Genomic DNA, 72,089 nt, shown 5'->3' with positions numbered 1-72,089 from the left:
TTCAGTCATACATGAACATATACATATTTATTTTTATATTCTTTTTCACCATAAGTTTCTACAAGATATTGAATACAGTTCCCTGTGCTATACAGTATGAACTTGTTATTTATTTTATGTATAGTAGTTAGTATCCGCAAATCTCGAACTCCCAATTTATCCCTTCTCACCCTCTTCCCCACCCTGGTAACCATGTTTGTTTTCTATGTCTGTGAGGAGTGTTTTGTTTTATAAATAAGTTTGTTTGTCTTTTTTTTTTTAATTCAACATATAAGTGATATCATGTGGTGTTTTTCTTTCTCTTTCTGGCTTATGTCACTTAGAATGACAATCTCCAGGTCCATCTATGTTGCTACAAATGGCATTATTTTATTTTTTATGGCTGAATAGTAGTCCATTGTATAAGTACACCACAACTTAATTTATCCAGTCATCTGTCGTTGGACATTTAGGTTGTTTCCATGTCTTGGCTATTGTAAATAGTGCTGCTATGAACACTGGGGTGCATGTATTTTTTTGAATTAAGATTCCAAAAATGCTTTGTTAACCATTCATTGCCCTCCTGATTGCAGAATGGCTCCTAAGTTAGCTAAATGGATAAGAGGATAAATTGGTCAGAAATCTCCTATAATTCACCCATATAGTTGGATTCAGTTGAAACCTCTTTATGAACTGTAAAAAGGAAATAGACCTATTTATTGTGTATTCTTAACAAGAAGGGAAGTGGCTTCAACTCCAGTGCAGTCCTTTCTTTCACTCCTATGTCTAGGGCAGGTTACTTTTTCTCCCGTGAAAAAAGAATTCCCTTTCTAGGGATGCAGTTATAACTCTTTTTGACATGTTGGGTGGAGTTTTTAGGATCAAGGGTAGACTCTTAAGGTGTCATTTAACCTGTTGATTTAGAATGCCCCATCTGGAAGCTAAGCTTAAATCTTTCATAGTTAGTGGTTCACATCTCCCCACTTCTGTTTATTTTATCAGAGCAAGGTTCCCACTTTTCTTCTTATTTGCTAATCTGCTTTAAATATTTACTCAGGTAAAGTTAAATAGTCTGGATAGATAGTGCTGAGCAGTGCTAAATCATTTTATATTTTATCATTATATATTTATATTTTCAATATAACTCTTGTAAATTGAGACCCTTCTGAAAATAGTATTCTGGTCCCTACTTTCTGTACTTTCCAAGATGAGATGATCATAAGCAGAATTTTAAAAAAAATATTTTCTATTATATATAAGGCCTTGTTATGAATACACCATGGTATATTCTATGCTAAAGGATTAGTAATTCACAACAGGGTTAATATTGCCATCTAGGGGCATTTTTGGAAACTTGTGAGGAATTTTTTGTTTAGCATGAAGATGAAAGAGTGTAATCCTAAACTGCAGTGGTATGAAAGGCAAAATCCAGGGCTGCTACACATCCTGCTGCTGCTATACGTGGCTGGTCCTACACAACAAAGACTTACCCTGCAACCGAATGACTCAGATCTCCCAGTGGGTATTCATACAGCAGTAAAATCAGTTTATGATTATCTAAGCCTAGAAACTCTGATTTACCTATAAACACAAACTGTCTGTGCTTAGTTCTAGCATACATTGATTCCAGGAATGCAGCTACCATGTAAGTAAAGGGAAGATTGTACTTTGTGTTGTTCAGAATTTTACTGAGAGTTGTTCATCATTGTGAAAACTCATGTCAGCAACTCTGTGTGTGGAATTTAGCCACTTATATCATTTGTAACTATTGAATTCATGATGATTGTGCATATATATAATATACAAATATATTTATTAAGCCCTTTTTTCAGAATGTCACAACTGATTCATTGTAAGTAGAAGCAAGCATCTGACTATTATGTCTATGGTGTGATCATGCCTCACCAATTTACTAGTTAAAATATATATTTTATTATAAATTCCTTTATTTTCTCTTTGTATATCACAGAAATGGCATTACATTGATTTTTTTTTTAATTAGTGAAGAGGTCATAGACTTTGAATTCTGTTTCTAGTTAGTAAAGGAAGCATGGTAACATTTATTATATATAGAAGACTTGAACCTGCGAGGGTTGAAAATCACTGCTAGATCATTCTGGAACTTTACTAGGCAATCAAATTCTGAGACTGTTATTTTCTGGAATTTACCTTTTCTCTCTGTTGTGAAAGTCAAGATACATGGCCATCTCAATGTTCTGAAGTTTCTCTTGTTGTTTGTGTTTGCTTTAATTGTACCGTAACTTTTCCTTTCAAATGGACTGAGTATAAGAGACAGTGAACTTGGAAAGCACAACTACATGCTCTCTACTTTTTACCTTATCTCTTTCTTTACACCTCAAGGAAAGATCTCTTTGTTCTTGCTCTGAATGTAGCTTTAAACATCTCTTTGGGTGTCTTTGATACTTTTTTGTAAGCCTTCCTTTGCTTTTGAAAGCTTCTTCATTTATCCTAACTAATGCTATTCTTAAAGATTTACTCTATTCTTTACTTGATTTTATGACCTTCCAACTTTGTATTTGTACTTTTATTTAGTACTATTTAAGTCTTTATTACACAAATAATGCGTGTTTAATATAAAAAAGTTGGAAAATATAGAGAAGCAAAAAGTTTTTTAAACAATCACTGTTACATCACCCCATTTAATATTTTGGTGTCTATACTATATGATTTTTTGCTTAGCAAAACTGCATCTGTAAATATATTTTTTTGCTTGTTAAATTCTTTTTTGTATATATATATTTACTGAAGTATAGTCAATATATGTGTCAATTTCTATATATTTTAATTAATTTAAATGCTTTATTTAATATATTGTAACATAGCCTTTTAAAGATATTATCTATAGTCTCATTTTTAAGAGCCTACCAGAACTCATTTCTCTTAGGTATTCCTGGCCATGAATTCATCAGCTGTCTTTAATCTGAACTTTTCCAAACGTAATTTTCTGGAGGCTAAAGTAGTGAGGTTTTTACATCTTGAAGATGATGTTTTGGGATATGGAAAGAAAATATTAGGTATACACTTTATCTAAATAAAATGGCAAAATAAACTTTACTGATATTTGGTAAATGAATTGGCGCTGGCACCTATGGTTGGGCCAAATGTCAGTTACATATCATAGGACATTAAGGCATCCTGGAAAAAGAGTAGGAGTTACACAGGGTAGAGGGGATGACAGGTACCCTAAGTTGTTGTACAATAGACATATTGTAGTTTATGTTTGCTCAATTAAATAGATTTATAGAGACTATTTGAATATTTGAAACTGTCAAGAAAACTATTGAAATATAAATTCACATATACTGTTTTTAAGAATGACTTCGCCTGGTTGCCTTGAGATAATAGCAAATGGTAGTATGAAAACGTTGTGATTAGCAAGATATCTGAAAAATACTGATTTTTAACTAGTAACACAAATGCCCAGTTGTGCCCTAATATCTAGAAGTTTTCTCTGACCACCCTATCTAAATAGCCCTTCCTCTTTCTCCATCTTCATATATACTGTTTTTGTTCTTCTGACCACTTGATATATTTTTATAGTTATTATGGGCACCTGATGTATTTATTTGTTCAGTTTCTGTCTTCTCAAAATGTAAGCTCCATAAAACTAAGAGCTTTGTTCCTAGTGCTATCCTCAGCAGGTCCACTGTCCACTTGGTATGAATAAAAGGTTTTGAAATAAAGAATCTTTATCTCGTTATTTAATTTCTCTTTTGGATGTTTTACAGATATACATAGCAGTGCAGTATAGTAGCAAAGATATATAATTTCCTTTTTAAAATATGTACATATTTGAGAGTCATAATTACATTTTCTTTTCCTGATAGGCCTACTGTCAAAACATGTTTGCGCTTGCTAGTCTAGAATACGCAGTTGATCCTTGAACATCATGGGTTTGAACTGTGTGGGTCCACTTATACACGAATTTTTTTTCAGTAGTAAATACTATAGTACTACATGGTCCCTGGTTTGTTGAATCTGTGGTTATAGAACCAGGGATATGGAGGAACCAGATATAGGAGAGCTGACTGCAAGTTATACTTGGATTTTTGATTGCACGGAGAATTAGCGCCTCTAACCCTTACATTGTTCAAGGGTCAACTGTATTCCCAGACATGCCTTGGCATTTCCATTCTTGGCTGGTAAGTTGACCAGCAAATGGCCCAGTAACTTTTTCCCATCAGTTCTATATTAATTCTTAATTATTTTCTCAGAATAAAGTTCAGAGTAGGTTTTTTTCTCCTGTAAATTTAGAAGATATTATTTCTATTTAGTTATTAAGTCAGAAAGCTAAATGTTCTGCTATTAGCAGAGAAATGTATTGCAATACTGTTTTTCACTATCAATTTTGTGATTATATGTTAGGAAACTGCTCTTTTATTCTGTGTGACTAGAGAATCAAATACTCCTACATTTGCATCACTCTTGCTTTTCGTTTGTTTTATTCTGACCAAATAGTACTACTATTTTTATCCAAAACTGATTTTTACATAGAGGCAATAGAGATTTAATAGCTCTAGGTTTGGAGTCAGATAATATCTAGAAAGATCTGGAATCAAATCCAAACCTTTCCCTTACCTTGTAACCTTGAACAGTTTTTATTTAACCTCTCTCAATCTCTATTTCCTCAGCTGTATCCATGGTATATTATTACCCACTTCATATGGTAGTAGTTGTGATGGTTAAACAATACAAAGTCTGTAAAATACTCAACCATGTGTCTGTTGCATAGTTAATGCTCACTAAATTTCAACTCTGTAATCATTTTGAATACATTCATACATTTATAAAATCTGTTCCTCATATTCATTTGTAAATGAATGTATTCGGGATAAATTTGCATTACACATAGAGTAGATTCTTGTAATCTATCTAAAGAATCTGCATAGTACATAATGTACTTAAAGTGTAGTTGAATAAAACCCTGAAATCTGGCCCCAACAAAAAATATTTCTATGGAAAATGCATTCCTGTTTGCACTCTTAGCAAGGACATTGGTGCTCCTAAAAGCATGGTACAGCAGTGAGATGCAAAGAAGGAAATAAGAATGAGTTTTTAAAGTGTGATCTGTGGAAAAAGAGGCTGAAACGAGTTTTTAGCCTGGTAGCTGTAGCTTCAGGGAGTCCATGAATTCTGTGAAATGTATGCAAAAGTATTTTATGTGTGTTAGATTGTATTTTTTCAGATATAACTCATCAAGAGCTGCCAGTTTTCCAGTTATACTTCCAAAGATTTATTTGTTTCTAGATTTTCATTGAGACATTGACAGTGTTTTGATGAATCCTTTAGGTTTTTTCATGCAAATACAATTTTGCTAAAAGGAATACATTATTCTGTCAAGGCTAGAAAACCTCTTTAGGCATAAATCTGGCACTCTTTCATGGTCTCATGTTAATATGCAGATGTCTTTGTCATCAGAATCTTCCATTTATATTCAGTACATTAGCCAAAAATACAAACGTTCATCCTACTCTTATATATGACACTCTTTTGTGAAATAAATATTAATTCAGTACTGCAATCATAATGATAGAATTATAACTAATAACTTATAATCTGATACCCATAATATCTGGGGTTTTTTGGGGGGGGTGCAATGAAACCCATAGTACCTGAATACCATCTAGCCGAATCAGCCATTTCCAAAATGACTATTAATATGAGTCATGTATAAAATGGAAATTCTAATGTATTTTGATACATGACACTTTTTCTTTTCATTTATTAGTGTTTTTTTTTAAACAAATGATGATTTCATCTTAAATCTCACTTGATCAGACTGGCAATTCTCCAGCCAATATGTTCTTCTTTATCCTTTTAAGATTGACTTTATCCTCTGCCAGTAATCTGTTTTTGTATTACTATAAAGTATGGTGTAGAAAACCAGATCTTATTCTTCATTATCATTTACACCATCATATGTTACACTCTGTTTCTCTTCCACAGATCTGACCTCAGAAAATACAGTTGCTTAATTATATTTTTAAATGTTTTTATTTACTATGAAGAACTTAAAAATCACTAAAAATATCTCCAAAAATTAGATTCACCAACTCCCTCAGTAATTCAGTGTGGCCGTAACTAGCAAGAAATATTCTATTATAATTTCCTTACATTTCTTATGTTTTAAGATTTTTATTTTTCTTCCATTAAAGAAAAATTATTGACTTTTCTTAGTACAGAAAATATTCTCATGTTTAAAGTATTTATGGAAAACTACTGCAATTAAGAGACAAAATTATTGAGCCAGATTGCTTGAGTTTGAATTCAAGGTCTACAGTTTTCTAACTGGGCAAGTTACTTAGCTAACTTCTCTCTACCTTAGAAGTTGTTTTAAAATCATTTCATCATATTTAAAATGGGGATATTAGTAATTCCTACCTCATGAGTGATTATGAGGATGAAATGAATAAAAAGCAATTCCTTGAAATTAGTTTTATTGTTTTTGTTAATATAGCCTCAACAATTTTACAGTAATCATTTTCCTTTAAAAAAAAAATAGAGAACTTTATTTACCATACTGCTCTTAAGATTTGTTTCTCTAGAAACCCAAACCTGGAGAAGAGCTTTGGGGACACATGACTTGATTCTAAATCCTGGTTATAGTTTTTAAACTTACAAAAGTTTCAGTTTGTGCATGTATAAAATGAGTACTATAGGAGAACCTGTATCATAAGCATAGGATAATCGAATGAAATTTACATATAAAGCTTTTGCCAGTGCTGGCACATACTAAATGCTAGAAGTTGTAGCTATTACCATTATGTGTTAAATGCCCTAGTGATTATGCCTAGAAACTGAATCAACTTCTAGGATTCTAGATTATTTCTTGACTTCTAGATTATTTCTTGGCTATTAAAAATACTTCTTAATTGTCTTTGTGAAACTGCTTTATATTCAGCTTGAGATTCACGAAGATTCACTGTTTTTTCCCACAGGGTGTACTTACTTATTTAACAAATATGTATCTTTCCCTCTGTGTATTTACCTCATCTAACTTTCAGTTTCTGAGTGCCGGGCCCAGTCAACTGAGATTATTTTCATTTGAATTTTTATTTTTAGAAGACTAGTTCTGAATATTCTGTTCTCCAAACTGGGACTAGAGGTATCCTATTAAGAGTTGCAAAGTAAAGCTATAACAATAACCAGGGGTACTGAAGAGCTAGCCTGTTGTATTCTAGGGCAGCTATGGATTATAAAGGCAGCTCTGAGTTATAAAGGTAACACAATTACTGAATTATAAAGTTTAGTCAATCTATGGAAATTTGAAGTGGGAAGATCTTGAAAGTTTCCTCTAATCTTTCAGGCCTCTGAAAACTGCCTTGAATTGAAAATTGATTCCTTTTTTGGCTAGGTTTCAGAACATAAAGATAAGAGTTATCCCTCATTCTCAGGAGTATGTATACAAAACAATTTTGTTCCAACAGCCTAGTTACCGTAGGAATTGTATTTTCTGATTTGGAAATGAGGCTAAGGGTTACTAGCTTCTCTGACAAATACTAGTAAGCTCTATTTTTCTACTAGTAAAGAGCCTTATATTCAGCTGATAATGCTTTCCATAGGTTTTCAGGTATTCAGGGCTTCTTATTGGAAATTAACAAAACTGGAATGGGGTACATGGAGTTAACTTTCTTTTTTCTTCAGTTGGAGACACATGTAAACTTTCTTTTTTTCTCATAAGAAAAGGTGTAAGTTTTAGATAGTTCAACCAGCCAAGTTTGTTAAAACTATGGCAATTATTTACTAATAATACAATATAAGTTTATATTTAGTATGTTTTCTTCTCTAGGTTTCCTCAGTTATTGGCGTGGCAACTTGGCAAATGTCATCCGGTATTTTCCAACACAAGCTCTAAACTTTGCTTTTAAAGACAAATACAAACAACTTTTCATGTCTGGAGTTAATAAAGAAAAACAGGTAATTTTTTAATTTTATTTTTTATTGGATGAAAGATTTTTTTTAAGTCCATAGTGATTTACAATTTTCACAAGTTTCACACATGTGATTTCATGTAATGAATGCATGGTACCCCTTTTTTTCCCCCTTTGTTGCCCTTTCCCCTCTTCTCTCCCCACTGGTAACCACTAGTTTGTTCTCTATATCTATGAGTCCACTGCTTTTTTGTATTATTCACTAGTTGTAGTTTTTCAGATTCTACATATAAGTGATATCATACAGTATTTGTCTTTATCTGTCTGATTTATTTCACTTAGCATAATGCCCTCCATGTACATCTATGTTGCTGCAAATGGCAAAATTTTCATTCTTTTTTATGGCTGAGTAGTCTTCCAGTGTGTGTGTGTGTGTGTGTGTGTGTGTCTCACATCTTCTTTATCCATTCATCTGCTGATGAACACTTAGGTGGCTTCCCTACCTTGGCAATTGTAAATAATGCTGCTGTGAATACTGTGGTGCATATATCTTTTCGAATTGGTATTTTGGGGTTTTTTTCTGGATATACACCTGAGAGTAGAATTGCTGGGTCATATGGTAGTTCTATTTTTAGGAAAAACCACTAATTATATTTTAATATCTCTAAAATTTTCTAAGGAATAGTTGGATTTCTTACCTGTGGAGTTCTGTTGGGGAAAGAGGTGCTCAAGTGGTGGAAAAAAATAGTAGTTAAAACATTCTATTAGCCTATTATAATATGCATTAAGTTATAGAAGTTACATATGAAAAACATAGAATTATATAAACTTGTACAAATTTCTCTAAACCTCTTAACAGTTTAATAACTACGGGGTCTTTTATCTCAAGGCAATATTTCTCTGATTTAAGTGTTAATTTTTAATATGATTTACATATAATTGTCACTATTCTGCACTAAAAAATTTCAGCATTTAATCTGGTTTTGGTAAGCAAAAAAAAAAAAACAACAAACCAGTCAGCAGCTGTGTATTTCCTACCACTGAAGTAATTTATTTCCTAAAGAAGTAAATTGTTTCTTCTTTATGACTAAGGATCTGTTTAGCTGTGACTAAAATGTGTAGGAAGATCAAATCAAACAAACAGGAAAATGATAAATTTAAGTTAGAGAATTCTCTCTTTTTGTTACAAAAGTGCTTTTCCTTTTCACGATAATCATTCTCTTGGTTACAGAAATCTCACTTTCAAAATTTCCTGCTCATATAAACTGTATACCATTTGTCATGATCTCCATTTCTTTTGTTACCTCGATATACACTAGACCACCTACATTACTCTCAAGGCCTTCCCCTCATCCACCCTCTCTACCCAATCATTCTTTCTTTTTTTCTCTTTCTCTCAACCAACCAACCAACCAAGCTGTCTTAGCAGGTCTTTAAAAGCAACTATTTGTGGACCATTTCTTTGTTGCTACTTCCTTTCATTTCTTTTTAGACCCTTAATTCCCTTTTTTCCACAATTTATATATCATTAGCAAATATATATTTAATATTTTGAACTGTCTATTATGTAGTGCGAGGTATAAAGGTAACAAAGAAAGTTCTTTAGACTTACAGTTGATTTAGCTGTAAGAGTTTTTGAAAATCACCTTTCTGATCCTTAGTTTCCTCATGTGAAAATTGGATATAGTAATACCTACCTCATGAGGTTTAGATGAGTAAGGTTTGGATGAGACTAAACATGTAAAGACACATAAAGTGCTTACAGTTGTGTTGTGCTTTTGTAGTAGGCACTCAGAAAAACGGTTGTCGTCTTTAGCTAGCAGCTCTAATAGTTGGAACTTTTCTTGACTGAGAACCTGTGTCAAAGGTCCCCAAGACCACCTTCATGTTCAGTGGTTCACTAGGACTCAAATAACTCAGAAAAACTATTATACTCATGGTTTATTATTACAAAATGATATAAAGTCAACAAAGGGAAAAAGTGCACAAGACAAGATCCAGAAGAAACTGGGTGCAGGCTTCCAGTTTTCCTCTCTTAGCAGAGCCACCTGGACAGCACTTAATTCTCCCAGCAATAATGTGTGACAACACAATGATGTGTTGCCAAGTAGGGTTGCTCACTTTAGCCATGGTTCCAAGGTTATTTTGGGATTCAGTTGCATAGGCACGTGCAACATGACTGACCTTAGCTGCTCAGTCTCTAGCCACTGCCCCACCCCGCAAGAGGTCAAACTGATACAGTTTAGCCCAAGGTCCCAAGTATACAAAGGGGTGTTCACCATAAATCAGTGTCAGTGTAAACTATCTGGTGTTGCCCAAAGGCTCAGGCATACAAAGATACTCTTATTAGGTAGGATATTCCAAGGGCTCAGAAGGTTATCTCAAAGGAACTGGTCAAGGGTAGTCTCTTTTACCTGGGGGGAAAAAAAAGGTTAGATAGAATTTAAGATACACTTTATAAATCTTTATGCTACATATCATATATGGTTTGGCTTATTTGCTTGTAAGAAGCAAAAACTTACTTCAAGAAAAAGAGGTATTCATTGCAATGATACACTGGCCCTGGAATTTGAACCAAAAGCAGCTCTAGGGATCAAACTATACTGTTTTATCTTTGTCTCCCAGGTCACTTAGTCTATCTCTGTCTCTAAGCTCTGTGTTTACTCATTATTTCCCACTTTTTTTACTTACCTATATATTTTTTTAATGTCTTTTAAGTTCGCCGTTAATATCGTAGTGGTCCCTTCTGACCTTTCAGAAGGTTAGAGGTTCTTTACCTGGGATCCATGTGCTCTAGAGGAATAACTTAAACAGCTCATACAACTTAATAACAAAAACAAACACCCCAAACCAAAAATGAGCAGAAAACCTAAACAAGCAGTTCTCCAGTGAAGACATACAAATGGCCAATAGGCACATGAAAAAATACTCAGTGTCACTAATTATCAGAGAAATGCAAATCAAAACTACAATGAGCTATCACACCAATTAGAATGGCCATCATTCAAAAGTCCACGAACAATAAATGCTGGAGAGAGTGTGGAGAAAAGGGAACCCTCCTACACTGTTGGTGGGAATGTAGTTTGGTGCAGCCATTATGGAAAACACTATGGACATTCCTCAAAAAATTAAAAAAAGGCTTACCATATGATCCAGCAGTCCTACTCCTGGGCATATATCTGCAATAAACTGTAATTCAGGAGATACATGCACCCCAGTGTTCACAGCAGCACTACTTACAATAGCCAAGACATGGAAACAACCTAAATGTCCATTAACAGATGACTGGATAAGAAGTTGCAGTGAGTATATATGATATATGTGTGTGTGTGTGTGTGTGTGTGTGTGTATAAAATGTACGTGTGTGTGTATGTTACAACAGAATACTACTCAGCCATAAAAAAGAATAAAATGCCATTTGCAGCAACATGGATGGACCTAGAGATCATCATTCTAAGTGAAGCCAGAAAGACAAATACCATATGATATCACTCATATGTGGACTCTTAAAAAAAAAAAAAAGAAAAAAAGAGGACACTAATGAACTCATCTACAAAACAGAAACAGACTCTCAGACATAGTAAACAATCTTATGGTTCTCAGGCTAAAGGGGATGGGAGGGGATAAATTTGGGAGTTTGAGATTTGTAAATGATAACCACTATATATAAAAATAGATAAACAAATTTCTTCTGTATAGCAGAGGGAACTATATTCAGTATCTTATAATAACCTTTAATGAAAAAGAATATGAAAATGAATATATATATATATATGCATGACTGGAGCATTATGCTATACATCAGAAATTGACACATTATAATTAACTATACTTAATAAAAAATAAATAAAAAACAAAAGTATATGTTTATATATGTGTGATTTGTACTGGAAGAGTATCTATAGCTTTCAACAGTCTCAGAGCCGACTAAAACCTAAAAAAAGCTATTTAATATTTCCATTTCTTCCTTACTGCTAACTGGCATAGACTTTCAAGACATAAACTCTGACCCAGCTCCTCTTTTTCTACCAGATTATGTATTGTCTATTAGACTGTGGATTAGCTACTCTGGGGTCAGAATCAACCTTTTGGTCTAATTATCTCTTTGTGATTATGACACATGACTACCTTTACAGTAGAACTTATTTGTTTCACTTAAAAGAAGCCATAGGAGTCTGAGTACCCTTCATTTAACAAATATTTATTGAAAGCATTACTATTACTCTGGGCAAGGCCCTGTGACTTGCTTTGTAAAATAAAAAAAAAGAATCCTAGCCTCAAAAAAAGGTATTTAACCCAAATGTCCATGAACTGAAGAATGGATAAATAAAATGTGGTAAATCCATGTAATGAAATATTTGTCAATAAAAAGTAATGAAGTGCTAACACATGCTGCAATGTGGATGAACCTTGGAAACAAGTTATATGACAGAAGCCAATCACAAAAGATTGTATTCTGTGTTTTTCCATGTATAGGAAATATCCTATAGAAATGTTCTAAAATAGGCAAATCTATAGAGACAGAAAGTAGCTTAATGGTTATCTAGGGGGATGGGGAGGACGTGGAGTGAGTGCTGATGGGTACAAGGTTTCTTTTTGGGGTGATGAAAATGTTCTGAAACTGATAATGGTTGCACAACTCCATGAATATGCTAACAATCCATTGAATTGAATACTTTGCATGAGTGAACTGTTTGGTGTATAAAAAATATGTCAATAAGTAAAAATTAATAATTTTGGCCTGAAGACATTTATTGTCTGTAGAAGGTAAGAGGTTAAGACAAGACAGGTACACAAATAACTATAAATGAAGAGTAGAAAGTAATTGTAAATACTGTTAAAAAAAAATGAGAATCTGAAACATGATGACACATTTTACATATTGGTCACATGATTCATCTTTAATTCTCTGAGAGATGAAGTGGGAAGAGAATATGATTACATACAGTTTTGAGTGGATTGGAGATAAGAGATTTCATGGAAGAAATAGAATTTGAATTAGAGCATAAATCAATAACTTTTTACTTTTAAAAGACAGGAAGAAAATTAAAAGATAAGAAGGGCATCCAAGCTAAGAGAAAATTGACAGTTCAAAAGCATCTGAGACTTAAAACTGTTGTTAGAAATAAGAGACAGGCAAGCAAGAAACTCAGCTTGATTAGATTCTTACTCACTTTAATATATTTAATGGTTACAGTAGCCTTGTACCCTAGATTTTCTATAACAGTGCCAATTCATATATTCCTTATTTCTCCAGTAAGCTCTAGATGTTGAAAAGCAGTTTACTGGACCTAAGCAGGGCATATTTCAAATGTTCATCAAAAAGAACCTCAACAGCCCATGTGAACTAGTAGATCAGAAAGGCCTAACTTATTTGTCACTAAACCACAATAAAATGATTTCTGCCAATTTTCATTTTGGCATTGGAACTTAATATATATATTTGAGCTGATTAAATGTATTTCTACTTAAATTACAAAGTGAAATTGTGGCATTACGATGTATCACTGTCCACCTCCCCTGCCACCAATCAAGGGAACAACTAAAGCCTCCACAGATGCCTAACATTTTAGTCATAACTAACATATTGTTAACAAAAAAGTTTATACAGTCTGAGCAGCTGATTATCTTTTGTGGCCTCTTTTGCTAATTTGGGCCACTTTTGCTGGAGGACATTAAAATATCTTAGAATTTCAGTATGCCAGCATCTAAGCTGTATTTCCCAGACCACCTGGAAAGAAACAAAGGCTACATGGACATGAGCAGTATTTTGGATATTATATGTGTTGTTATAGCTGTTTACTTATAAGAGCAGTTGGTAAAGCTGGCTCTTTAACCTCTATAAAGATAAGAATTTAAAAATCAGATTCTGTAGTTTAATAACCACTTTTTAAATAATATGTTTCAGTTCTGGAGGTGGTTTTTGGCAAACCTGGCTTCTGGTGGAGCTGCTGGGGCAACATCCTTATGTGTGGTATATCCGCTAGATTTTGCCCGAACCCGATTAGGTGTTGATATTGGAAAAGGTATGGGAGTTTTAGAAATACTAACTTTTCCTTCTTTGTGTTTTGAACACTGTATTATTTGCTGTAGAGTTATACTATAACAGCAATGTTGGATACAGTCTAAAAATTTTATTTTCAACCAAATGGTAAAGTTACAGACCCTAAAGATTACTACTTTTTTCTTTCCCCTTAAAAGAGGGAAGAGGAAGGTCAACACTGTAGTAACAAAAGAGCAAGGACAAAATCTGCTTATAAATTACTTCTAGGTGGTTTTTGTTTTGTTTTGTTTTGTTTTGTTTGAAAGCCGCCTGCTAGATCCCTTACATTTATTGCTGCCTTGACTGTGGCTCCTGTCTGGATTACCTGTGTAACTCCCATCCTAGAGATTCCCTTTCCCTCTGCCCTTCTTATTTTATTTATCACATCTTACTGTGTTTTTGTTTTGGTAGATTATGTTCTTTGGTAGCTTTCTAAAAGCTTTCTGAGAAGGGTGGATAGGAGATAAATTGAGATCTTGCATATCTAAAGATGTCTGTGTTTCACTCTCAATGTTTGGCTGTATATAAAATTCTGGTTTTAAAATTGTTTCTTTCACAATTTTGAAAGAATTTCTCTGGGTTCTTGTTTCTAATACTGCTCTTAAGAAATACTGCTGATCCTTTTGTATGTGGCTTGTTTTTCTTTTTAATTACCTTATATCCCTGATGATCTGACATTCACAATGATGTATCTTTGTGTGAGTCATTTTCAGTACTTGTGCGGGTAACTCAGTTGGCCCCTTTCAATCTGGAGCCTTATGTTCAGTTATGAGGTTGACAGAGCTTCCTACTCAGGGTGAGGTTGTAGATTTTGAGCATACAGGTGCTACTTTGCTCCCACCACAATAGTGCTTAATTCCTCTAATTTTATCTCTTTCTTTGGTTATTGGGGTCAAATGGCTCACTTCTCGAAGATGTCTCCCTCTGCAGGAAACTAGGTTTCAACTTTTCTCCATTTAGTGAGTTACTGCTCTACCTCCTTTCCATCTTGCTAAAATTTGTGGCTTTTAATCTCTTGTCATGTACTCTTCTTTGCTTATATGGCTTTGAAACTGTTTTATTCCTTTATTATAATTTTAATAGAATTTATTAAGGGGGCTGAGGTTCATTCAACATATTTATTGAGTGCTTGCTGGGAACTAGGCATTGCCTGAGATACAGGATATGTGTGTGTAACACACGCGCGTGGCGCACACACACCATATTAAACATGGAGCTCATGGTTCATGTACCTTACAGTCTAGTGGAAATCACAAGTAATAAAAAAAAGACTAAAGTTTACTGCCACTTAGCAATAAATGCCATGAAAAAAACTTAGGAGAAGAGAGTGACATCATTTTAAATGATGAGAGACAATGCCTCAGAAGGGGTGGCATTTGAACAAAGATGAAAATTTGAGTTTCATCTATCATGTTTAACTGGCAGTCCAAATTTTCTTAATATTATAAGAAAGTGAAAATAGCATATGTATCTTGTTTAATTTCAATTCGATAGCTTTGTTTTCTCAAAATTGGGAGATTGTATTCTGTATATAATATTCGTAAAATATTTTCAAGGAGTTCTAGATCAAGGGAAAATAAAGACAAAACTGGCAAACACTAGAAAAATATGACACCTTATCTAAAATGTTAATGATTCTCAAAGTTGCTAGTTTTTAGCTTTGTCTTTTTGCTTTATCTGTCTTTTCACTCTTCAACTGAAGGAAGTTGTAGTTTTTCATGCCTAAATATTTTTTGAATGACAACTAGTTACTTCTGGTAATTTTATTAAAATGTTTTAAGCCAGTCAGATTGCTTGAATTAGATTGCTTTCATAGGAAGTTAATATTTTCAGTTAAAATCTTTTAAGATCTACTTGAAATCTTATTTATCTTTAAATGAATGGGAAGGTTTTGATGTGTGCTTTTTTTTGTTAGAAGATTCCTAAATGTCAGTTCCAGATAATTTGAATCTGTAAAGTGTTTACATTAATTTACTCTGATTAATGTGTTTATCTGATACATAACTTTACTAATAAATTTTAAATGACTTTATTTTAGGTCCTGAAGAGCGACAATTCAAGGGTTTAGGTGACTGTATTATGAAAATAGCAAAATCAGATGGAATTGTTGGTCTATACCAAGGGTTTGGTGTTTCAGTTCAGGGCATCATTGTGTACCGAGCCTCTTATTTTGGAGCTTATGACACAGTTAAGGTAATTTGGTGCTTTCAGTAGTATATATTAAATAAATGGTTTGTTTCTTTTTATTGTTCTAATTAGTAATATGTTCAGCTTGTGTGTTTACTCTTAATTATAGAAATCAAAATAAATGATGATGTAAGAGACATTATAGCCTTCTGTTTAATCTCTATTTTGCCGTAACTTAATTAAATTATAACTGTATTATGGCTCTTAGTTTGGATGTAAAGCATACATACAAACATTGAGTTTTTGTACAGTTTGTACTGAAAGATTCAAATAGAACACATGCTAATTAGGCTTATATCATAATTAAATCTTTGGTATATAGGAAGGCATCTTCTAACAGTTTTTCTGATTTTACATTCACTTTATTATCACTTTTTACATGCATATTATCAGTTTTATATCATTGGAAAGTAGGCAAGGCATAATTAATTAGTTAAATACAGTAAATGCTACTGTAGCTCAGTTATCTATTGGGTACTATTAGATTCTATACTGTATTCTGTAGGTTGCTCTGCAATTTGCCTTTTCATTTCAGATTTTAATAGCACTTCAGTAAGGTAGGAAAGAGAAAGATGTAACAATGGCTACCATTTTTTTAGCTATTACTTAGTTTTGGAAACTTGTTAAGTATGCTGTGTCCTCGCAGTTATCTACGAGCTTTTAATATACCCCATTTTAAAGATAAATAACGTAGGAATGGCTAAGTAAGTGGCAAGCATAAATCCCATGCTCTTAATCACTATAGGGAAATGCTTCTGAAAGGAAACAATGAAATTAATGTCAGTATTATTTACTAAGTAAGATTAAAACTTGAGGGAAATTTTATAATAGTTTTATATTTTATCTCTGCTCTCCATCATTAGTGTAAATGCAGTTGAATGTAGTTTTTACTGTGGTCTGGACATACTACTTTTAGTTTGTAGTGTACTTTTTAGACAGATTAATAGATAAATGGAAATTAAAGGATCTTATGTATGTTTATTTAATCACAGAAAAATTTCTATTTACTCTCCCTCTGCTTTTCTGTTATCACCTGTGGTAGTTGTGAAATTTAGAATGTTTTTCACTAGCTTAGAGCTTTAAAGCTGCTTATCAAATATCATCTGTTAATGGTAACAGGCATTCTTTCATCTTTTCCAACTTTATGAGTAGGAACCATGGAATAATTTTTTTTGGTCACTGGCTGCTATCTGCCCTAGTTTTCAGTGCCATTAATAACAGATCTCCTTTAATAGCAAATATGCTATCCTTTTTCAAATATGCTTTAGCCATGTGTGAGACTCTCCTTTCTTGTTGATCTCCTGCTATTATTTTAATCTTTCCGCATTAAATCCAGCTGGTTTTTTTTATTGCATTTTAAATGTAATCCAGCCCTCTTTCATATATTTGTAGAATTATACTCTGACTGAAGATTTAAGATGTTTTGGAAATTTAGATAGTTACTTGATAATTTTTCTTTCTAGGGCTTATTACCAAAACCAAAGGAAACTCCATTTCTTGTCTCCTTTTTCATTGCTCAAGTTGTGACTACATGCTCCGGAATACTCTCTTATCCCTTTGATACAGTTAGAAGACGTATGATGATGCAGGTACTTCTATCTTATTTGTAAGCTTAATTGAATTTTTCAGTATCTCTGATATTCAGGTATAAATTATTAAAATTTTAGAGAAATTTTGGCTGAAAGCTATAGGCTGTTTGTTTTACTTATTAAAATAAATGCATGCATGACATACTCTGTCTTGCGTTCTTTCCTATCCCAAAACAGCCATCATGCAGCAAAGTTTCTTCCATGTCTATTATCAGAACTGAAATGCCTTTCACTCCTATAGAGTGTATTGTTTGGAGGGAAGAGGGGTATGGCAGAGAATGGATGAGCATGTGTCTATTTTAACTGAATATTAGATTAAGTAGAATAAACCCAATCACAGGCCACTGACATACATAATCATTTGTTGTAATATATTTTAATAAAAGTAAATGATTTTTAACTCCAAGGATGAAAACTTGTTTATAATGATGTATGTTCTAAATATAAATCCCCAAACCAAAATTTTGATGCAGTCTCCATTATTGTTATTTGCTACATTCATTCATTCAGCAAATAATAACCAAGCTATGGTGACACAAATAAAATAAGGCAGAACCTGCACCCAAATTCATAGCATGGTATTGAACGCATACTGTTAATGGTTTAAATAGAAATGTGCATAGGTTCCAGGAATGCAATAGAGGAGGGGTGCCCAAATGCTTAAAGTGATTGGATATGACCTCTTAGAGAGCTAAATCTCAGAAATAATTTTTCTCCAGACAGTGAGACAGCATTCTCAGCAGAGGGTAAAAAACATACCTAGAGGTATGGCTTGAGAAGTATTAAGTAGTTCAGTATACCCATATGATAAATTTCATGAAAATAATGAGGCCAGAAAGCTATGTTTATTATGTGCCAGAACTGTCCTAAGCATTTTACACTTTAACTCATTTAATTCTCAAAACAATGTTGTGAGGTGTAGTTACTATCATTATCCTTATTATCTTCTACAAAATGGTCCTGGAAGAACCCAATAAGCCATCTGAAAGAGTAAAACATATCTAACCTATTATGTCATTCATGGAATATTCTTAAAGCTGTTCCTTTTATATCTGTTTCTTCTTGATCTATGTCAAGCTGTAGGTTAATACATTGACAAACTTTTTAAAATGGAAAATTAATTTGCATATAGACTGTGGATTAGGTAAATGGTACTACATAAATTTTACATTTTCTGATTTCGATAACTGTACTTTGGGTATGAAGGAAAATATACTTATTCTTAGAAAGTGCACACTAAAGTGTTTAAACATAAGGGGCATGATATCTGTAACTTACTATCAAAATAATTCAGAAAAAAATTGTGTGGGTTTCTAAATATATGTGTGCATTGCTGTATGTATAAAACATAATACCACTGCTGGATGGCTTCAACAACATAAATTTATTTTCTAACAGTTCTGGAGGTTACAAGTCTGAATCAAGGTGTCCAGCAGGGTTGGTGTCTTCTCAAAGTCCTTTTTCTGTTTCTCTTCTTATAAGGATGGTCATGTTGGATTAGGGCCCACCCTAATAAGCTCATTTAACCTTTATTTTTATAAAGACTCTGTCTCTAAATATAGTTATATTCTGAGGTTCTGAGGTTAGGACTTCAATATATGAATTTTGTGGGGACACAATTCATAACAGTATTCTTTCAATTTTGTATTTTGATTTTATATCCCACAACTTGTTAAACTCGATAATACAAACCCTAATCTATCTGTACACCCTTTGAAGTCTGTTTTTATTTTAAATACCCACAGGTGTTAAATATAATCTGCTAATCATACTGGTTTTTTTCCCTTCCTTATCAATTATTATACCTTTTATTCCTTTTCTTGCCTTTCTGCACTGGTTGAGACCTCTGATTCAATGCTACATGAAAGAAGTAATAACTGGCAACCTGGTTTTGTTCCTAATCTTACTAGGAATGCCTTCAGTGTTACAAAGTTTAATGTTAGCTATGGATTCTTTGTAATTATGCCTTTATCATGTCATGGCTGTTCCTTTCTGTTTGGATTACAATAATTTTTAATCATAAATAGTGGTCATGTTCTACACCTAGATGATCATATCATTTCTCTCTTTTCATATGTTAATATATATTGTATTACATTAATTAGTTTTCCAGAGCTAAACCAACCTTATATGCCTGGGATAAATCCAGTTTAGTCGTGATACATTGTATTTTTTTCCCCTTCTGTATTTGATTTGCTAGTTTTTGTTCATTATCTTTGCATACATGGTTTCTGTGACATTGGAGTGTTGTTTTTCTTTCTTGCGTTATCCTAGTCTAATGTTAGTATCAGACCTATGCAAACCTCTAAAAATATGTTGGGGAGTCTCCTCACTTTTTCTCTTCTCTGGAGTAATTTCTGTAAAAGTAGAATTAAATGCTCATTGAATGTTTAGTAGAACTCACATATAAAGTCATCTGGACATGGGGTTTTCTAATTTATAGGAAGATTTTCAACAACTGATTGAATATCTTCAGCAAATTTAGTATTATTCCAGTGTTTTAAGGAACTTATCCATTTCTTCTGAGTTTTCAAAATAACTGTCATAAAGTCTTTCATATCATCATCTTGCTCTTTCTTAATCTCTGGGTCATCTGCAGTGATGTTCCCCTTGCCACTTATAACAATTTGGGGGCCTTTTCATGCTTTTCCTGAAATAATGTGTCCAGAAATTTGTCAAAGTATTTCAGATAACTAACTTTTGACTTTTTATGCTTTCTGTTGGATCTATTGGCTCTTTCATTTCTCACGGTTAAACTTACATTCAAGCTGCATCTCACAAATTTAGTTGAGGAGTGGTTATTATTGGGTTTCAAATTTTTTCTAAGATGTGTTTTTCTTAATATCCAAATGTATTTTTCTAGGTATCTTTTTTGCTATTGACTTCTCACTTAATTGCAGTGTGTTGAGAGGATAAATCATGGTATGTGATGTCATTTAAAAAATTTTTTTAAGCCTAACATATGGTTATTTTTCAAGTTGTGCCTGAAAAGTATGAGTATTCTTCAATCACTGGGTACAGTACTCAATATATGATCCATTAACTCAACATACTTACTCAACACAGTGTTAATTGTAATCTGTCCTTAGTGCTGAATAAAGTCTGTCTTAAGATAAAACACAATAAGATAATGGCAAACTATTTTTCTTTATATAGAGTGGTGAGGCTGAACGGCAATATAAAGGAACTTTAGACTGCTTTGTGAAGATATACCAACGTGAAGGAGTCAATGCATTTTTTCGTGGTGCCTTCTCCAATATCCTTCGTGGTACAGGGGGTGCTTTGGTGTTGGTATTATATGATAAAATTAAAGCATTCCTTAATATTGATATTAGAGGTAGTTCATCAGGAGATTAAATTGAGAAATGCATATAGTTAACTTATTAAACATACAAATAACATAGCTGCCATTTGTATATATTTTGATAGTGTGTTATATTACTGTCAGTATTTTCTTAAAGTACTAATTCTGCAATAAAGCATAGGCTTTTTTTTCAAGGATTTAAATACTAGAAATTAGAAAAATGTGGTTTACTTCCTACTTAGAGTCAAATTCACTTTAATGAGAAATCTTACTTATTATAAGTGGTATATGTTACTTATATTCATTTAAAATCTTTTCTTACTTTTGTGATAAAAACTAAAATGTATAATGCTAAAATCCAAGAAATGAAAGTATCTCCTTTTAAAATGATACTCTTTTAAATATAATCTCTCCCCATCTTTTAAAATCATATATGACAGATATTTCTTAAAAGCTTATTGGAGATATCATGATAGCTATGGGCATAAGTAAGCTTTCTTCTGTAACATCTATACTAAGGCAGCTCAGTTATTACTGTGTATAGTGTTTATGGTATCACATAGCTTTTAATAAGCACAGATCCTAGATCTGATCATAAAAAAATTGATAATGACTTTAATGACACTGTAAACCTGTAGTTGGAAAGGAAAAGATGAAAATGGCATATCTGCCAACTTTTATCTTTAAAATAAATAAAATCTTGCAAATAAAATCTTGGAACAAGAAATATCCCCTTGAAAATTAGTTTGTGTACTTTGTATTAATGACAATAAAGGAAGTTTAAAACTGTTAGTTCTGAGTTTTATTTTCCTTGATTCTGACTTTATTAAGAAGCAGAGAGTATTATTTTTTCAGAATTGGTAACTGGCTTAAAGACAGAAAAGAGGGTTTCCAGTGTTTTCATACAGGAGTCTGTCTTATTTCTCAGAAATGTTGTAGAAGATAGTACATTTGAAACCCCCAAGACATTAACATTTTAGTGCGTAAAGGAATATTAAACTAATGGGGATAAAATATGGGAAGATTTTTATGAGGCTGTGAGTGGGCAAAACCAAAATGAGGTACATGAACTTCCTGTTGCATATGGCAAAGTATCTTTTTAGGAAAATAATCCAAACTATATGTTTTAATATATTAGTGTTATCACTTGAGAAAAAAATTAACTTTTGAAAACTCATGTTTTCTTGCAGCAGTCAACATAAGATAAAGTTACAGAAACAAAATAAAATATGTTTTCCTTTCCTTCTACACTATCAGTTCTGTTTACCATAACAAAAGGAAGATTTAAGAAGGCCCAAAGAAAAGTGATTAAAATAATGCAATATTAGGAATAGTCTCCCATATAAAGTAAGAAAAGATGAAAGTTTTCAATTTGTTCAGGGACATGCTTAGAGGAAAGAAGTCTTTAAAATCCTGAATGGAATGGATAGAGAGCAAACAGAAATTTAATACTAAATTGCTAGACCAAAAGCCTATTCTTTGAAGCCTAGGACATGTATATAGTTAGGACAAAAGAAAATGAAATGTTACTTAGGGGACTGAGACTTAACACACCATGCCTACCAACCACACAAACTGTCCAATAAAGCTGAAAGCTTGGAAGGAGTTTTATTTAACAGAAGCTAGGAAATTAGGCACCAAGCCATAGTAGAGAAGCAGGATTGCCAACCACTTCAAAGCAGTGAATAGAAAAAGAAAGTCATTTGTGAGAAATCAAAATCCCTAGGCTTGTGCCACAAAGTATAAGATATAAACATAAGCAGTATCTGCGATACAGGAACTACAAACAATTATTAAAAATGTTCTAAGACCAGTGTGACTTCCTCAGGACTCCGATAGAAACAAATACAAAACCCCTTGGATACTTCTGTGACCCAGGGCACATAAAAATCCCACAATAAAAGCAGCCTTACTGAAGATGAATTTACAATGAAAACATGATGAATCGTTATGAGGAAACAAGCACTGTATGGCCGGGTTGGTAGATAAAACAGTCAGAATTAAAGAATGTGATAAAATACTCTAAAACAGACTATAAAATTAGAATGTTTAAAGTGATTAGTAGATTTTTTAAAGGAAGCAAAATAATACAAATAGTACAGTATGAAACAATAACAGACAAGTCTGAAACAAAATCTAAAAATTTTTAAGAGTGCTTGAAATTAAAATATGACAAAAAAAGGCTGAGTTATACAGGTTAGAATAAAGAGACCCTACACATTCTAGTAGAGATCCAGAAGAAACTGAAAAAAAGGGGTGAGAGGCAATAATTAAAGGACAATGTCTGAGACTGCCAGAATCTAAAAAATCCATCCCCAGGTTATAAAAAGTTCAGAATAATTTTTTAAAAATCCACATTAGACATGAAACTACAGAATTTAAAAGGAGAAAAACAGAACTCATGACTTAACAAAGGAACAGTATTTAGACTCATCAATAATAATAGATGCCAAAAGATAAGGGACAGTTACTGTCAATCAAGAATTCTCTTTCAACTAAATTATTATTCAAAAGTTAAGATAAAGAAAGATTTTCAGACCAAAAAAATAACAGTTCACCATTCAGAGACCTTTACTGAAATAATTACTGAAATAAAACAACCCAGAAGGAAGAAGGGAGGCAAGAAGCAATGAAACAAGTTGGTAAACATTTTGGTACACCTAAGTAAAAACTGTCTCTAAAATTTTGGAGAAGTAACTTGATGAATTTGGGAATAGTTTAACCTCTTTCTTACTTTTTTTGGAAGCCTACACACACTCTGATCTTTCTCCTTGAATTTTTTCAGGGGCCGGCCCTAATGTGGAACAAAGTGTATTACTGTAACTAGGTAGGTAAGTCTGATAATTCTGGTGTGCAATAATTACAAGCCCATGAACACATTTATCTAATACCAGTATAATCAGTAAAGCTTTTTTTTTTATCTCCATTGCCTACTCCTCTATCCCAAATGTTTGAAAATTTAGGTAGAAGATTCAGCTAAAATGGTAACTAGAAGGAAATTTATGGCTGCAAATAGATGTATTAGAAAATAAGAAAGACTGAAAATTATTGAGCTAGGTGTTAAACTCAGTAGATTAGAGAAAGAACAAAGTAAACGTAAAAGTATAAAAGGAAATAATAGAGCAGATGAAATAGAAAACAAAGACATAATAAGGCAAGAAAGCCAAAAGCAGTTTAAGAAACCACTAGTGATAGGATCCAAGAAGAGATTCAAATAATATTAAGAATGAGAAAGTTAAATAATCACAAGCTAAATCCAGTGTATCTAAAAACCATCATGGATGGCATATCAGGTTTATCCCAGGAATACAGGGATATTAGAAAAATCTTATCAATTTATTCACCACATTAACAGATTTAGGGAGAAAAAAAGATCATTTCAATAGATGAATAGCATTTGTTACATTTCAGTATCCACTTAGAAAAACTTAGCAAGAAAAAAGGATAGTTTTAGCTTTTTTTTACATCATAAACACAAAAGTATTTACTGTTAAGCATGCGACAAGGATGATCACCACTACAGCTTATATTCAACCTTTTACTGGAGATTAGGCAGCATAATTAAGACAAAACAAGAATTAGGATTAAAAATGGAGAAAAAAATTAGTTATTTCCCAGGCCATATGGTTCTATACACAGAAGATCCAAGAAACTACAAATACTAGAATTTATGAGAATACAGCAGGGTTGCTAGATACATTGATCAATATACAAAACCCAACATAGTTCATATATTCTAGCAAGTGGCAGACCTACCATGTATTGGCCTTTTTAGTGCTAGGCACTGTGGCTTTCCTTACATTATTTAATAATAAAAACAACCCAGTAGCTATGTTTGTTTTCTTCAACAGATTTTGAACCTGGCACTTGGATAGTTAAGTGACTTGCCAAAGGTCCTATTGCTAGTAAGTTACTGGAGCCTGGGACTACAACCCAAATCTGTGTGACCGCAAGCCTGTCACGCTTTTAGCCAGTAGGTACTCTCACTTCCTCCCAGTAATTGTAAAGAATGGGGTGATAATCCCTTGCTTCTGACCCCAACTGTTTCTTTTTACTGATATTTTAAGTGTTTTTTAATAGGAAACTTACTCTCACACACTCAAGTTGTACAGACAGTATGGGGAAATAAATGATTCTAGGAGAACTCCAGGATATTTTGGAATAAATCTAGAAGGTGGTGGACCTAAAAGGATGATGGCTGAAGAGGGAACTGAGGAGACAGGGTCGAAGCGGTAACCCTCCCTGTAGCACCAGTCCCGGGCTTCTGTTGGGAGCTGCGCTACCCAACCCCTGCGGGGGCTCGTGCACTGCCTGCTGGGAGGCACTGCGACCACTCCTGCCAGGCGGAGAGGACAGAGGATGGCGTCGAGTGGAGTTACCGCTTCTCCCTTGTGCTTGTGAGATGGACGAGAGATGCGAAGCTTTAATGTAGAAAGACCAGGGCCAAAACATTACTGTACAGTACAATTTCCTAAGTACTGCCCTTGAAAATGGATTTCATGTACCTCGTAGCAACAGCAGCAGGAGCTATAGCCACCCTTGCTGCTGCTGCTGTTGCAGCATTGATAGTGGTAAAAAGTCTAAGCTCTCTTAAGAAGTGGACAAATAAGGATAGTGAGCGTACTGAAAAACTTCGTAAAAAAGTCTCTTTCATGATAACAAATAGGAAACAGGAAACGCACAAGAAACTGGGCGAGAAGAAACAGAAAACCCACGAAGTGAACAACAGGGAACGAGAAACTCACAAAGTAGTGAACGACAGGGAAGAGGAAACCCACGAAGAAGTGAACAAGGAACAGGAAACCCACGAAGAAGTGAACGGCAGGGAACAGGAAACCCACAAAGAAGTGAACGACAAGGAACAGGAAACCCACAAAGAAGTGAACGACAAGGAACAGGAAACCCACGAAGAAGTGAACGAAAGGGAACAGGAAACCCACGAAAAAGAGAACGAGAAGGAACAGGATAGCCAAACTTCGTAAGTGTAAACTAAAACTCGTTTAAATTTCAGACGACAGATGCTGATCAAATGAAGAAAGCAGACAGCTGGACCAGCGGAGGCTCCTTGTCTGCGGACCAAAGGGTAGAGGCTGGAGGCAATGCACAGGCTTGCCTGATGTCACAGGGACACACAGACGTAAGGCTACTTTCCTATAAAACGTTTGCAGAGGTAAGGGTTGGTGGAGGAGACTGCACCTTTTAGAATATGGTGTGAACGAAGTTACATGAAGGTAAAGTTGTCAGTGTGTGGTTTCATGACATTGTTGTTTTGGTATTTCAAGTCCCGGTAAGGAAAAGGGAAAACCCTAAAATGTGTTCACTGATCTTTCACGCCAGATACTGTGGCTTGTTACGAGAAAAGGGCTCTCCCCACCCGCAATCGGCGGCGCCCCCTGGGGCAAGGCGAGGCCGCGCCCGCCGCACAATGGGCGCCACCTCACACAGCTGGGCGCGGCGGGCGGGCGGCAGGGCCGCGCGGCCGAACTGCGAGCGCGCCGGCCGGTGGCACATGGGCCCCTCGGGGCGGCGAGGCCAGCGGGTGGGTGTCGAGGATGCGGGCGGGCACCTCGAAGGGCAAGAGCGAGGCGGCCACTCCGGGCCAACGCCCGCCAGCCTGCGCGGCCAACTCCGGCAGGCCTGGGCAGTGTCCTGCCGCTGTAGAAGGCCTGCCCCTCGGTTGCCAAAACAACCCTAAGGGCTCCTTCCAAACACGTGGACAAACCGCCGGGCCGGGCGGCTGCTCTCCCCTAGCCCCGTCGCGCTGCGCCCAGGTGCCGCGCGGGGGCGAGCGAGCCAGCTCCGCTTCCCCTCCTCCTCTCCTCCCTGATCCTCCCCTCTCCCCCTCTTCTCCCTCCCACTCCCGCTGGCTCAGCCGCCTCCACTTTCCAGATCTTTCTCGAACCCGCAGCTACTCGGGCAGCCGTTGCCCGAGTGCTGACGGAAGCAGCCGAAGTCGAGGCCGGGAGCAGCGTCGGGCTCGGAGCAGCATCTCGCGCGCCTCCCCGGCGGCCGAGCGCGCAGGCGCAGACCCCTGTAACTGCCGGTTGGAGGCGGCCGAACCGCAGTAGAGAGAGACCTGGGCGGCAGGGCTGCGGCGCTGGCGGCCTCCACCTCCGAGGTTCCCTGTCGCTCTGTCCTATATTTAATGCGTAGCGACTTCGGGTCATCTCTCCTTTGCGTCTCGTAGGAGTCGCAGTTCCAGGAGCAACAGTCCAGAAGAGGACGCGGTCCCCGCACAGCAGGCTTCAGTACCGTCACCCAGACCATCAAGCGGGATGTCTGTGGTTGGCATTGACCTCGGCTTTCTCAACTGCTACATCGCTGTAGCGAGGAGTGGCGGCATCGAAACCATCGCCAATGAGTACAGCGACAGGTGTACCCCGTAAGTGCCTTGTCTGGTCATAACCCTAAGAAGCGTTTTCTCCCGACCCTTAACGTTTGTCCCGCCTGCTGGTTTCTTGTGATGCTCGGAACTCTTGAGATGACAGGTGCAGTCCATCAGTTGCAGTCTCTAGAGACCGCGGGGTTGGAGGGCCCAGGTGGGAGGCGGACTTATTCGCGCTGCAAAGCTGCTTTTCCTTCAAGGTCAGAGGTCTTAACTCTTAACAGTTTGCGCGTCTCTCCTTTCTGTACTCGCGTACCCCGTCCTCCGGCCCACCACCACGGCCCTGTCCCCCCGGGCCTGCTTTAGTTTTAGGGAAAGGGGTTGGTGTGGGACCGCCTCGAATTCCTGAAAATTGGAGAAACATCCCTGTTTACCCCTAGTGGGGCTTGTGTGGGATTATTGGTCGCGGGCGGGCATCCCCGCTAGCTGAGTAAAAAATTCTTTATTCATCCCTCCTTTCCCCATCTGTCTGCGTTACGGCTTTCTCTTAGAGAATTAAGAAATGGGAGCTTAGACTACATACATCAGAAGATGAGTTGCAAGTTAATCTGGCTCAGAAAGCTTTTTTTTTTTAAGAAGGGGTTGAGGTATGCAGGGTTTTACCCCCTTGTCCTTGAGAATTCGAGGTAGTTTGACCGATTTATAGGGGTGTAGGTTAATGTTGCATTAATAGGGAGAGCATCAGGAAAGGGAGTCGTTGACCTCACGTATTGGTCATGTATATCCGTTAAAGGAAAGTAATGGAGCCAGAACCTACCAAAAGCGTATTTCTACAGAATGAATTGTTGGAGAGTCAGAGGAGACTGTCCTGTATAAACATGATTGTGGAGTGAATCTATTATGAACACTTGATGAAAGACTTAGAAGGAGTGGCATTATGTCAATGGAAACATGTTCCCACATGTTCCATTGTTTCTCTAGTCCGGAAAGTTTGTTAGCAAAGAATATAATTAAGACAGGGATATGAAAAACTAGCTTATTGTAGGCTCCTGTTACCGGTAATTTTATGAGGAAACCAACTGTTAGTGTCTTACTTTATATGGAAATGTTACTAAACATGTTAATTTTATCCTTCTAAATGGTCCAAAAGATAATACTTTAAATGTAGGACTAGTCTTGTCCAAGATCAGTGTTAAGCTAAGCCTTTAAATGAAATATTACTGTTAAGGAGCATTGAAGAGTAGCTTATTTGAAGCAGTCTGTGCTTTGGTTTCTTTCAGAGAATATTCTAGGTTTTATATCACCTTTTTCTAGATGTATGTATTATATTCTACTGAAATTTTGGCTGTTTATATTTCAAATATGAGCTGTTTATACTACTGTTAGAAATCTTGTTTCTTTTTACATCTTTTTCTGGCTTTTATGCACACTGTGAAGGTGAAGCAGTAATTGTGAACTGTTTACGACTTCATCTCTACAAAATTTTGTTTTAAGCCACAGCAGATACGGGCTTCTGCCAGAAAAGGAATAGGAAATTCCACTCTCCTCTTTCAGCAGAGTAGAGGTTAATGGGGCCAGTCTTTGGCTTCAGGGACTTAGCCTATGGAGAAAAAGTGAGAGGTAGGAAAGACATTCCCCTAATCGTTGAAGCTTTATCCTAGAAGGTCAGAAACCAGAATTTAAAACAGATACTGCATTTCCAGGCTCAGAAATCTTAGTAGTGGGTCGATGACTCTTTCAAGAGCCTGTCCAGACTTAAAAGCAGAGTTCTTTAAACATTAGGCTGCCCATTTGAGTCTCCTAGAAATCTCTTTGTTAATATTCTTAAGCACATTGGCAAATTCTGTGTGGCTGAGATTTAATGATTTTTCTGATTTGTGTGTAAGAGAGTCACTACTAACATCTAGATTTAAAGAGCCGAATCCAAAGTAGAAAGTTCTGAAGGTGGAAGGATGTGATTCCTAGCTTGCATCAGCAACTCAGCCCTCCTTTCTGTGTCTGTGTACTATCATTTGCCTCTTCTATTGTTACTAAGCTAATACTTCACTATAGTCCAGTGTTCTTACACTGTGGGACTTAAATTATTGTGTGAAAATGTAACCCCTCCTGATCCCTGGATATTTAATCATTAAATGCCTATCTTGCAAAAGCCATTATGACTATTATAGGCCTTGTAAGTTTTCTAATATGCTACAGTATTTAATAATAAATATAAACTAGTTTTTCAGAACTTTTTTCTGTATCCCAGTTGCTGACATCAAGGTAATAAGACACAGGTATTTCTAAAATGTAAATACATTGTAAAAAGATCCTATTAAAAATGAGAGGAAATGTTTGATTTAGTTGGTGTCAGCATCCAAACTATTTCACATTTGTTTCATTCTTTAACATACTTGATTATGTATACATGGAAGAATCCCATGTATAAACCAAGAAAGCCAGTTTAATGACAAAGATAATTGCTTAATTTTGGTCTGCAGTTAAGGGACTAAGGGCAAATAATTAAACCTATTTTTCAGATTCACTTTCTTTAAAGTTGATAATGCTTGTATTAACCTCTCTTATCTCAGGCGTAAGATGAAGAGGGAGAAAAAATTAACATGCATAAATTGAAGAAAGTTATTTTTCTGAATATATTCTTAACTAAAATTATTACACAAATAGTACATGTTCATTGTAGAAGTACAGTCATGTTAAAAGATGAAAATAAAAATTGTAATTTTTCCACCCAGAAATAAAACTTCCAGGTGGTTTTCTCTGTGTGTATTTCAAGAGTAGATTATATGTTATATTTTGTTTGATATCCTCTTTCTATATAAAATACATTTCTATACCATTAGTTTTTATGTTTGTATAATCATTTCTGTCATTTAATTCATCCCTTACTGGCTACTCAGGTTGTTTATATTTTCTTTTTATAAGCAATGCTGCAATAACTATCTTTGTAACTAAAGTTTTGACCCTTAATTCCTTCAAATAAGTTCCTAGAAGTAGAACTACTGAGTGTGCATATTTTTAAGGCCTTAAATATGTTTGTATTGTTCAATTAAGTATAGATACAGGGATGGGAATTTCCATCCCAGACTTAATTATATCAGAGCAATTAGTTTCACACGTGGGAAAAGAAAACTGCAGCCAGGAATCCTCATTCAGTATCAGATTAAAGCATGTGGTCAACTAAAACATGCTGCCTGAATTGATAATGGTGATTTCTGTGTGCCATGCATTGTGCTTGCACTGTCATACATGTCACACCAATTCTATGAGTTTGGAAATACTAGCTATCTTTTTCTATAGGAAGCCTTAAGCAAAGTTAGTATCTTGGCCAAGAACTAGTAAGCAATGAAATGGATTCAGTTTCATGTTTCTTTGACCCCAGAACCCTAATGTCCTTACATTATCTTCTGGCATATGGACAGTATATACATACTGGGTTAGTGAGGAATGTAATGATCAAACTTATTTTACAGTAAGGAAAATAGGTCTTTTTAATGAAACTATTTCAAGACGTTTTTGTTAGGTGTATGCATTTGTTACATCAAAAAAATTCTGTAGGATTGGGGGGAGGGTATAGCTCAAGTGGTAGAACACATGCTTAACATGCACAAATACCTCCTCCAAATATAAAAAATAAACAAATAAACCTAATTACCTCTCCCTCATAAATCAAAGGAAAAATAGCAAAACAGAATTCTGTAGGATCATATATAACATTCAGTTCTCCAATTTTTGTCTTCATTACTTTTTCCCTGTTTCTTTACCAGTGTATTTATAATCTGAAAATATGGCAAAATATTATTTATACACTACATCTCAGATATGTGAGACATCTTCTTTAATGCACAAAAGTAGAAATCACTTACTTATTGAGGATTGAAAATAAATATTTTTGCACAAAGGAAATGCCAAACCCCAGACGTTAACAGTGCTAGTTGGGTAGGAGGAATTCTTAAGGTGATAGCAGTTTGGGGTAGGAGAAGAGTTTTACATTTCTAATTAAATATTCTTTGTACTATATGAATTGGTTTTGTTTGTATGTTTTACTATGAGTTTATGTTAACTTTGATTTAAAATATTTTAAATGCTGAAGAACTACATAAAGTAAATCTCCCCTTGTCTCTTCCCAACCATTTCCTAAACTTTAGTGTGTATGTTTCTATATGTATGTGAGTACATATATATGTATATAACTGGGATGTTTTTCTTTTTTTTTTTTTAACAAAAGTAGAATTACATTATACATATTTTGCAATTGCTTTTTTCAAAATATATTGTGGACATCTCACACTTGCTCATTTGGCTCTAATTTACTTTATTCTTTTTAATGGCTGCACAGTATTCTGTTGATAGGTACACTACTATTGGTGTACATTTCAAAGTATTTTGCTGTTGACAAAAGATTCAGTAAGTCTCTCCCCCCCCCTTTTTAAATGAAATTGTGCCTAAATGAGTGGAAGGGCAGATGTCTCACAATTTAGCATGACCAAAGCTAGGACTATAAAATCTTCTAGTATGAATATTATCCACAAAATAAAGTGACTGTCCAGTCATTGCCATGAATTTGTGGGTGAAAAAGTCTGGAAAGCTTCTAGCAGGCAAGGAATGATAGGTACAAATTACATAATCAGTGTTATGAGTTTAAGATGTTTAACATGCCATTGGTAGTCTTTTTAGTATGTGGTCATTATAATACAAATTAATGAGCATGGCTGTATTCTGATAAAACTTTATTTACAAGAATAAATGGCAAGGGGTAATTTGCAGACCTCTATTCTAGGCAGTCATAATCAAAATACTCAAAATTATTGTGCATTGCTATTTGTCTTTGAACTGGTGAATTTTAAGTAAGATAACCAATGTATCTATATTAATGTCTGATTTCTGTTAATGGTTTCAAGTTATGAACTTATATAATTTGTGATTTATTACTAAAAGCATTTGGAAACTCAAAGGAATTATTATTTTTACATGCTAAAATTTTTTATTGTCCATATTGAAAGATTGGAAAGTTTGTATTAGTAAATCATATATGCCTGAAAGTCTTACCTTTCTAAGTAGCAAGCTAGAAAGGAAATGGCAACAATAAGTCCTTTTGAGAACATTCCTCCCCCACCTCTTCTAGGGCAGTTTTTTTTTCCAGATAGTTAAGTTTGAGAAATAATGACCAGACGTTTTCTTTACTGTAGAAAGTCTCAGATCCCTTAATTTTCTTTATAGGCATTGAAACATTTCTAAGAAAAGAATGTTACCCCCAATTTTTTTGAACCTCTAAGGGATTATTTTGTACAGAACACTATTTTGGATATGATACCCTAGGCCAGTGGTTCTCAACACGAGATTTTGTTCCCTAGGACACATCTGACTATCCGAAGATATTTTTGGTTATCACACAGTGGGAGGGAGAAGGGAGGAGGGCTACTGGCATCTAGAAGGTAGAGTCCAGGGATGCTTCTAAAATCCTGTGGTGCACAGAATAGCCCAAATCTCCCAACAAAAATTTGGCCTAAAATGTCAGTAGTACCAAGGTTGATAAATCCTGCTCTATAGCCATCTTGGCAACCATAGTTGAAAGTAGTTGCTCAGCAGTTGACATTTCGATTCAGAGCCAAATTGGCCCTGTCTGGAGCTGACCTCTTGATGTAAACCATTTGATTGTCTCTCATATCAATTCAGCTATTGTCTTCCTTAGCATCTACTGAATGATAGCAGAAGAGGCTATAAATAGTCATTGTGATCTTATGGAACTGGCAAAGGAAAGCAGAAATTTTTTAAATAGGGCTGTTTTTAAAGTGGGAAGATCAAGAGGTTTTGAATCCTTAGTGGAGATTTATAAAGAAGCAAACAGATTTAGAGTGGTGACCTCTTAGGTGAGAAGTCTCCTAGTGCTGTCAGTATGTTATTTTCTCCAACCTCACCATGCTTGGCCTTATAAAAACAGGCATTATAAGAGAGAAAATAAATCTAAAATTTTAGGGGAAAATAACAAATACAGCTTTCTTGAAGTAACATTCTGTCATTTGATTTTTATGCCCTTTACTAAAAGCGGTACAGAACATTTAGAAGTTTTGCTTGTTTGTTTAGAATTTTGTGTCATTCTCTGAAAATCTAGGACTACTACTATGGTGGCAACATCAGACTGGATGTTATAGATTTAAGCTGCATTGTAAAAATTTTTTTCCTTTTAGGTACAAAATGCAATTTCTAAATAATAGTTGAAATAATCTATTAAAAAGTGTAATATAATTGGATAATGTGATAGATACTTGGATAAACTGTTGAATATCCTTTTTATAAAAACTTTCATATCAACTTAATGTGTGGTATAATATATCTGTTTCCCTTGGTATTACTGAAAGTGAGGTAGAAGTTTTGAGATAGGATAGGTGTTTAACTTATTTTGATTTTTCTGAGAATCCTTGGCAGATATTTATTTAATGGCTGTGTCCTAGAATCTTTTTGAAAAAAAGCTGAAGAAAGGATTTTGAAGACCTTCAGTATGTGAGGAGAGTTTTCTGTGTGTTGAAACTGGGTATTTCCAAGCTATAACATTAAGTTTTTCACACTTTCAAAGTTGTCTGCTTTTAATTTCAGAGAATATCTGATAATGGTAACTGTTTATCTTTCTTTGTGAAGTGATAAAGGTGGAAGCATATTTCAATGATTATATGATTCAAATGATAGTTGAATTGGTCTTATTTGGATTTAAATGTTCTAACAAGTTACCCTTGAGAATCAACCTTGGAGTAAAATTTTCTGTGCCTTGAAGTGATGGTAGCCTCATATTGAAAACTTAAAAGTATTCAGAGAGGAATCTGAATAATGGAGTCGAGACCAAGACGGATTATAAACTAGGCTAAGAGATGGCAAATCAACATTTTCTGTAAGTTCTAGGATTGTACTCACATAGATTGCCATAACAGATATGCAAATATCCACTCTGGCAGAGATCATGTTGAATTCAAGGAGTTATTTGCAAGAGATGTTAAGATATCATCTGAACCACTGATTCTTACTGTATCCTTATTTTCCTGTTTTCACCAGATCACAATTAAAGAAAAGTAACTTCCATTTCTCTTACATCTGTTCATCACATTTGACGTTTTAATTCTAAATATGTTTCTGCTTGGATGTCTCAAAGGTAGCTTCATCTCAACATATCCAAAATAGAACTTTTGCTGGTCTAGCCCCAAACGGGTCTCTCTTGCAGTGTTTCTGTCTCATTGCATGGTACCACTATATACTCTCTTATGGAAATTGGAAACCTAGACATTATTCTTGCTGCTTTCTATTATCTATTCCAGTACTATTCAATAAAAAAAGATATAATGTATGTGAGTGACATACATAATATTAAATGTTCTAGTAGTTACATAAAAAGATAAAAACAGGCAAAATTAATTTTAATATACTTGATTCAGTGCAGTATATTCAAAAACTTATTTCAACATGTAATCAGTATTTTAAAATTAGTAAGATATTTTAACATTACTTTTTAAATTTTGAATCTTCAAAATCCAGAGTGTATTTCACACTTAAGTACACCTTAATTCAGACTAGCCTCATTTCATGTGCTTTATACACATGAAACACATGTGTCTAGTGGCTGCCGTATTGCACAGTGAAGATCCAGTTCATCACCAAGCCCTTTGAGTTTAGCTTCTAAATATCTCTTAATTGCTTTTCCTTCTTTCTCAGCTGCCAGTACCCTGGTAGAGATTATTGGTGATTTCTAGCTCTCCTCCCATTACTCTAGTTAAAATATTCTCCACCAGACACTCCCCTCTTGAATCTATCATTTACTCTTCCTTCAAGTGTCATCACTTTCTCAGGTAAGCCATTCCTGATCCCCCTCTTTTGGGTCAGTTCCTGCTGTTACCTTCTTTCATTGCACCATGTGTACCCTTTGTTGTACCACATTGTTTACCTTCTTTTGTGAGTCTTCAGCAGTGTAAGTTCCAGGAGAGCCAAAACTGTGTATTTTTCCCTTGCTATTAATAATTCTAGAACCCAACAGAGTGCCAGACATCTAGTAGTTACTCAGCAGTCATCTGTTCAATCGACTAAATGAACTTAGCTGCCTGCCTTCCCTGAAAAATCCAGTGCCCCCAGTGTAAGTGTCTTGTCAAGCCCTTGAAAAGCACTGTTCTGGGATCTTTCCTTTTCAGTTTGTATTATGTATAAGCATGAAGTGTTCTTTCCATTGTTCAAAAACCTTTAATGGACTCTCATAACCTACTTAAATATATTTCAAATTTATAATACGTCATTTTTGTGTAATCTGGCCCTAATACTATCTACAAAAATGTCCTATAAAACTAGCCAAGTTGTGTTCTTCCTAGTTTCCAAATTAGTGTACCCTTAGGAGCCATCTTCCCATTCATTCAGTAATTCATTCTTTGGCTGTGTACCAGATAATGATCTAGACCAGTGCTATCCAGTAGAACTTTCTATTCTACTATATATGTTTTATGTATTTTCTGTTTTCTGTATATCCACTAGCTATATGTAGCTGTTAAAGTACTTGAGAGTTGGTTATTGAGCCCTTGAAATGTAACTAATGCTGAGGAACTGAATTTTTAATTTTAGTCAGTTTAAATTTTATTAGCCACATGGAGTTTGCACTCTAGTGTGGAGATATAATCAGTAAAACAATAAATTGTATAAGATGGTGATACATTATGGAGAAAAATACAATTGTGTAAACAAATGTATGTGTTGGGGAGAAGCAAGAATGTTATTTATATAAAACAGTCAGAAAAGGTGTCTGATAAGCTGACATTTGAGCCAGAAACACGAGAGAGCTCAACCCACGTGTTCCAGAGAGAACAACATGTACAAAGGCCCTGAGGTAGAAGTATGCTTGCCCTGTTCTAGACATGACAGAGACCTGTGTGCCTAGATTGAAGTTGTAGGTTAGAGCAGCTAAGAAACAAACCATGAAGGGCTGTATTGACTGTTGGGAAGACTTAAGCTTTTATTTTGTAAGACAGGACAGACACCATTGGAGGGTTTTTAGCAGAAGAGTTTCAGGATCTTAGTCTTTAAGAGGATCACCTGGGCTGTCATATTGAGAATATGCCAGGAATGTCCTTTTCCACAAAACAGATACATATTAAGATGCATTCTCTTCTTTAAAGTCTTAATTCAGAAGTCACATCTAATTGTACTTGATTTTTCTAAATCTTACTGTCTAGAAGTGATTATTCGTTTTCTGCTAGTATTGTTCATAATTTTATTTTGTATGTTGATTTTTTAATAGACTAAATTCTTCAAGGACAGTGATTGTAACTGGTATATATAATGCCTGTAGATATTTGGTGATTAAATGAATTATTACCTGTAATTATGACTGAAGCCATGGACAAACATTTTCTTGAATCAGCATAAAATGATATTTTGATAAAAGTGTTACTCTTTGCTTGCTTTTATAAGCAGAATAAGATTTAAATGCAGTAATTAAAACAGCAGTCATACTGTTCAAAGCATTTACCTATATTTACTCATTTAATCCTCCACATGGCCCTATGAGTAGGTATTATTATCATTGCTCTCTTCCAGATGGGAAACTGAGGCAAATAACAGATAGGTAATTTCCATAAGGTTACTTAGCTGTTATGTGAGATTTAGATCCAGACAGTCTGGCCTTACTGAATACAGATAACTGTTTTAGAAAGTCATAGACCAGTAGAATTTGGAAAACAATTTTGGGACCAACGTAGTGTTGCTAACTATTAGCACATTTTTTAAAATTCTAACATGTATTCTGATCATTATTCCATTACTTAGAAGAGCTTGAAAATTATGTAAAACTCTTGATTTCAGTAACCTATTTTTTTAAATAATACTCTATTAATCCTTTAAATTCATTTTTGTATAAAGAGAAGCAGAATAATAACACATTAATATAAAAATACCTTGGGAACAAACTTGTTTTTTCCTTTTTAGGGCCTGTATATCTTTGGGATCGAGAACGCGAGCCATTGGAAATGCAGCTAAGAGCCAGGTAAACTGTTACTGTGGATGTTTTGACTTATAGGAAGAATTAATACTGGTAACTAAGCTCCCATTTTATATATTTAAGAGTGAAAAAAGAGAAGGAGGAAGATGACATATCTAACATCTTTGTATTTTATTAGATGTATTTTGCTTTTGGTTGTAAAATATTTCTTGAATTTTATTTTTAAAAAAACTTTTAGTTGTGAAGCTTAGTTGTAAGGTTTTGGTTGTGAAGTTGTACTACCAAATGGCATCAGTTTTTCCTTGTATGGCCACTTCCTATGAGAGATATCCTATGTAGGATATATGCTCTACCACAAGTGAGCAATGTCTTTGTAAAAGAAGGTGGGGAAAATGGAGAAACTGATTTCCAGAGTAATCCCATGTGGCTACTACTTTACATGGAATCTGTTAAAGTATTCATATTTCTAGGCTTCTGAAATTCTTTTGAGTAAAACATTCATTTTTAAAAATGTTCCATGGTATAGATTCATTTTCCTTGGATTTTGTTTATTGTCATAAATCAAAAGCCTCAAGACTTCTTTCTTTCTTTTTAATACATACCTGGGTCTTCTTTTCTTTATTAGAAAATAACTTTAATGGGGCCTTTTTCCTCATGACTTTGTAGGAGTAATTTACTCATTAATCCAGGAATTTTTGCTTAAGATTTTTATCAAGATTGCCTCAAAGTTGGCCTGTGTATGAATATGGTTCACCCCCTTCCCATTTTCATACTGCACATAAACAAATGTTGTTTGTGCCAGAAAGACTCCTTCACTAAAGTTTACAACGCATATTTTGGCTGATCTTCTAAGTGTATTGTAGACCTTCTAAGTTAGCAAACTAAGTTATTTCTCCTAAAGAGCTAGAGAGATCAGCATGGTAATTCAGTATCCCTGTAGTTTTCATCTTATAATTGAAGATCAAAATCTGTTTGGCTTTAAAGGTTGCTAAGAGGACAACAACTGGATCCCGGTAATATTCTATAGTTTGAACTACATGTTCTAGGTAAAGAAAGAATTACTGTGCCAGAATACAGGCTATTTATAAATTAAAATACTTCAACTTAGCACCATGCTATATGGAAAGAGTTTTAATTTTCTTGCCTAGGAGCAATACTCAGCAATGGAAGCAACATAATAGTACATGAGAAATTTCACAGAGAATAAGATAGTAAGAGTAAAAGAAAAACGTGGTGATAAAAAATATAGTTTAAATAAAAACACAAATGAAAATTCAAAGAAAGAAATCAAAGATACTAATTTATTAGCACAAAAGTGTTGAGGAAAACCAAAGAGGTGAGTTGTAGATAGGTTTTCATTGTATTATTTGAAAAGTTTTCAGTTTTGTTCTTTTTTGAAGACATCAATTTTGAATCTAACATTCCTAGGGTAGGTGGAGAGTTTGGGGGGCTATAATTTTACCATCAGTTTGAAACCAGAAAAATGATTGTGTGTGATTCTGAACTTCATTGTGTAGGATAAGTAGACTTGGTAGTTCTCAAGTATTACCACAGTGTTGATTTTGCATTCATTAAGTAATTGATAAATTAAAGTGTTTACTGCCAACAGATAGTCACAAATGTAAGAAATACGATTCATGGTTTCAAAAAGCTTCATGGGCGATCATTTGATGATCCTATTGTGCAAACTGAAAGGATCAGGCTTCCCTATGAGCTGCAGAAGATGCCTAATGGAAGTGCAGGAGTTAAGGTAAGCTTATAGTACCAGAAAGGACATATATATTCAAACTAAAGAAACCAAATACGATAATATTGCCTATTTGTAATTTAACTCTTTTCCTCTGGATGCAGTACATATATGCCAAAATACAGGCAGTTTTTGTAGTATGCTTTAGTGAATGCCAAAAAAACCTAATTTAGAATAAGATTATCACCTTTTTTAACTCTAAATACTTTTATTGTCCAGAAAAAAGGATTATTATTTGGAGAACTTTTAGAGGTGAACCATTTTTGAGAGATAAAGGCATGTGATTTAGAGAAATAGACCCAAAAAGTATGTTAATTGCTCTAATGAGTTTTCTCTGATTTAGAATCTTATATTAAGAAGTATTAAAGCAAACTCTTTTTCCAAGTAAGAGGTGGACTCTGGTTTTTTATTTCTACATCTTCAGGCAGAAAGTTATAGATTGGTTAACAAAAACTAACATAATACCCCAAAACACATAAGAGTTACCATATAACCCAGCAGTTCCACTCTTAGGTATATACACAAGAGAACTGAACCATATGTGCACACAAAAATTTATTCAATAGTGTTCATAGTAGCATTATTCATTGACAGCTAGAAGGTAGAAGCAATGTAAGTGTTCATCAGCTGATGAGCAGATAAACAAAATATGGTGTAGCTATCCAGTGGAATGTATTATTTGGCCATAAAAAGAAGTGAAGTACTGATAATGTGCTATAACATGGATGAACCTTGAAAACATGCTAACTGGAAAGAAAAAACAAGCCGGATATAAAAGGCTACATATTGTATGATTCCATTTATATGGATGTCCAGAATTGGGCAAATCAGTAGACACAGAAAGCAAATTTATGGTTGCTAGGAGTTAAGGGTAAGAGGGAAAAGGTCCCTTTACAACTACTATGGCTTTTTAGGGTGATGTGGAAATGTACTACAGTCAATGTTAATCAGTATACAGCTTGACTATACTGAACACCACTGACTTGTACACTTCAGAAGGATGAACTTTATGCTATGTGAATTATATTTCAAAGGTAAAAATTTAATAGCTAACTTTAAATTTGATATATGTTTTAAGGCTGTTCACGTATTTCCATGTTTAGAAGAGGGTCTGACTACAGGATGGATGATGAGTTGTAGTAAGGAGACATGAGTCTGTTACAGTAGGTCAAAGAAGACACCATGAGAGGTTAAAGACAAGCTGAAAAATTGTGAAGTAATATTTTAGGTGAAATTCTGGATCAAGGGTTGCTGACTCGATAGCTGGATAGGTTATGATAGCAATAAATGAGATCAAGAATAATATTCACATATCCTTTAGATCTGATAAGTTCTGGTTAATGACTACATGGTGCAGTTTTATTCTAAACTACTTAAATTATGTTGCTTTTATTCTTTAAAAGAAATTTAAAAATCATGCTTTGTAAGTATTTGAGGAAAACAAATTATTTTTAAAGAAAGTCAAAATCTAATTTTTAAGTAATAAAATTCTTATGCGGCGTAGTGAGCACATGTTAAGCTAGTTAAAGAGGCTTTGAAAAGATGTCAATCCTGTGTTGACCTAAGTTTCTTCATCTTTTGAAGATTGAAAATCTTTAGTGTTTAACTCCTCAAGCACTTTATACATTTAGTTTTTTCAACATTTGTTTGAATATACTTTATTTCATCTAACTTTTATATTCTTAAAAAATACTGTATTGTTATGTCTTCTATAATCAGATTGACACATGGTATTTGTTCATTTTCCCTCATTTCAGTGTGCTTCCTTTCTTCTCACATTTAAAGACTAATTTCATGTAATACTTGGTTTTGAACTTGCAAATTAATTTGGAAACAAATAGATACCAATTTTAGGTCTGTTTCAGAGTAAATTTTACAAGATTATTTATATGTATTTATGTACTTATATACATACATACATTGTGATGCTTGAGAGAGAAGTTCCTTAAAGCTCTTCTAAAGTTTGGTGTTGTAGAATAAAACTATTCACTCCATTGGGGCTACAGAGGTAGAAAACATTGCTTTTTCTTCTGTAAATTAAATGTAGTTATTGGATGAGTTCTAAGTAAACTCTGTATTGCTTATAAATATTGTGGTTGTCATTATAAAAGAGTTTTATTGCTTGAACAAGGCCCTCCAGTATTCCTTGGTCAAGAGGTGCTTGTAAGGTTTTATTTTATGTGCTTAAATGCAGCCTAGTCTTAAACCTATGTATAAGATGAAGTGGTTATCTGGTCTAAAAATTTTTTTGAAATTTCATTATGCACCTCTAATGTTTAAGTCAAAGTTATCCCCAGAAACCTTGGAGTAGTACATATTAAAAATTTTTTTAAATAAGGAAATTTTCTCTTTTTCTGCTGATCTTCTCGTTTCCTTTTCACAAAACTGTATTACTCATGGTTTCATTTTAAATTCAGGAAGAGTTCTAACTTCCAAAAGAAAGATTGTTTTTCCCCTTATTTGTTTACTTGGATAGTGAATGATAAAAATTGCTTTTGTGGGAGGTGGGGATCTGGAGCAGGTAAAAAAACACTTGAAAATAATTCGGTTATAATACTATGTGTAAGGCATTGGAACTTTAGAGATGAGATGTAATGATACTAAAGCAGTCTTTTCGGTATATAAGTTAATTGAGCAAGGACTTTGCCTTTTTCACTGTTGTATATTGATCATATATAGAGTAGATGCTCATGGAATACTTGTTGGATGAATAAATGATTCCTAATAAGTATCTCCACTTTTGGCTTTAGGTGCGATACCTAGAAGAAGAGAGACCTTTTGCAATTGAGCAAGTTACTGGAATGCTGTTGGCCAAGCTTAAGGAAACTTCAGAAAATGCTTTGAAGAAACCAGTGGCTGACTGTGTGATTTCAGTAAGTTTTACCTTAATAATGAATAATAATAATGAATACTGTTGAGTCATACTTTTCAGTGTATTAGTGTTACGTTGAAATATTTTTCTTCTCTTTTCTTTACTCTTTCTGCTCTTATCCAGTAAATAACCTAAATCTATTTTTACTTTTATATTAAGAAAATTATTTTATTTGGTGAAGTTCAGGGCTGTGTTTCCCATAAACTCAATTGTGATAATCAGTGAATCTTAAAAAAACTAATATATGTGATTAGTGACTGCTGTACCTGCCACTTATCCCAAGGAATCTGTCTAGGTAGCACTTAACTTCCGACCTCTAGGGACCTTGACATTTATGTCAGAGCTTGAAAATGCCCAGTTGGGAATTTGAGATTGTGTATATTCTGTATCATAAAGAAAAGATACTTTTTAAAAATGATAGATTAGATGTATATGTATACTTCTGGAAATTTTGACATATACATACACCTATGAAGCTATCATCATCACAGTCAACATAATAAACATATTAATCACTCCCCAAAATCCACTTGTACCTTTAAGATAAAAATTGTTTGTATAAAAGGTGAGCAGCATGGTACTTTGATACACATAGTGAAACAATCACTACAGTCAAGCTAATTAACATAGTTAACCTTTTTAGTGTATGTGTGGTGAAAGTAGCTGAGATCGCCTTTCTTAGCAAATTTCCAGTATATAATACAGTATTATTAACTGTGGTCGCTGTGCTGTACATTAGATTTCTGGAACTTATTCATTCTACATAACTGAAACTTTAGTACCCTCTGGCCACTGTCTCCCCATTTCCCCCACTTCCTCCTCCTGGTAACCAGCATTCTACTCTATCCTATGAACTCAACTTTTTTAGATTACATATATAGGTGAGATCAAATACTATGCAGTATTTTTCAAAAAGAGATATCTTTTAAGAATTCTTAATAAAACATTTAATTATTTACGGTATCTTGTATCTTGAGATCCCACTCCATATTGATAACTAGTTTTTAAGTTATATGTTGTCACCTAAATGTGAATATATTCTTTTTTTATGTTTTTTTAATTACTAAAGTATCATCAGTTATAGTGTGTCAATTTCTGGTGTACAACACGTCCCAGTCATGCATATACATACATATATTCCTTTTCATAGTGAATATATTCTTAATACTGTTAAACTTGACTCCTTAAGTTCAAGAGTCTCATGTCATGAGAAAAATAGAATCATATTATAAACTCATCGGTGAATTTAGTAATTAGAATTTGTTGGGTATATTTGAAATTTTTTAAGTGAGAGAAAAATATTAGAGCTTAGCCTTCTGTTTTCCAGCCACTTTGTAATAGTAAATAATAGAGTTTACCATTGGCCAGACACTGTTCTAGGCATTTAATGTGTATTAACCCATTTAATCATCAGAACCACTCTGTGAGGTAGGATATTAACCTCAGTTTCACAGATGAAAAGATTGAGGCATAGAGAAGTTAAATAACTTGTCCCAAATCAGCATACCTAACAAGTGGTAGAGCTAGAAATCAAACCTAGATAGTTCATTCCTGAGCCTGGGCTCATTACTCTTCCATCATACTGCCACTTGAAAGGGTATGTCAGAATGGTGCAAATTTTATAACGATCTTAAATTCAAATCCATTCCTATTTATTTAGCTATACTTGATGTTACTTTCATGTCAGATGTTAGTGTCAAAATATAGCTTTATGAACTTCTTGGTGATTATTAACTGTAGTTAGCACAGTAGACCCATCTGAGCTGTACGAGGGGAAGGACTTTCTCTGTTTTATGCTCTGTGATATCCCTAATGGCTAGAAAAGTACCTGGTTCATAAATGCTCACTGAATATTAAGTAAATAGTACATGATAGTTCAGATTTTTGTCAGAAGGATAATACCAAAATCAGGATAAACAACGTTATCAAAATTTAGGTTCTTTTCCTGTTGTTATCTGTTAAATGAAATTCTAAATTCAAAAAGCAGTAAGATTGGAGGAGACTACTTACTTAAAATTGGAAGAGCCCCAAGTCATTTTGTACAGGATTATACTTAATTAGCTTTTTAGAAATCTGTCTGTAGAACAAGTGAAAGTGCTTCATAGTTTGATAGAACTAAGTATTTATGTAAATCTTAATTATAAGTTTTAAATTATGAGTTTATTTTCTTTTACAAAAAGTGTAAAGTTTTTTTATTATTTGTAACATCAGCAAAATTATTTAAGTCGGTACATTTTTAAGGAATTTTACATGTTCTGATTCCTTCCACCGCCTATCACTTTAGTTCCTCCAGTTGTTTGAGTCATAATCTTTGAAGATAGCTCTTTCAAAAATAATTTTTGCCCAGTCCACAATTATGTCAGTCAATCCACAGTTCTTTTAGGTGGGCTTCTTTGATCTCCAAAGGAATATGGATACACTTCAAAAATTTCCCACCTGTAATCTTAGGGATCCAGTTTACTCAAGCAGTTTATTTTAGGGCTCTAGTTAAATGTAGGAAGTACGCTGCTATTTTGGCAAATGATCTAAAATTATTATCCCTTCATCATTTCTAATATTGAAAAGCCTTCCTACATCCAGTTTTTACTCATCAGCCTCCAAAAAAAAAAAGTTACAGGTCTCACCACCAGTGCAATAAAATTATGTGATAGAAGCAAAACCTGTGTTGTCATTATAGCCACTATTTCATTTTTTTAGTAGAAACATATTTTTTTTGGTGATTTATAAAAACACATGCTCATCATAAGTCCCCTGCATATAGTTCCCCCTCCCTTTGAAATACAACCATTGTAAAAACTTGGGATTGTATTTTTCTAGTAATGCATACATATGCAAAAATGGAATCGTGCTGTGTGTGCCGCCCTTTTTTAAATGTAGTAAAGATACTGTTCCATGACAGTTCAGATCTATCTGATTCTAACGTCTATATAGGATTCCATTATGTGGATATAACAATATATTTAACCAATCTAATTTTTAGCAGACTCTTGAGTTTTTAGTTTTTCATTATTAAAGATGAACAAGTGTGTATCTTTATAGACCAGACCAACACAAGGATTTAATTAACATGTTTTTGAAATCTACAGTATTATTCCATTTTATTAATTGCTTTAAATTTGTGTTCACAATGTAGGTCAAAATTTTGTGATATAGAAATTGCCAGCCTTAAAAAAAACTAGTATTTTTTCCTAATTAGTTTAATTAAACCATCATAATTTACCTTAAGCTGTACATAAGTTTTTTTTAACATTTTTTATTGATTTATAATCATTTTACAATGTTGTGTCAAATGTACATAAGTTTTAGTGCAATTATTTTCATTTTTCAATTGGTGAAATATTTAAGTGAAATCTGTTACACTGAATAACACCCTTAATTATTGTTTTGAAATACCAGATTCCTAGCTTTTTCACTGATGCTGAGAGAAGATCTGTGATGGCTGCAGCCCAGGTTGCGGGTTTAAATTGTTTAAGGTTGATGAATGAAACCACTGCAGGTGAGCAGTTTGCAATTTGAAAATCACTGTGAGAAAAGTATTTTTATAGCTTTTTTAAGCTAATACAAAGCGTTTTTTAAACTCTTATATGTACTAATTCTTATAAGCTTGTTTTGGAGCACAATATTTTGGCAGAGGTTAAACATGTCTTACATTGGCTATTATAATCATTAATATTATAGAGTTATAGATGGGTAGAGAAAACGAAAAACATTAACGAAATTATGAAAAGTTAGTTTACTTTGAAACTAATAATTTTTATTACTCTATATGAATTAAAATGTATCAGCGTGACTTATCTATTGTTTTCCAAGTGATTGCTGTCCTGGAATAAACCTAACTCTGTTCTTACGCAGTTGCACTAGCATATGGAATTTACAAACAGGATCTTCCCCCGTTAGATGAGAAACCAAGAAATGTAGTATTTATTGATATGGGCCATTCTGCCTACCAGGTCTCGGTTTGTGCTTTTAACAAAGGAAAACTTAAAGTAAGTAAATAATTTGCTGTATTTAATTTTAATGGTTAACAGCATATAAGACTACATAGAGAAATTGAATGCCTGGGTTTAAACCTTGGCTCTGCCACTTAAAAACTTTGAGGACAAAATAAGTTAATGTATATAAGATGCTTGGAATGCCGTAAAGATATTATAATATATTAGCTGACTTAATAACTCAATAAAAATAACTATCAGGGAGCATAAATTACATATTTATACATATGCATAGGCGACATTTTCTAAAATGATTCCCGTTGTGTTTAGAACCCTTTCTATCCAGGAGCCCCTTACCAAAATTCTCTACAATGTGGCATTATTTACTTCTGTTTATCTTCTTATAGCCTTTGGTTTTATATTCTTTTTTACCTTGATTATCTTATCCAGACTTACACACTCACTCTCTCCATTTCTCACATGTGTAGAATTTGCTCAGAAGATTAAATGCTTTGGATTATCCAATACCTTTTAGAGCCTTTTGTATTGCAGTTTATATTATTACAATAACATTTTTCTAAACAGAAAATTAAAGGGAAATGACTCATAGTGAAATCAGGGTAATTTTTTGCAAATTGGTTTAATCCTTGGAAGTTAGTTTTGAATTTTAACTTAATTAAAACATTTTTCTTTCTTCCTTTTTAGTGACTACCTTGGAGTAGACCTATAATTTTTTAGATCACAGACCCCTTTGGAAGTTTGATAAAAGCTATGACCCTTCTCCCCAGAAGGATGCACATTTCCACTAGTCACATACCTACACAGTTTTGCATCTAATTTTAGGTAATACTGGACATCATGAGAAGTCTGTCCATGAATTTTCCATGCTAGACTGTGGGATGACACCCCCATCAGATTGTGCTCACATCCTACACTGATGTTTACCACTATTCCACCACTTGTCCTTGGGAAAAAAAGCTGATGAACCATACCAACAAGGGGATTCTTCTTTTTCCGCAGTGACTACTAAAAGTAGTCATTTTTGCCCTCTACCCTGGGAATTGAGACTAGATGTCTTGGTTGTGTTTTCCAGAGCTGTAGTAGTCTAGTGCTCTGACTTGTCTACTCCTCTTCCATTTGACTGTTAGTTGCAGTCTATTGCTCAACAAGTTTATTATATTGAATTCTTGTCTCGCCTCATTTTTTTCTGTTTTCTTTTTTGGTCCCTCGTGTGCTTTTTTCTTCCTTCTATGTATTTATAAAAAATAGCCTGGCTTTTTTAGCCATAAGAAATGAAATGATGCTATTTGCAGCAACTTGGATGGACCTAGAGATTATCATATTAAGTGAAACAAGTCAGACAGAGAAAGACAAATATATGATATCACTTACATGTGGAACCTAAAAAAAGATACAAGTTTTAAAAAATAGCCTGACTTTTGGGGCAAGGGTTGGGGGCACTAATTCCTGATTTTTAAATTAACAGATTGCAAAATACTTTAGATTTGATCTTTGAATTGGTTCTTCTTGGCTGTTTTGTTTTGGGTTACATATTTAGAACTGTTTCCTTGCTCTCTTTTTTTTTTAAACATTTTTTTTGAAGTATAAAATCAATGTTGTATTAGTTTCTAGCATACAACATACTGATTCAGTTATACAAATATATATATTCTTTTTTCACTATAGGTTATTACAAGCATTGAATACATGTTTCCTTGCTCTCTTAAACATGGTTTTTGGCCCACCTGTTCAGTGCTGTTGTACAACCATAGGATGTGAGATAATGAAGTTTTAGTCATTGTAACTGAATTATTTCAGAATTAGAATTATTCTTTTACTTCATGGTATATAGCTCTGTAACCTAAAGCAGGTAATTCAGAGTGGATAAATACGTTGGCTAAAAATTAGTGATAGTTACTACAGGTGATTCCAAATTTGGCACCCCTGTGATTTTTGACAAGATTTGCGGTTTTGGTTTTATTTTCAATTTAAAAGGTATTTTTGTTTTGTGTTTGTTTTTCTGAAAGCATCTATATTTCTGAAAATTCAGTTCTCATTTTTCAATTAAACAGGTCTTGGCTACTACATTTGATCCATATTTGGGTGGCAGGAACTTTGATGAGGCTTTGGTAGACTACTTCTGTGATGAGTTCAGGACCAAATATAAGATAAATGTGAAAGAAAACTCTCGGGCCTTGTTGCGTTTATATCAGGAATGTGAAAAACTAAAGAAGCTAATGAGTGCAAATGCATCAGATCTTCCACTGAACATTGAATGTTTCATGAATGACCTTGATGTTTCTAGTAAAATGAACAGGTACTATGTATGTTTTCAGTTTGAAAAGTGTTTGCTTATTTTATATTTAAATCATGTCTGAATGTTTTCATTCTATTATTTTAGAAGATATGCTCAATTTTTATATTTCAAAATAGTAAATTTGAATTGTTATTCTACAAGATATGCTCAATTTTATATCCTAAAGTAATGAATTTTATTTCATTTTCCCACAGGGCTCAATTTGAACAATTATGTGCTTCCCTCTTCGCCAGGGTTGAACCACCATTAAAAGCAGTAATGGAACAAGCTAGTAAGTGGAAGTTACTGAACTAACCATCAAAACTGTACCATGGTGTTATTTGAATGGGATGGGAAATGGTAAAAACAATGAAAACTTCATATGGTGTTTGAAGATTTGTATTTATTTTAGAGAAGATTATAACTCATTCTTTATTCCATAACAAAAGGGCACTAAAAATTGGAGCTTATGAGAACTCCTGACTTAGTACTGTTCACATCATAAAACTAATGCTGGTTTTATTTGAAGGTGTTTATATGAAAGTTTTTGAAGATTCTAAGATGAAAAGTAGAAATGTGGACATAATTGATTTTTCTTAAGGTTTTTGGTAATCAGTTAAAAATACCTTCTGTGGGGATTTGTGAGGTAAAAGTTTAAAAAAAATTGAAGGACTCTGAAGAGTGCCTTTAAAGCCTATGAAGTGCTTGTCCGTCCTTACTGTCACTTCATCATCTGGACTGAGTAACACACGGATAATTAATACCTATCAAATTTTGCCTTTTTCCAAAATTTGTTTCTATCTTCTTTCCATTTTACCTTGTTTTGAGCAAATTTTTAAAAGCCACTTTTAAAAGAATTACTTTCCAGGGTTTACTGTTCACATTTTTATAAAGATGATGTTATTTTTCTCAATTAAACATTTTGTTTTTCAGACTTACAACGTGAAGATGTAAGTAGCATAGAAATTGTAGGGGGAGCAACACGAATTCCTGCAGTGAAGGAACAAATCACTAAATTCTTTCTTAAAGACATAAGTACCACATTAAATGCCGATGAAGCTGTTGCAAGGGGATGTGCATTACAGGTATGATTATTAATCTTTTTTTTTTTAGAATGTATATTTTGCCAGAAATATGATAGACCTAAAGGAATGTCTTAATAGTATCTGGTCCAACCACTCATCAATAAGCTAAAATGAAATCGAAATTATTCCTGAAAAATAAGTGTGGTGTCTTACTTGTTTTTAAATTGTCATAGGGTAACATATCCATATTTGTACTGAGAGAACATTTATTCTATGAATTCTTGTAACTTCCTATTTAAAATTCTTTTTTTGAGATTTAATATTTTACATTAATTTTTGTAAGGTCACAGAAGGAGTACTCTGACATTTTAAATTTACTAGTTATTACCAAAAAAAAAAGTAACAATTTTATTGTAAGAACTTTACTAAGCAGTTCAATCAGGGTAACCTAGGATGTGTTTGGTGTTTGTTGATTTAAATATGATATACATCTTATTTTCAGTGTGCGATTCTCTCACCAGCATTTAAAGTGCGTGAATTTTCCATAACAGACGTTGTTCCCTATTCAATCACACTAAGATGGAAGACCTCTTTTGAAGATGGAAATGGGTGAGTTACTTCTAAAGTCTTGGTTAGATCTTGTCATAAATAACCAATTTGATACCTGTTTTTCTAAATTAGAGGAATTTGCACTTCTTAAAATTGTCAAATACTTTTAAATAAAATTTTAGAAAAAAATATAAAAATGATATGTAATATGTAAGCCATGATGGCATACTTTTTATTAATATCTGATTATAAAAGTAAAACAGTCTCATTTTCAAAGAAAAATCACAGTATAGAAATATAAATACTTAAAAACCTGCATTTACCATGCCCCAACTCCCTTAGCCCACTTTGTAAGAGGTAACTATTGTTAACAGGTGGATGTATGTCCAGTCATTTTCTTTGACTATCCAAATAAAAGCACTTTTTAAATACTTACATGGTCATCTATATATCTCCAGTACAACTTGCTTTTTTAAATACATGTCACCTTTCCATGTCAATAGACAGTAACTATTTTTTCAACAATTATATGTGCCATAATTTAACCAGTACACTATGAAGTCATGTTTTTCCTGTTTCAAGCAGTGCTATTAGGAATATCTTTTTACACATCTCCTTTAGTTATGTTTGGTATATGTGTAAGGTAACTGTGTAGGAGTCAAATTAAGCCAAAGGATTGGAGCATTATTGTAACTATTACTACCAAATTATCCAGTAAAAAGACTATATGTATTTATATTCCTATTAACATTGCATGACATAACCTATTTTAGTTCATTTTCTCCTATAAGTTTAACATTCTAATAGTTAAAAAAAGCATTTTGTTACTAAATTTGTATTTTTGACTATTGTGAGCTGCAGTCTTTTCATGCTTTGACATTTATATTTCCTTTTCTGTGAACTGCTGGGATTTAATAGCTTACTTCCCTATGAAAATGAGATTTGTATTTCAAGTATTATATTTGACTACTTTTCAGACGTATAATTTGTATAATAAAATAAACTTGTATTTACGTTTTGAAGTTGCATTTAAAATTTTGTTCTGTGCTCTATATACATCCACACCCCCAAGAAACTGAAATTATTGCACAAATTTCAAAAATATGGATTATCAGCCTGATTGGGAGGTTTTGCAAGGCATCCTAAATGGCATGTGTTAATGTCAATTTTGAGGCAAGAAATATTCTTTAAAGTTAATTTGAATTAATTTGAATTAAAAGTATAAGTGATCCAGAAAAAAAAATTACAAGAAAACATATGGGAAGTTAAATATAAATAAAGTAAAAATATTCTAGTGACTATAATAAGAAAGTAGAAGGTAATGGGAGGTTCTTCAAAACTAGGATAAAGGAAAAGGTCCATATAGGTGAGATTTTCAAACCTTGCATAATTAATATGACGATGGTATACATAATACTAAAGAATGCATTTATGGGCCACTATAAGCAACAGTTATAAATAATTTCTGTTACACTGTTGAAGGAATAGGAATTGCTATGTATTGTTTAAAAGCCTCCAGTACTAGAGAAGAGAAAATTCTGTAAAGGACATTGTTACATCAACCGAAAAAATTGGAATATGGATTGTAAAGTATCAGTGTAAGTTTATAAAGTTGACAACTGTACTGTGGTTATGTTAGAATGTCCCTATTAGGAAATACACATTGAAGGATTTAGAGGTAAAGGGATATCATGTATGTACCCTCAAGTTGATCAAAAGAAATTATACACATTCACAGAGTGTATGCACTGAAATGATGAAAGAAATGGGATAAAATAGTAGCAAATTTACATAAAGGTACACAGGTGTTCCTTATCCTGTTTTGATTTTTGTACCATTTTATGAATTTGAAATTATTTCCAAATAAAAGTATTTTTTAAGGGAGCAAGAATACAAAGAGTTACATATAATAAGTATTTTGGAAACTAATGGATAGAATTTGATCCTCAAGATGTGAGGAAAAAAAAATCTATATATATTTGCCTTAAAAAATACCTGTTTTCAGGTATTTTTTTTCTTTTTAGTAGGATTACATTGTCTGTTACCATGACAGACATTCTAAAAACTTTCAGCCATAAACCTGTCAAAACGCATATTTACAGCAAAATCAGTAATTATTTTGCTTAATCTTTGTGCACAGAGGTCTTTACAGTTGTTGCTTATGAATTCAAAATGAGATGGATTCTGTAATTAGGTTCATAGGCAACTTTCTGTTTGTTTTTAACTGTTTTCCCACTCTATTTTAGGGAATGTGAAGTATTCTGTAAGAATCATCCTGCCCCATTCTCAAAAGTCATTACTTTCCATAAGAAGGAACCATTTGAACTAGATGCATTTTATACTGACTTACATGAAGTGCCTTATCCTGATCCAAGAATTGGTGAGAGAACTCCACAATTTTTTTTTTTACAAATTTTAGCCTCTGATAAATATGTTAAGATTTGAATCAAGGAAACAAATTAACATTTCAGCTAAGCTAGCACTGGGTTTTTAAAGGATACTCATACTTTTTTCTAAATATGCACTTTTTAGTGCTTAGAGTTTCTGAGGTAACAGCAGCTTTGGATCTTTTTCAGTTCATTTTGACTTCTGTATTTAAAACGGACTGTAATTGGTCTGAAACGTTTGAGTGAGGGTTATTTTTATGGGAAAACTCTAATCAGTAAATTGAAATTGTGCTGCTGATTATTTTCTGATTTTAAACTTATATTCACTGGCAACAACTAGAGTAAGTATCACTGGATTAATAAGTGGAAATAGGAGACTGTACTACCCATTTTAGCTGAGTGTGATGTTTTTAGAAGATATAAAACAAAGTATGATTTTGTATCATTTAAAAGAGGAAGAATATTAAGTTCTGAAATTTTCTAAATGTACTGCTTTTATTGACAGACTAAAAAGGGGACAACATAAATATTTAAATTATGTTATTTAAAGCAGTAGAAGTAAGTTACTGAAAATGGTGTTCGTTTCCTAGGGCTTCTGTAACTAAGTACTACGAACTAGGTGGTTTCAACAATAGAAATGTACTGTCTCAGTTCTGGAGGCTAGAGGTTCAAAATCAAGGTGTTGGCAGGATTGGTTCCTTCTGAGGGCTGTGAAGGAAGGATCTATCACAGGTCTCAGTCCTTGGTTCATAGATGGCCATCTGTATGTTCACATGACATTCTCCTTGGTATTGAAATAAGGATACCATGTTTTTGGATTAGAGCCTACCCTGATGACTGCATTTTAACTGGATTACCTTGTAAAGACTCTGTCTCCAACTAAGGTCACCTTCTGAGGTACTAAAGAGTAGAGTTTCAATATATGAATAGGGTGCGGGGGAAGGCGTTAAGAACTGAACTTATAAAAAAGGTCAACCGGATTTTTTTTACTATAGTTTTTCTGCCCAGTATTCTCTCTCTACTATGGATAACATTATATATTTGAGACTTTTTTTGAAAAATAAAACATCAGTAGATTTCTTAAAGTGAAAAATTAATGTGACCTCAGTAGGTAGTAGTGACTGGATAACTTAGCAATTTTGCTATAGGAAAAATCCAGAAAAAAGTTTTAAATTGCTTTATTTATGAATTACCAAATGATTATGAGTATCTATTTTGTTTTCAAACTCAGAAACTGAATTTTGTTATTTTGGTTGTAGTGTGGCAATATTACAAAACACTTAAAAGTTACATTGCCTTGGGTTAGGATTTGTCCTTAAGATCCCAACTCCTTTTTCCTAGCATTGGTGATTTTGAACAGATTGCTTAACCTTTCTGAATTTTAACACCAGGTTATTTATTAGTGTATAAAAAGGAGATCTTGGGAAAATTCCTGTCCCATGGTAATTAATCAGGATATGATAATAATTTTATGATTTTTTTTTGCCAGCATCTGAAAGGTGATAGTAAAATTATTCAATGAATGAATTGAATGAGTTAATCTGAGGCCCAGGTACTGATCAAAGCTCTTTTTTCCTTCAGGGAGCTTCACTATTCAGAATGTTTTCCCACAGTCTGATGGTGACAGTTCCAAAGTGAAGGTTAAAGTTCGTATTAACATCCATGGAATCTTCAGTGTGGCTAGTGCATCAGTAATTGAGAAGCAGAATATTGAAGGGGATCCCAGTGATGTTCCTATGGAGACAGAAACTTCTCTTAAGAATGAAAGCAAAGATGATGTGGTATGTAGAAATTGTATTTCCAGATTCCTCTAATTAATAATATATACAGCACCTTAATTGTAACTGGTACTTTAGTAGTCGAAAACATTAATACTGAGGTTTTATTCAGAAGTTATGCCGTAGGAATCAGTGTATAGACTTATAAAAATAAAAGCATTAAAGAATAATTCTATTTTGAATGCTCTGCATCTTTCACATTGTAACATACTTCTCAGAGGCTTGCATTTATCTTCATAGCATTATATGGAAAATATGTATGTGTCTGGAGTCATCTTTCCTAAATTCTTTTTATCTATTAAAAACATTTATTATTACTAACTTTTTTGCTTACAGATAAACCAATTCAGAATAGTAAATTCTGAACTGTATACATATGTATTTTTAGATTGAAATCCATGCTTAATAAAGAATGTTTCAGGACTTAGGGGTATCTGTGGCAGTTGACCAAAAGAATATGTGTTATATTCAGTAACATAAAAACAGATTTTTGACAGTTTATTTCTTTATGAGTTATGTAACATTGCATTTACTCTTGGCAGTGTACAGATGAAGGAATCTTAGGAGAAAGTGATTGTATTGAATTACATAAAGTTTTCATTTTTTTATGTATACTATTTGTAAGTTATTTTAATGGCTTTTATTGGATTTTTTCAAATCATAATTGGATACCTGCCCTTGATTTTTCATATTTTTTAATATATTTGTGCATGCTAAGAATGGATTTTCTTTTGTTAAATTTCAGTAGTTTCTCCCTTTTGTGAAAGTTGTCTTTTTGTCTGTTTTTTATTAAAAATCACTGTAAAATCTTTTCTTCCAGATTGATCAGAATTCTACTACTCCTCCTTAAAGTACTTCATTTAAGGACCATGGCATTTTCTTTCATTCTTCTCATGTATTATTTTGGCATTACATTATCCTCTCCTTGAAGTGAAGGAAACACTGTCCTAATCTGTTAGTGAATCACAATAGTCAGTTTTTCTTAAATTAACGTAAGAGTAATAGGTGAAAAGTTAATTTTCTTCACTGTAGTTCACAACTTTTGTCAGACATGTAAAGTTAATCCATTAAGATTTATTTTTATTAAAGTTGAAAGCACTCTGCCTTTTAGAATGAGTTCTTTTAAAACAGTTTCACTCTTTACCTCTTTTTCTTAGGTCTCTGCCTAGACCTTTAGTTTCCTCTATGCACTGTTAGTGAATCCTGGGCACTAGAACCAAGAAGAACATGGCACCCATTTTCTACCTTTCCTAACATTTCTTACTTGCTGCTTCTGATTGTCTGTGGGCTTGAAAGCCAGTTAGCCAGTCCCTTAGGATGATTTCTGGATGTGGACTTAAAAGACTCTCCTGTATAAAATGTATAAATTTATAACATCCGCCTTAGCCACTCAGAGACTGCTTTGCTTACAAGAGTTTTTGGCTTACTAGAAAACATTTCCAAGTAGTTGGTGTTCAATATAAGGGATTTCTTCTAGATAAGTGAGATGTTCTTGAGTATTTCTTCTATAATTTATATAATCAAAGGACAAAGAAAGGTAACTGATGTTATGGATCATGTATTTGGCATTGTTGGTAAGCACACTGACATACAGTATCTCCTTTTAAACCCTTACTGTAGCTGGTGTAATAGGTGTTGAATAAATTAGTTTGTTTCCTTATCTTTGCTAAAAACGTAAGGGGTGATGTTGAATACCCTACTGTGTTGAAAACATCCTGTATACTGTATTGCTTAGTGGTTCTCTCTAGAACTTTTAAATTCTGTATCTGGAAGTTTAAAAGCTGAAGGCTTTAAATATCATTATAAAGGAATCTCTCCCTTCCCCACTCCCAATTTGTGAGCCAGTTCTAAGGAGAATCTGGAGGCTAACTGTCTAAGTTTTAATGGAGAAAATAAGAGGATAGTAAGGTTTTTTTACTCTCCCTTATTGCTGACATTCCTGGCTCTGAGGTAGATAAAGACACCCAGGCAGTGAGCAACAGTAGGAGTTACTTTTTCTTTGCATGGAAGTCAATTTATGAAAGATGATTTTATGGGTCTTATTTTTTTCACTAAAAATTAAGATAGCTTTGATTTTCCTGAAAAATCATAACATAGATTGCCAACTTTTCTTCAATACAGTGTAAGGATGTCTCAGAAAATGGACACTTTTTCTAACTATTTATTAATATCTGGACATATTAAAAAGTTAACACAACAGACTTCATCACAAAACTAAGAATCAAAGAGACTATTCTGTTTATCGTACTAATGTACCATGATTTAACTACTCTGCAAGTGTTGACCATTTCGGTTATTTATCTATTTATTTTTAAATTCAAAATATCTGATGACTTATTTAAATTCAAAATATCTGATTACTTCTATTACTAGAACAGGTACTGTTCTAGGCACTGAGGATACAATAGTAAGATAAAAAAGGTCCCTACCCTTCTGTAACTTATATTCTAATGGAAAAGGACAGGCAAGCAGCAACAAGATACCATATAAATATAAAGGAAACTAACAGCAGGGTATGCACAGTGGAAATTAAGTGATGAGGAAAGCCACCTGTGAGGAAGGAAGAGAAAGGTTAGCCTGAAAGATGAAAAGGCAGTTTGAGGGTAAGGAGTGGGTAGGTGGTTGTCCAGGCAGAAGGGATAACCAGTCCAATGGCCCTGAAGGCATGATGCCCTTTTGTGTTGTAACAAATACAAGGGTAGCTGATATACAAGATACAAGAGTGGAAAAAGGGAGCATGACAATAAAAAAACAAAGTTGAGAAGGTCAGTAGGGACAAATCGGGTAAATCCGTATAGTTCATAATAAGGATTCTGCATTGTATTCTTAAGTGCTTTTTATTTATTTAGCAAATAACTAGAGGCACCTAGATTATGTGTTGTGTGTTTGGATATAGCAGTGAACAGAAAGAGTCTCAACCCTCGTGGAGTTTTAAATAAATTAGAGAACCCAAGTTCTATGCACTAGAGGCACTTCCATTAACTTCCGCACTATTGATAATATTCCTATGGATCTCCTTAAAGTAATTTTAAAAGATTAATAAATTACTATCATACCAACTGTAAGATGTACAATTTTCCACTTATTAATATACCTGAAATTGGGATGTGTCATGTAAATGACAATATATATTTACTGCTGCCTGTGGCAGTAATCATCATTTGTACGTGTTTGAACTTGATTGTTATTCCTAATGGCATAAGTAGGCAATTGCAACCTCTTGACATTAAACACATTGTTGAAGGCCCATTCAATAAAGGAATACCAGTCCTGGTTGTCTGAAAACCATCCACTGACTCCTTCTGGTAAGATAAACATTATGATAAAACTTGTAGAACAGGTGTCAGTGGCTTATAAGAAAATATTAGAGACCATACTGAAGCAGTTTTTAAACAAATGGCTGGGTTATTAATGGTCTTGATGGACAGAGGACAATATTAATGTAGAAAAATTCAAACATCAACCACTGAATTAAGTGATTTAGAAGAGCTGGGTTCTAAATCTGAACTATATTACTTGGTTTATTTCTTTTGCAGCTATGAATAGAAGAGTTCAGTAAGTATAAAATAAAAACGCTAAGTGATCAAGCATTTTGGCCTTTAATTGGCAGCACTGTTTTGTTAGTATTACATGAAATAGAGTTAATAATGTATTTTTGTCATCCTACATTACCCCAACTCAATCACTGTATCACTTTTTTCACCTCTTCATTATAGGCTTGGGTAAATTGTAGAGATGGAAAGTGGTAGGGTGTAGCACCTGGGGGGTGGAATTCAGAAATAACTGACTTTGTAACTACAAAGAACACTGGTTTAAATTATCTTCTAACTTGTTTTTCTCTTTGGCACAAATAAGTGTTTATTCAAAATAGCCTTCTGGGCATTATATAAATGCTCAACTCCATATATATATGAGAGACATAAATTACACTGATTGCTACATTCCAGGCTTTCTTCTTTTTAGTAGGATGGTCATGGATAAGATTAAGAAAAACCAGAAAATTCTAATACTTGTGATTGCTTGCCAAGTGGAGAGTCCATTTGGCAGTCTATTGGTTGAAAGTGTGTCTTGTAAAGTTTACATTATAATAATTCAGAGACATCAGCTTGACTGATACATTTCCTTTGAGTATTTTACTACATTGAAAAAAATAGAATTGAATTTATGTGTAATACATAAATTTTGAATCTTTTTCACTTTATTTTCCCACATTAAGTTCTTTATAAACATTTTTCATGTTGAGTTTAGTGTTCTTTTTGTAAGCTTGCTTTCATGAATCTTGGTTTGTGAATTTGACTTATGAACAGTTTTCCATTTATTTTGCCACAGGTGAATGAAACAAGATTTATTCACATAGCATCAAATAGGTCTTTTTAATTTTACTTACTACCTGTTAATCTAATTATTTTTAGTTATTCTCATGTCAGAAACAATGAGCTTCTCCTTCACTATGTTCATACATTTCAAAACAGGCTTGAACTTTTAAGAGGCTGTTCATTACAAAAAGTAAAAAAAAAGAAAGAAAAAGACACTATAAATATTGCCAATTATACATTTTCTTTCCAGGATAAAATGCAGGTTGACCAAGAAGAAGGAGGTCATCAAAAATGTCATGCTGAACACACTCCAGAAGAAGAAATTGATCATACAGGAACCAAAACAAAGGTTTGTTCTACTATTTCTGTGGCTGTATCTTTTTGAAGTTGATATTTTCAATTAATGTTTAGCTTTACAATGCATACTTTTAATAAACTTGATATTTTTAATTATAGTGTTATGAAAATACAGAAATTATGTAACCAGAATAAATAAATTTTATGATTCATTATAGAGGATTTTTAAAAGAATGAACCCTAATAATATAAATAAAATTAATTTTGGCAGGAAAAAAGATGTTTTTCATTAACTTTTTTTCTCATTAAAATCATGTAATTTCATAGAAAATAGGAAATAGAATAACCCAAATGAAGAAAACTTAAATTAGCAATAATGTTGCATCTCAGAATTAACCACTATTAAGAATTTTGCTGCAATGCATAAAGTATTTTTTCTCTGTGCAGAAATATTTTTGAAAGTAAAATTTTAAATGATAAATGACTTGTACTGAGAGTCATCATTATACTGAGATAGTCATTGCTGATAGAAGAGAAGGGGAGACACCCTGCCCCAGTCACCCAGTTGAATGTAGCTGCAGCTCTGAGCTCTCATCTTTGACAGATTTTTCTAACCTAAACAGAATTTAATTGGATAGTGATGGTTAGCTGTATAGATTTTTTTCAAAGGCTATATAAAGATTCAGTTGTAAATCCTAGGTGCTCAAGTAATACAAAACCTGAAACCTGCTTTTCTAATTTTTTAATTTTGCTCAATATTTTTTGCTTGTAATTGTTCAACAATTCTATTGAGATAGCTTACATATCATGCAATTCTCCCATGTAAGAGTGCAAGTCAAAAGTTTTTAATATATTCACAGAGTTGTGCAGTCATTATCACAATTTATAGCATTTTCATCTCTCCAGAAAGAAGCCCTGTACCCATTAGCAGTAACTCTCTATTTACCCCCAATCCTCCCCCTGCCAGCCTTAGGCAATCACTTATCTTTATAGATCTGCCTATTCCAGACATTTTTTAAAAACTTTTTCTCTTTTTTGAGGGGGAGGTAATTATGTTTATTTATTTATTCTTAATGGAGGTACCGGGGATTGAACCCAGGACCTCATGCATGCTAAGCACACACTCTACCACTGAGCTAAACCTCCCCCTGGGCATTTCATATAAATTTAGTCATACAATATGTGGTCCTTTATGACTGGCTTCTTTCACTAAGCACGTTTTCAAGGTTCATCCAGATTGTAGGATATATCAGTACTTTATTCCCTTTTGTGGCTGAGTAATATTGCATTGTATGGATGCATGCCACATTTTATTTATTTATTCATCAGCTGATGGATGCTGGAATTGTCTCCACTTTTTGAGTGTTATGAACAATCACATACAAGTTTTTGTGTGGATATGTATTTTCATTTCCCTTGTGTATGTACCCAAGAATGGAATTACCAGGTCATATGGTATCTCTCTGTTTAACAGTTGGAGGAACAGACCAACTGTTTTCCAAAACGGCTGCAGCATTTTTGATAACAATTCCAAAATGCTGTCTTGTCAGTTGTGTATGAGGATTCCAGTTACTCCATATTCTCACCAATTCTTATTTTCCTTTTTTTAAATTTATAGCCATGCTAGTGGGTATGAAGTGGCATCTTACTTGGTTTTAATTTGTATTTTCAGCCCAATGTTTTTTATGTAGAAAGATTCAGTGTATTACAGAGTATAAAATACTATCAGTATTAAAGTGGTATTTTTAAATAAAGTATAGTAGATTATAATATTTTTGATTCTACCTTGTTTCATCAGAAATTAGTCTCTTAAATCTATTTTTAAGCTAGTTTTAGAAATTTACACTTCTTGTGCATTTCTTTTGCAGCCTACTCCCTCAGATAAACAAGAGAGATTAAACCAGACCAGTAAAAAAGGAAAAGTCAAGAGTATTGATCTACCTATCCAGAGTAGCCTGTGTAGACAACTGGGCCAAGATCTTCTCAACAGCTACATTGAAAATGAGGTATACAAATCTGAGTTGATGTTGAATTAGGTGATAATATGTTCTGAAAATTTTGTAGAGGTCAATGATTATCCCCCAAATTTGGGGAAACTAGTCTGTAATTCATAAGGGATTATTAAATAGATCATTGAACCACTTTATTTTGAACAAAATGCTGCGCTGTATTGTCATGTACAGTGTAATTTCACTTTAGTTATATGAAAAACATGAAATATCTCCACTGTAGAGAAAGGCCACTCCAACACTAATGATTCTTACCCCCTTTTATTGTATCGTTAACAGTAGCACCCAGCAGACATCATATAGGGAAGTATTACCAGCCTCCCTCTTCTAATGTGTTGTCCTTAAAGATTAAGGTTCTATTCAGAATATTTTCTGACTTCATTTAGTACTTTTAAGAATTGTTGTCAGTCTTGAAATTTTCTTTACATATCTACATGTTTAATTTTACAGTTGCTTAAGAAAAAGTTTGGTTTCTTTACCAATAGTTGCATAAAAAGTATTTTTATTTTAAAATTTACATTTCTAATAGTTGCTAATTTCTATAGACTTGACTGGCATTAAAGAAGGTCAGTTTTTTTTGAAGTGGCCCATATTCCTCCCCAACTGCTGCACATTATTCTAGGAATTCCTTCAAGAGATTGTGAACAGTGCTTTCTCTCTCTAGTACCTACTTATATCACCTTTTCATTAATTAAATGATGCATTTATGTGAAGAAAGCATTTCTAGAGATCCTGGGTAATTCTGAATTTGTATGATTTGAAACTAATTTTCCCAAAGGAATGAATTGTGGGGAAGCACAGGTATGACAAATTTTGTGTGTAAAATAAGATTTTTTTCTTAAGTTTTTTAATGTCTATTTTAAATTCACAAATGTCAGTGCTCTGTAGTGTTATGTTGTAAAATACAGTGTTTTTGTTCAAGTACAAATTTTGTTCTCTATTATAATCAGATTCTTTCTTTGTTCTTGATTTAACAATAATTTTTGCCAACATCTTTAAGTACTTTGATATTTTACTTAATCTTCAAAAAACTATGAATTGTAAATACTGTTAGAGATCTACATTTTATAGATAAGGAAACAGGCACAAGGTAGGCTGAATTACCCAAGGTCAGAGAGTAACCTTTTGTGTTAAAGCCAGATAGTCTGTCTCCAGAGCTCAGGATCACAACACTGTACTGTAGCCCTTCCCAGAGCTAACATTTATTCAGCACCAGTTAGGTGTCAAGCACTATAATAAATATTTTAATATGAGTTATGTCAATCTTATTAACAGCCATACGAGATAGAAAGAAGTATGCTCTTTAGGAATAACAAAACTGAGGTTTAGGGAGGTCAGGTGACTTTGCTGCAATCTCAAAGCTAGTAAATAAATGGGGAACCTAAGATTCTAACCCTAGTATGTACAATGACTATATGCTTTTTTTAAATAAAAATTTTTGAGATATAATTCACACACCATACAATTCACCAATTTAAACTGTTCAGTTCAGAAGGTTTTGCTATATTACATTATTAATTTTTAGAATTGTGATAAAATGTATGTAACAAAATTTGCCATTTTGATAAATTCTAAGTGTACAATAATTTCATGACATTAATTATATTCACAATGTTGTGTAACCATCACCAGTATTTCCAAAACTTTTTCATCACCCCAAATAGAAGCTCTATAACCATTAACTAACAACTCATCATTCCTCCTTTCCCTTAACCCCCAATAAACTCTAATCTACTTTGTCTCTGTGAATTTACCTGTTCTAGATAACCCATATAAATATAATTGTGTATTATTTGTCCTTTTGTGTCTGGCTTATTTCACTTAGCATGTTTTCAAGGTTCGTCCATTCTATAACATGTATCAGAACTTTATTTTTATAGAATAATATTCCACTTATATATATATATATATATATATATATACACACACACATATTTTATTTATCCATTCATCTGTTAATGGACAAGTGAGTTGTTTTCTGCCTTTTAGCTGTTATGCATAACGCTGCAGTGAACATGGGCGTACAAATATCTGTTTGAATCCCTGCTTTCAGTTTTTTGGTTATGTACCTAGGAGTGATATTGCTGGGTCATATTGTAGTTCTTTGTCTAGCTTTTTTAGGAAACACCAAACTTCTTCCTAAGAGCTGCAGTATTTTACATCCCCAACAGCAGTGTTCAAATTCTCCACGTCCTCACCAACACGTCTGTGTGAAGTGCTGTTTCTTTGTAGTTTTGGTTTACATTTCCCGAATGTTTTCATGGCTACTAATCTGAAATTTTTTGAATAGGGGAAGATGATAATGCAGGATAAGTTAGAGAAAGAAAGAAATGATGCAAAGAATGCTGTTGAAGAATATGTATATGATTTTAGAGACAAGCTTGGCACTGTCTATGAAAAATTCATCACTCAAGAAGTAAGTCTACATTGCAAACTGACTATAACTCATTAATAAAAAGAAGTAAGTCTAAATTTCATAGTTTTTAGAACTATTTAAATGTTTGCTTGAGAATGCTAATACAAATATGTAAATAAATGTACCAGATGTGCTACTGTTAATCTTTTGAGCACATTCAGGAATGGTTATCAGTTATTTCTCCAAATTACAGAAGTCTGGGAAAACATGTTTATAAATAAAGTCAGAAAACCTTAAAATTTAATTTTTTTATACTTCAAAAACATTTTGTCCTTCTGTGATGACTTTTATTTCTTAAGGCCAGAGCATTTTCAATGACTGTCTCTTAAATCTTTTACTAGGACTTGAATAAACTGTCTGCAATATTGGAAGACACAGAAAATTGGCTTTATGAAGAAGGAGAGGACCAACCTAAACAAATTTATGTGGATAAGCTTCAAGAACTAAAGGTAAATTTCCTAAAAGTCCATATTTGGACTAAAAACTGAATACAACATTAAGGTGTCCCAAAAATTATGGTGTAAGAGCACAGTGAATGTTTTTGACAAACATATAAACAATGTATAATCATATTTGTCTTGATACTCAGATATAAGATATTTAGTAGATGACTGGAATGTTAATATTACTTTTATACAAACCATGTATTTCTTAGATGTCATTAAGAAGTGATTTGTCAGTCTGACCCCTACCCAGTAGAAGAGTCACCCTTCCTCTGCTTCTCTCCCCCTTCACTGATTTAAATAGACTAAATGCAATATGCTATCCTGGAACAGAAAGAGACGAAATCTGAATAAAGTCTGGAGTTCAGTTAATAGTAATGTACTACTGTTGATTTGGGGTTGTGACAAATATTCTATGATGGTATGTTAGCATTAGAGAAAAGTGATAAAAGGTGCCTCGCTCCCTGTTGTTTCCTTTGTAACTTTTCTGAAAATCAAATATTATTCTAAATCAAGCTGATTTTAAATCTGTAAAGAATTTGACAGAAAATATGTATTTTTCTAAAGTATCTCCCTCCTCAAAGTTATAGAGGCTGTTTTTAAATTTAGAAACTCCCTATTCCAGGCACCTGGGGCAAGGGGTCAAAGCGCTTTCGTTTTTGTTTTTTAGACACTATACTTACAATACAGTTTCTAATCTAGTGAACAAATATAACGAATAATATTCAGTAGATATTAAGATCAGGAAATCCCAGTAATCACGTTGCTTGTAGAGAGTTACATGCATTTCAAGCATTTGAAACCAAGTTTCAAATACATGAATTCTGCATGCAATGTAGTTCTTATGGTTTTCTTATTTTAATAGTTTTATAAACTTTTAACACCCAACTTTGAAGGAATTAAAGTTTTTACTTTGGACTTGAGAGAAATCAAGAGGTAACCTTAATGAATGAGAGAAGGATGTAAGTCATGGGGTTAGGCATCTCTATGTAGGACTGAGTAAGCAAATAACCACTGGAACTCATCTTCATGAAGGAAAATAAGAGGGGGCATTTTAATCTGGGCAGCTTTCTTTGCTATTCGTCATCCTATAAGGGTCCATTAAAAGTTGTTTTCTGTTAATAACTTTTTATTTTAAAAAATTTCTTATGTTAACAGAAATATGGGCAGCCTATTCAGATGAGGTACATGGAACATGAAGAGAGACCAAAAGCTTTAAACGACTTGGGGAAAAAAATCCAACTTGTCATGAAAGTGATAGAAGCTTACAGAAACAAGGTATTGAATTTATAAAGTCAGCTGGTGATGATAGTATGTATGTAGTACACAGAGAGGGTAGGGTAAGTCTAAAAGTTCTCAACTGCAAAGACATAGCAGTTGTTGCTATCAGATTCTAGAGACATTGGGCACCAAACTTAAAACTTTTTTCTTTATTGGAAAGCTATCAGGATAGGATACTGTCTACTTAAAATACATTGCAAATAAGTGGTTTTTATCTTTTAAAATTCCATAAAACCATATTATAAACTAATCCAGTGACCAAATTCATTGTTTTCTTCTTAGGGTTTCTTTATTGATACAGTGAGAGGTTTCTTGGACCTCTTTTAATCTACAGCCCTTGTTGAAACTGGACTCTGCTAGCCTTTGTTTTGCCCCTTGGCCTCTTTTTCTTTTGATTGCTCTTTGTACTCCAATCTCCTAGTCATCTGTAATGTCCATTCCCTTTTTTCTTTTATATATGTGCCCAAGTCTATTTTATTACCCTTAACCTTTCTACTGTTTTTAAGCCTGACATATTTAGTTCTATAAATGATATCTCCATTTGGATGTAACAGTAAGATTTGAGAAAATTAAGCTGATCATTTTTTTCCTTTAAACCAGAGGTTAGTAGACTTTCTTTAAATGAACAAATATTTTAGAATCTGCAGGCTTTTCCATCTCTATACAACTATTCATCTCTGCCACTATAACACAAAAGCAACCATACAGTTTGTAAATGATGGACATGGCTGTGTTCCAACATAACTTTATTAAAAATCTCAGACAGCGGATTGAATTTGGCCTGCAGGACAACTTTGCAACATACAAACTTAACTATACTGCTTTTACTACATAGTGTGAAAAGTGGTTACTTATTTTAGAAATACTTGCAAATTTCGTAAAATAAAGATTGTAGTCCAGCCAACCTAAAAGAGTAATCGAGGTACTAACCATGAATTTGCCTGGCAATGTCAGTGTCCAAATTGTCCATATAAATACAAATAGAATGTAAGGATACTGAAAAAGTAAGAAGGAGCAAGTAGATGAATGAAAATACCAAGAATATTTCAAATCTGGTATTGGAGGATCTAGGTACAACTACTGTGGCCCAGTGATCCCAGGCTGTAGCAATCTTCTTGAGGATGCAGGTTTAAAATATTATTCAAAATAAGACAAAACTTCACTTATGCACGAGGATTTTGAGTTTTTATTTTGTTCCAGGCTCTCTTCAAGGTACTGAAACTACAGCATCAAACAAAACCTTGAATCTGTTTCCAGTATGCTTCAGTTCGGAAAGGTAGACAGTAAATGAGCTACTGTAAAGTAGTCAGATGGTGATAAAAAGCTGTGGGAAAAGTTAAGGAACTGCCAGAGGTGGAGATTTGTCAGAAGAGCAGACTAAGGGCAGATGTCATCTTTGACATGTGAGGGGAGAACTAAAGGAGAGGTGACGGCTCAAGGTGTATGATAACTTTAAAAAGAATGAGAAAAAGGGAATAGCAGTTGCAAAAATCTCAAGAAGAGAATGTGTTGGAGTAACAGTAGGAAGCCAGCATGGCTTAAAACAGTGAGGGTGGCGTTATCAGTTGCCACATCATAAAGGGCCTAGTGGTCCATTATAAAAGTTTGGCTATAACACTGAAATAAGAATCCATTGGATGCATTTGAGCATGGAAGTTATGTGATTTAACTTATTCTTTAAAGGATATGGAAGTAGAGAGACTAGTTAATATATTGGAGTAATACAAGCAAGAAATGATGGAGCCCTGAGCCTGGATAGTGGAGGAAGAAGTGGTTGGATTTTTGCTGCATATATTTTGAAGGCAGAGCTAATAAGCTTCACTGATAGATTTTATGTAAATATAACAAAAGAGGAGTCAAAATGACTCCAAGAATCTTGGCCTGGAAGGATGAAGTTGCCATGTACAGCAATGGGGAAAACATGGAAGAGTAGGTGGGGAAGTAATCTTGAGTTTGAAACACAGGTAGTCATTTCAGATTTTACAAATAGGAATTCAAGTTGGATGTTGGATATAGAGTTGGGAATTCATATAAGAGGTTCAGGCTGGAGAATATTTAAAAGCATGTAGATAGAGGGATGAATGGGGAACAGATACTCTTTCTCTGTGTTGCATTGTCATTTCTTTCTGGGTTTTTGGCTACCAGTCTAAATCATGACTTCTTAGATTGTCTCCTACATGTGACAGCTGCAGTTCTCTTTTTCAGACAAATTTTATTATGTAATTCTCCTTATCAACTTAACCATATCTGTTGAATGGTCAGATTTTCTGTCTAGCTTGCTATATGGCTGCTTACTTTATTTCTCTCTACTCCCTAATAAATTTAATTCCATGCAGCAGCCTTCTTGTGTAAGTACTACTTTTCCCTTTAGTATTTTCCACCAGTCATTGTTTTCCAAACCTGACTTCTTCAGAAAGCCTTTCCTTATAAAAACCCACACTGACTTTTTTCTTCCCAGTTTCTTTAGTTCTGTGTAATCTGTAAATGGCTTCTTCACATGGGTATTGAGGTATACACTCAATAATTTCTACTTAAAGGATTTAGATTCTTATCAATAAATTGGTGCTTACTGAAAAATCGGTTATGGGTTTTTTTTTTTCCTTCCTAATAGGATGAAAGATACGATCATTTGGATCCTGGTGAAATGGAAAAAGTAGAAAAATATATCAGTGAAGCCATGAGTTGGCTGAATAGTAAGATGAATGCACAGAACAAACTAAGTCTCACTCAAGATCCTGTGGTGAAAGTTTCAGAAATAGTTGCAAAGTCTAAGGTAAAAAACTATAAAATTCTCTTTTTTGTGGATTCAATCACAAATTTTTTAATGGTAGCCATACTCTGAGAAATAATCAATTTGCAGAAGAACTTAGAAAAACAGGAATTTGAGGCTAGTCTTAGTTTGGAAAAAAAGATTATAGATGGAACATCTTTGTTCATTGATTTTTATTAGTCTCAGACACAAGGCTGTTTTTAGATTTTAAGTGTAATACTGAATGAATAAAGCAATGCAAAACTCTGTCAAATATCTGACTTAACAAGACTAGATAAGACTTCTCAGTCTCTACTGTAAAACTGCAGTGTATGTTTGTCTTTGACATAGTTTGAAATATGTAAAATTCCATGGTAAAATCTTACTTCTGAGATAAATTTTCCAGTTTGCAAAACGTTATTACTGAAAATGTCAAAGGTTAGATAAAATACCATGAAAAACATGAGCACAAACTTTCTAATAAAGATCAGTATCTAAGTAGAAAAATGAGTAAAGACATTGGATAAACAATTGACATGTCTAATAAATGCATTAAAAGGTATTCAACCTCACTAATCTAAGAAATGCAGATCTCTTTTTTCACCCATCTGATTTGATTGTTTACATTTATAATCTTTGCCTTAACTGCCAAGGGTGTGAAGATGGCTGCTCTCCCTAAGCAACTTGGTTAAATTTGTTGCAATTCTCCTGGGAATATGTATAGAAATTTAGAGTGAATATAACCTTTAACACAGAAATCACAATACTGAGAAGTCATCTTAATTTGACTGTTGCACAAGTATATGTATATAAATACCCTTGCTTATGATAGCAAAAACCTGACAACCTAAATACCTATCAGTAAAAGACCAGATAAATAAGTTGATGCATATATAGCACATTGCAACAGTTAAATACAGTATTTAAGATACAGAGATATATCTATTTAGATATAAGGATTTATACAACATACTGAGTGAACAAGGAAAGATTACAGAATCAAAAAATTATCTCACTATATAAATTAGCATGTTTCATACATTTATGTTTGGATATATGTGTATGCATGGACATAAATCTAGAAGGATGTTCACCAAAATGTTAATAGTGTTAATTTATGGAGATGGAATTTCACGTGATTTTTTTTTTAATCTAGTTCAATATGTTTGTAGGTATTTGGTCTATTTTTAAAACAAGAACAAGTTTTGGGTTTCTTTTAAGTTGAAGTATAGTTGATTTACAAGATTATATTAGTTCCAGGTGTACAATATAGTGAATGATTCAATATTTTTTATATATTAATACTCCATTTAAAGTAATTGTAAAATATTGGCTATGTTCCCTGTGCTGTACCATATATCCTTGCAGCTTATTTATTTGATACATAGTAGTTTGTACCTCTTAGTCCTCTACCCCTATCGTGCTAATCCCTTCCTTCCATCTTCCCACTGGTAACCACTAGTTTGTTCTCTATATCTGTGAGTCTGTTTCTTTTTTGTTATATTCACTCATTTATTTTTTAGATTCCACATACAAGTATAATATACAGTTTTGTCTTTCTCTGTAAGCATAGTAACTTCCAGGTCCATCCATGTTGTTGCTAATGGTAAATTTTCATCCCTTTTCATGGCTGAGTAGTATTCCATTGTGTGTGTGCTTCCATATCTTGGCAATTGTAAATAATGCTGCTGAGAACACTGGGGTGCATGTATCTTATCGAATTAGTATTTTCATTTTTTTCCAGATATTTACCCAGGGATAGAATTGGTAGATCATATGGTAGTTCTGTTTTTAGCTTTTGAGGAGCCTTCATCCTGTTTTTCATAGTGGCTGCATCAATGTGCATTCCCACCAAAAGTGTACCTAGGGTTTCCTTTTCTCCATATACTCACTAATATTTGTTATTTGCAGTCTTTTTGATGATAGCCATTCTGACAGGTGTGAAATGGTATTACAGTGTGATTTTGATTTGCATTTCTCTGATGATTAATGATGTCGGGCATCTTTTCATGCATCAAAACAGGTCTTTTTTTAATCAAAGAAAACAGAGTATTTTCTTTTTGAGAGAGTTTAGCAAAGAGGCTGTAATAATTTACTCTAAATAGATGACCTACAGCATGTGGTAAGAACAGTTTGCTGTGAAAACATTCCCCAAGTATGTTATTCCCTATTTTTCCATCTATCCCAGTTTCTGTCTCACTGGTCTTGAAAGAATTTAGTAGCATTATGAAACAGACTTTTATTTCTGTGTTGAAAAAGGATATAGAAAATATATTTCTTCTAAATTAAGTTGCATTTACTTTCATGAGTTATTTTTCCTTCAACAGAAAAGGTTACTCAGCTATTTTCAGAAAGTAAATAAACTTCATGTGTATATTTATATATACTTTTTAAAGTAATTTTCATGTTTATGTTGAGAAATTTCAATTTATGAAATAGGTATTATTTGACATAATTGTCATAAAAGACATAATTTAGGCATAATTTAAAGGAATGAATTAAAAATTATTCCTGCCAAAATAAATATTTAAATTATGACAAAATTCTTAGGAACAGTAGATACAAAGCATATTCTTAAAAGATTGGGCTGGCCCAGAAGATAAATCCTTCATTAAGGTTTTGAAGAAATAGTTTATGTTGCTAACTTAAGTTAATATGAACTCAGGAATGTGGAATTAATGTGGAAATTTAAAAAGTTTAATGTGGACTTTAGAAAATTAATGGGAACTTGTTATGTAATATTTTTAATATAATCAATTTTCTTCATGTCTTTAGGAACTGGATAGTTTCTGTAACCCAATCATTTACAAGCCTAAACCGAAAGTAGAGGTTGCTGAAGACAAAGCAAAAGCTAATAGTGAACACAACGGACCAATGGATGGACAGAGTGGGACTGAAACTAAACCAGATACAACAAAAGACAACTCACAGCATACTAAATCTTCTGGAGAGATGGAAGTAGACTAAGTCTTAATTTTACCATCACATAATTCAAACAGTGCAAGTAACCACAGGGGCCATCCTTCTTTTACATCTGGTACACACAACAGATGTTTAGTTCTTCTTAACCACTTTTTGTCATTTGTTTTTTGGAGTAGTTTTGAAAAGTGTTTTATATTGAGTGCACCTCTGTTCATTTCCATTGCTGCTTATGTGAAGCTTTAGCTGAATATAGACTTACAAGTCAGTTTAAGCTATCCTAATGTATTTTATACCAAACATGCAAGATTGAGAAGTAGTTGGCAACAATCTACCTTATTTAAAGCTTCTACTTGGATAAACCTCAGCTCCTTTATTCAGGAAAGGATATTGTATTGCACTGTTGTTGCAGAAGCATAGATTTAATTGCATCATTATTTTGAAAAACAAATACTGAAATTGATGTGGTTTAAAGCCACTGAGGCACTGACCTTTTTCTAGTTACTGTACTGTTATAATTTAAATATTAAAATAAGAGGTTCCCCGACAAATTAGTCCATCTCATTGTTGTGCCATGAGAACTCCAAAACTTTGTGATATAAATAAACTACATCACACATTGAAAGGGAAAATACACTATTTTATGTTAGAGTGGCACCAGCAGTTTGCTTTTTTTTACTAGTCATGTGGATTGATGTTTCTCAAAGAAATTTGGTGTCTTTTGCACTTGAAACTTCTCATCTACTTGTCCTGAAGAACACCTGCTGCTAAAGTATTGCTAGCCTAAAGATGATGAACCATTTTTGATGAAAATACTTTACCTTAAGGGGGAGATGCTGTTGACCTACTCAGACATGAATCTGTGATGTTGATAGCCTTGTTTCAGTTTTAATAGTTCTTTTAGTTTTCTTAACTGATTTCATTAATATGTTAACGCAGGGTAGGGAGAAATGGCACAATGTGTATTGCATTATATACATTTATCACTGATTTGCTTAATGTCAGAATATAAACACTATTAAATAAGTGATAATACTTGAAAAGAGGCACTTATACGGTTAAGTCTTAGGAAATAATGCTTGTAATAAACTTAACTATGTTACATATCAACAGACAAAATATAGAATGTTACATAGTCTGATATGATATGATTAAATTGTAGTTCCTGCTGTTACATTACTTGTTCAGACCTTGGCTCCAGTTTTGGTGCTTCATATACAAATTATATGGGACAAAGGACTGTAAAATTAAGATATTTTAAAGACTTAGTCTGTGCTTCATCACCAGATTTGTTGACATTGTTCAGTTCTGTCCAGAAGCTTGAAACTAAAAGTATGGGAGCAGGCAGAAATAACTTTTCAACCTACAAGAAAAAGAAGCATAGACAGTGCATGGGCACTTGCATTCTTAAACGCCACTCAACCAACCAGATTGACCTAGGTTAAAATTTTGAAACGCTCACTCTTTCCCAAAGCCACATATTTATATTTAGAAGATTATATTAATACTGACTTTTCTTAAGTAGTAAAAATTGAGAGTTTAGTATCTTTAGGGATAGTCTTTATTTCTCACTAAGTCTGTGAGAGATTTTGTTTCTACAATGTAGTCTGCACTGAAAGGAAAGTATGGAGCAGTGCATTTTGCAGGATTTTTATCCATCCTTTTTGAGGGAAGAGATGTCCCTTTTCTGCATTAAAAAAATACATAGACCCAGTATATTTTTAATGTCTTCCAGCCTTTAACTATCTTTTTGTAATACTCTTAAAGTGAAATAATTATATCCATTTTTAAAGCAT

General features: G+C 33.6%; 2 protein-coding genes across 3 annotated transcripts in view; both read left to right on the top strand.

Moving 5' to 3' along the window:
- Positions 1–21,786, top strand: part of SLC25A31 (solute carrier family 25 member 31) — a 23,233-nt gene extending 1,447 nt beyond the window's left edge. Inside the window, exons 2-6 of the mRNA XM_006212221.4 lie at positions 7,790–7,917; positions 13,780–13,897; positions 15,953–16,107; positions 17,565–17,690; positions 20,847–21,786. Coding sequence (XP_006212283.1) covers positions 7,790–7,917; positions 13,780–13,897; positions 15,953–16,107; positions 17,565–17,690; positions 20,847–21,047 — 728 coding nt within the window. The 3' untranslated portion in view covers positions 21,048–21,786. The remainder of the gene's footprint in view (positions 1–7,789; positions 7,918–13,779; positions 13,898–15,952; positions 16,108–17,564; positions 17,691–20,846) is intronic.
- Positions 21,787–25,307: 3,521 nt separating this feature from the next.
- Positions 25,308–70,844, top strand: HSPA4L (heat shock protein family A (Hsp70) member 4 like). 2 transcript variants are annotated; one of them, XM_006212222.4, is made up of 20 exons: positions 25,308–25,972; positions 27,182–27,376; positions 37,265–37,322; positions 38,887–39,027; positions 41,775–41,897; positions 45,293–45,392; positions 45,749–45,882; positions 47,901–48,145; positions 48,340–48,416; positions 49,058–49,209; positions 49,652–49,758; positions 51,945–52,078; positions 53,667–53,866; positions 58,430–58,528; positions 60,345–60,482; positions 62,776–62,901; positions 63,243–63,350; positions 64,503–64,622; positions 67,237–67,398; positions 70,150–70,844. In XM_006212222.4, exons 1-20 carry the CDS (start codon positions 25,485–25,487, stop codon positions 70,339–70,341), a joined length of 3,099 nt encoding a protein of 1,032 aa, XP_006212284.2. In that variant the 5' UTR covers positions 25,308–25,484; the 3' UTR covers positions 70,342–70,844. The 2 variants fall into 2 exon arrangements, with proteins under 2 accessions (XP_006212284.2, XP_072793861.1); XM_072937760.1 differs by lacking the exon at positions 25,308–25,972 and adding an exon at positions 26,519–26,533.
- The last annotated feature ends 1,245 nt before the right edge of the window (positions 70,845–72,089 follow it).

Source organism: Vicugna pacos, chromosome 2 (assembly GCF_048564905.1).
Source record: "Vicugna pacos chromosome 2, VicPac4, whole genome shotgun sequence".
Classification (NCBI taxonomy): Eukaryota; Metazoa; Chordata; class Mammalia; order Artiodactyla; family Camelidae; genus Vicugna; species Vicugna pacos.
Note: the sequence above shows the minus strand (reverse complement) of the source record. Positions and strands in the feature narration are given on the sequence as shown.

What these genes read in the sequence shown, in the direction of transcription:
- HSPA4L (XM_006212222.4), top strand. Translation starts at nt 25,485, where the DNA reads ATGGATTTCATGTACCTCGTAGCAACAGCAGCAGGAGCTATAGCCACC. An exon ending in TTATCCTGATCCAAGAATTG is followed by an intron (nt 52,079 to 53,666) that starts GTGAGAGAACTC and finishes TTTTTCCTTCAG; the next exon opens with GGAGCTTCACTATTCAGAAT. An exon ending in TAGAAGCTTACAGAAACAAG is followed by an intron (nt 64,623 to 67,236) that starts GTATTGAATTTA and finishes CCTTCCTAATAG; the next exon opens with GATGAAAGATACGATCATTT.